Source organism: Vicia villosa, unplaced genomic scaffold (genome assembly GCF_029867415.1).
Source record: "Vicia villosa cultivar HV-30 ecotype Madison, WI unplaced genomic scaffold, Vvil1.0 ctg.001130F_1_1, whole genome shotgun sequence".
NCBI classification, from domain to species: Eukaryota; Viridiplantae; Streptophyta; class Magnoliopsida; order Fabales; family Fabaceae; genus Vicia; species Vicia villosa.
The window spans coordinates 128,121-200,209 of NW_026705497.1; the positions used below are offsets into that span (position 1 = coordinate 128,121).

Consider the following 72,089-nt stretch of genomic DNA (forward strand, 5'->3'; position numbering starts at 1 on the left):
ACAACAGAAGTTGAAGAACAAAGACTGAACAGAAGATTATGCAGATTGATTCAAATTAAACCGTTGAAAACATAATCATTAGCAAAACGGCTGCAACACTCCAAAAGCGGAATTCCCAAGGTTGATTGAAGAAGCTATCTACATGAAAATCCTTGGAGACAGCAAAAGCAAAGACAACACGCAAACCATTTAATGCTGAATACAAGCTTTTGAGATAACGGTCAAAAATTCTGAAGCTATATATATACTCATGATCGTTTGAAGGAAATACAACGAGCGAAATAGAAGAAAACAAGAAAGAACACACAAGAACACTGCAACTCTGATAAATCATCAAGTGTGAAGAAAAATTCTCTGAAGCTAAATTTTCTTATTCATATTCTGAGTTCATCATTATGTACTTAATCTTAGTGAAATATCACAGTTGTGATTACAGCTTTTTAGAAGCAAAACAATACATTGTCAACAGAAGTTACGTGGTAACTGAGTCCTTGAGAGACCAGTTGGGTCAGGAGTCTCAAGAAGTCTAGGACTAGTTGAGTCTTAGAAGATTAGTTAGTCATAATCAGTTAGTTTATGCGGGATTGTTAGTCACCATCAGTTTGGCTCGTGCATTGTATTATGAGTCACGGCAGTTGGTCGTGCAAGTGTAATCAGGTTCTGATTATAGTGGATTAAGACCTCTGTTGAGAGAGACAAATCACCTTGTTGAGGGTGGACTGGAGGTAGCCTTATTGAGAAGATGAATCAGGATAAAAATAACTGTGTTCTGACTATCTTTCTTTCATAAAGTTTTTTTTTTTTAAACACACTTATTCAACCCCTTCTAAGTGTTTTTTCAACCTTAACTTCACCCCATAACTCATTCGTTCCGTTTAACATACTTGAAACCATGTGTAAGAACAAAATTAATTTTATATTTGACTTTGGTTTTGAATCTAATACACCCGTAAATAAATGTATTGGCGTAATTAATAAATTGATTTGGTTTAAATCAACATGTTCGCGGGTACCACCCTTAAACACCCCATATATAGTGACTAGAACCAAACAATACCCAGCTAGAAAAAACATTCAATCCACTAGCTCTTGTCATTGAATTTGAACTTCCTTTTGGTTTTATCTGTTTTTTTGGATTTTTCATCTATGAACAAGCTAATTATGTCTAGGCCCCGCCCCATATGTGGACATACTAATAATTTAAAAGCATGATAAGAGAGTAGTCTTTAAACTCAATAAATAAAAAGCTTTGATTTGTCGTTGTAATGTTCCCAAATTGCATTATTTCGTAGGTCCTATACTACAATGAAGATAGGTGTAGTAGGGTATATTGTGTTTTCTTAATCCTACTCATTAAAATTTTAATATGTTGGTATAAATGTATTTGTAATGGTTGTTTTATTTGGATTAAAAATATTTTTGTTTCTTATAAATATTTTAAAATTTGTTTTTAGTTTTTATTAAAAAAATAACTATAAAAGTTTTATGCATGCAATTTTAATCTATGTTATTTTTAAAAAATTTTAAAATTGTTTAATTATTCTTTAATTTTTAAATTTTTGAATATTTTTTTATGTACGTTTAGAATACTGCAAAATATTTATTTACCAAACATTAAATTTTTTTAAAATGAGAAGAATCAAATATAAATTTTTTAAAATTTCAAAAAATAATTATAAAAATAATAAAAAAATCGACTTATAAATCAAATTTTGATTTTTTTTTTCAAGAAACTTTTTTTATAACGTTCCGAATATGTCTGCAAAATAATCATTCAAAAATACACATTGATAAACCAAATGAGATTAAAACTATGTGTTTAATAATTTTGTAGGATCAAAACATGTCATTTTTATTTATAAAGACAATAAATAAAATTTGATAATTTATAAGAACTAAAAATATATTGAATCCTTTTATTTATAATAGGATTTGAAATCATTCAATTTCAATTTAGATTTTGGGTCCCCATATTTTATTTTCGTGTTACTCTTATAGTGGAAAATTTAAATTAATTTTAGTATATTTAAAAGAATTTTTTTTACATGAAAATTATGACGGTTTATACAATGTCTTGTTTGTCAATATTACGTCGGTTTTTTTTTTTTGACTAAAAAGATATTCATTAATTCAAATTAAAAATACATCGATCATTACAAATTTAAGATCGCTAAAAACTGAAAAAGGTGAATCTGCAAACAATCTCGTAGCACCTAGGTTAATAGCATGCAACGACAACATGAAAGTGCCTACAAATATGACAAAATAAAAGTCACCAGAATATTCATACTTCTGGATCTGCAACATTGACGCCCAAGTCTTCCTCAGATCTGCAATGATTTGAAATGAATGTGTCAATTTGAACCAACAAACACCGTACTAAGACGGGAAAACCAACTAACACCGTACAAGACGATGAAAACTTAAAAACACACAAAACAAGAAGCAAATCTGTATGGATAACCACTTATTTAAACAAAAAGAGAAAGAAAAACGGTGTTGAGGGGGTGATTTTTAGCCAAAAATGGCCAAAAACCACCCCTAAGATGGAAGAATGAAAAGAGAGAAACGTTGAGAAAAACGGTTTAAAATCACGTAATTTGATGCATATTGTGTACATTTTATATGAGGATTTATTTTTTATGTGAAATATATGACATTTTAAATTGCCATTATTTTCAAATGAAAACCGCCACAAAATAATATGTTGAAAATGGAGGTTTGCACGGCATTTACTTTTAAACTGCCACTATTTACCTAACGACAGCAAAATATATGGCGTTTTTGTTAATTATGACCATCAAAACCGCGATAATCTTCACAAAATAACCGCCATAATTTACAAGTTTTTTCTCTTTATGGTGAGAGATAAAGAAGGATGGATAAATTATAAAATAATAAATAAAAATATGGTGATCACTAGAGAATTTGAGTAGATGGATGAAAACACAAACATAAAAACTCTCTTAATCAAATTCTTGTATTAATTGATTATAAAGAATTGCATTGTTTGAGTTTATTATAACTAACATATCCTAGAGAAAAAAATTGATAGAAAAATTAAGAAAATTTAGCTACTTTTTGTATATGATAGATTGTAGTAATTAATTTTTGTGTTCTCATTCATTTACAAAGAAAATATATTTATTGTTTCGTTGTTATTATTTATAATATGGGAAAGCATAATTATGAGATAATCAATTATATGTTGATCGGGTATTTAGCCATCATTATTCCTTAATATACTTTGTTCTGATTAATTTTAACTAATTTCTTATTAAATATTGTAATTATTATTTATTTAAGTTTTTATTTAGAACTTTATGTTTTTATGTTATATTTAAATATGGGTTAAATACTATTTACCCCCTGCCAAATTAGCGAGATTCGGTTTTCCCCCTTATTAAAAAAAAAATTAGCCTTTGCCCCTTAACAAAAAAAGATTCTCCAAAGGGAAACCTTATTGAGGGAGATTCCATCAGACCTGCCTACGTGTAATGGATCTTCTTGCTTATGTGGCTGTTTGTGACACGGTGGCAAGGTCTCCTCATATTTCTTCATCCTTATATACATAATCCCCCTTGCAATGTTAGGGTTAAACATTGTTAGAAACTTGAAATGGGGAAGAAGAAGCGTGCTTGTAAGAATAAGGTTCCGCCACCGTCAAAGGCTAACAAACTGCCGTCACAGTCCAAGCAAAGGAATAAAAAGGAAAAGGAGCCGGTAGAGTCCAAGAAGGAGAAGCAAGTCAGGCATGCAAACAAGAATGAAGAAGGAGGAACCTCCGTTCGTGATGAGGAGGTATGTGTAGCTAGTCTTTCGTTTTTTCAGTTAAGATTAGGGTAAATGTTGGGTTTTTGTAATGTATGATTATTCTGATTTCAGTGTAACGATAAGTTCAATGTTGTACTCCAATATGGTGGGGAGTTTGTGTTTCTGAACGACGGTTGTACGATTTATAGAAGTGGTATGTCGTCGTTAGTTTCGGAACTCCGTTTAGAAGAGTTTACATTGGATAGTATACATAGGTTGGTGATGGGTTGGGGATATCGGGAAGGGACATATAGAATCTGGACTCTAATTCGTGAAATATGTGAAGATTATTTTCATATTAGAAAGGATGACGATTGTTATGACTTTGCTGCATATAGCTGTGCTAATCGAATAGATGGGGAACTTTTTATAGAGCATGATGTTGTAGATATGGGAGCAACAGTAAGACTTCCTAGGTGTGTTAATGAGGTTGGTGAGATGGAAGGAAGTGATGAAGATGAGGTTGAAGGGCTAGGTGATAGTGAAGATGAGAGGGCCACTGCGCTTGTTGATGGTTTTGAAGGGGTAGATATAAGTTTACCACAGAAAGAGATCCCAAAAGTTGCTGAATATGTTAGTGTTAGTAAAGAGAAACCTTGTGAGGAAGATGAATATATTAGTGATGAGTTGGAAAGTTCTGATCCTGATTTGTCTGATAGTGAGAAAGCTAAAGTCCAAAAGTTTGAAAAGTTCAAAAAGGAGCATTTAAATAAGGATTTTAAATTTCAATGGGGTATGGAATTCAACCCCTAGATGAATTTAGGTATGCCATACGTGAATGGTTTGTATTAAATGGGAGACAAATTACTTTTACCAAAAATGATAGCGACAGGGTTAGGGTGGTGTGCAGGGCGAATTGTGGGTTTTTAATGCTATGCTCCAAAGTGGGCCACGAGAGGACATTTGCTATAAAAACCATTGTAGACAAACACACTTGTGCTAGGGTTTTAGACAATAAATCTGCAAATTTAAGGTGGGTGGCTAAGATTGTTTTGAAGAAGATGCAGACCTCACAGGATGTCAGAATCACTGATATTATACAAGATCTGAGGCAAAATTACTCTGTATGTATAACTGTGTGTAGGGCTTGGAAAGCAAAACTCATAGCCAAGAAGATGTTGGAGGGAGATGCAGACAGACAGTATGCAATATTGAGGAGGTATGCTGCAGAATTATTAAGGGCCAGCCCTGGAAACACTTTGGCTATAACTGTTGAAAGGCCTAATCCAACAATCCCACCAAGATTTGGTTGCTTTTATTTCTGCTTTGAGGGATGTAAAAAGGGTTTCATTAAAGGATGTAGGCCCTTTGTGGGAGTGAATGGCTGCCATCTTAAAACAAAGTATGGTGGTCAGTTGCTAATTGATGTAGGGAGGGACCCTAATGATCAGTATTTTCCACTTGCTTTTGGGGTGGTGGAGACAGAAACAAAAGAAAGCTGGAAGTGGTTCTTGGAGCTGTTGATGAATGATGTGGGCCAGAGCAACAGATATGTGTTCATATCAGACCAACAAAAGGTATGTTTTCATGAGACTTTTTGTCAATAGAAATAGTTATTGTTGTGTGTTACTAATGTAATTCAACTTGCAGGGTCTTGTTGCAGTCTTTGAAGAGATGTTTGAAAGAATTGAGCACAGGGTTTGTTTAAGGCATTTATATGCCGATTTCAAGAAAAAATTTGGAGGGGGTGCACTCATTAGAGATCTAATAATGGAGGCTGCAAAAGCCACTTACTACCAAGGTTGGCTCCAAAAGATGAATGAATTAAAGTTGAAAGATCTTGATGCCTGGACATGGTTAATGGGTGTTCCTCCAAAATCATGGTGTAAGCATGCTTTTTCCTTTTACCCTAAATGTGATGTACTCATGAACAACATATCTGAATCATTTAATGCTACCATTTTAAGTGTAAGAGACAAACCTATTTTGACCATGTGTGAGTGGATTAGGCTGTATTTGATGAATAGATGTTCTGCCTCATCAGCCAAGCTAAAAAAATGGCCTCATAAAGTAATGCCTATACCTAGGAAGAGGCTTGATAAAGAAGTCATGCTAAGTGGGCACTGGTTGCCCACTTGGGCAATGGAAGAGACCTTTGAGGTGAATCATTCATATAATGGTCAGAAGTTTGTAGTTGACATTGCTAAGAGAAGTTGTAGTTGTAATTTCTGGGAGCTAGTTGGCATCCCTTGTAGACATGCTATTGCTGCTCTATGTTTCAGACAACAGAATCCTGAAGATTTTGTAGACAATTGTTATCATAGGGACAAGTATGCCATATGTTATAGTTTTGCTATAAGTCCGATAAATGGTGAAGAAATGTGGCCTGAAGTAGAAGCTGATCCAATAATGCCCCCCATGTACAAGAGAGGTCCTGGCAGGTCTAACAAATTAAGGATTAGAGAGTGTGGAGAAGAAGGTGCTAGAAGAAGGAGATTACCAGGTGTGTCTTATAGGTGTACCATTTGTGACAAATTTGGTCACAATGCTCAAACTTGCAAAAGCACAACTCAAAATCCCAATGCACTTAAAAGAAAGGTATGTCTAGTCCCTATCACAACTCAAACTGTTTTTTCAACATGTATGTGAAATTAACAAATGTTGTTCTTCATTCATGTAGAGGAAATTTAAATTGGATGCTCAAACTGCTGCAACTCATGAAGATGAAACTGGTGCAAGTCATGTAGCCCAAACTGCTGCAACAGATGGAGTTCAAACTGAGGCAACTCATGAAGTTCAAACTGAAGGGAAAACATTTGGACAAGCTGAACCACAAACTCAGGCTGCACAAAATGTTAATGATAATGCAGAGAATGGAGCAACACAAGAACCTGCACTGACACATCAGACTGATTTTTTTGGAGACATCACTGATGATGTGATCTCAAGCCTGCCAGACTTTAACTCTACCCAATGCTCTGCTGTTGATGGAACCTCACAAAGGAGAGGTAAGAAAAAGATGTCACCTACCAAGCCAATCAAGAGGAGGACAAGTGAAAGACAGAAGTTGTTCTGGTTTAAAAAACCAATCACTGGCCCAGGTGCTAACTCTGAAGAACCATTATCATTAACTGATGAAGAGAACAATGTTGAGTCAAGGCGTGGGAAGAAGAAATTGAAGAAGAAGTATTAATTCATGATTATGTATATGTCCTAGTTATGTATAATGCTAGTGAACTTCAATATTTTGTTTGTCATTTGTTTATGGTACAATGATGATGTATTTTGGTACAATGTTTGTACAATGTTATGCATTTTGTCTGTTAAGTAATTTTATGGTACAATAGTTGTGTGAATGCTAAATGTATTTTCTCTAAAAGGAGAATGTCCTGCTCAACTGGTATGCTACATTATCAACCAAAATTTTCAACAAATTATAAGACTTTAATGAATCATACTAAATCACATTAATTGAACAACCAAAACACATTACATTGCATATAACTTTAGATTACATCTTTTGTCTCAAATATGAATTCATTACATATATGTGTACATTACACCAAACAAAAACCAAGACATGAACAATGCCACTTTCAGTTGGGAAATGCTTCTCTTCAAAACAGCCTGCTTCAACTTGGTTTTTTCCAGAATTCCTTCCATCAACTTAACCTTCATATTTGCCAATTCACAGTCATTGCATAAATGTTCCGAACTGCTGATTTCGTCATCCCAAATAAAAAACTCACAACTATTCTCCATCTGCAATTACAAAACAGCAATCTTAAACCCAACTTTTAGTAAACCCATTTAACAAAAAAATGAAATAACTAAAAACTTACTCCTGCATTCTTGCACTTCCAGAATTTCCGTCCGTGATTCTTGAACGTCTTAGCTACCCACATCTTCATAGGACGACTGCATCCACATGTAGGGACCTTCAAATTCACGTTGGAGATGTAGGAATTGCAGCTACCGATACTTTTACTGGATTCCATTTCCACAGGTGAGGTTATGAAAGAAGAAAGGATGAAGCAACTGGAATCACGAAGAAGAGATTGTTTAACCCTAAAATATGGGAATAAACCCACATTGAAGGTGAAGAAATTGAAAGAGCAACAATGGATGAAATCAGAATGAATACCATCGTGAACCCTAAATCCCAAATTATATGAGGAGACCTTGCCACCGTGTCACAAACAGCCACATAAGCAAGAAGATCCATTACACGTAGGCAGGTCTGATAGAATCTCCCTCAATAAGGTTTCCCTTTGGAGAATCTTTTTTTGTTAAGGGGCAAAGGCTAAATTTTTTTTAATAAGGGGGAAAACCGAATCTCGCTAATTTGGCAGTATTTAACCCTTTAAATATTTGACCCTTTCTACATAATCCTTCTATATTGGAGTGTTTCGACTTTCGAGTTATTTTGTAAGTGACAGAATTCATGAAAGAGACTAAAAAAAAAGGAATGATACCAATTTTAGTACTTACTCTCACGTCATAGTATGTAAGCACCAGGGTCGGTCCTGACTTTTAAGAGGTCCAGGGCAAATATAAAAATGGATCCCTAATAAAAAAACTCAACAATTAATTTTAAAATTTGATTTTCTTTTTTTGAATTTAGATTTTACATTAAAGGTTAGTGATTAAGAAATGATTATATAAATATAAAAGCGCGGCATCCAAAAAATTTGATTAGCCTTATGCGTCACGGTAGAAGTTGCATTTTCCAATTGTATGACTACGATTTCGTTTGACATTATTTATAAAATCCTCTATTCTTTCTTATTTTAGATATTATGCTGACTGAAACTTCTTCATCATCTACATTGTTTGAAACATATATTCTCTTTGATGAAACTTCTTCATTAGCAGACAATGATTCTTTAGAAGATCATTTATCTATCAAAATTATTCTTTCAAATGAAACCATGGAATTGATTTTACTATTTCTTCAACAAAAGAATTTTTTTGATGAACTTGATGATTATTCTTTTAGGATTCTTAAAATCACCCCATCACCCTTTAATATTGGAATTAATTTGTTGGGCTTTTCAAGGACTTCTTTCTTATATTTTTTCTGAAAATCACAACCACTTCCATCTTTTTTATTTAAGGATTACATCAAATTTTTTATTCCAATTCTTATCTCTTAGATATTAATCAGACACAAAAGTTCTAACATAGCTTAAAATATTTAATAATTTTATGACTATTTTTAAAAAGAAAAATAAAAGTTATTATTTTTTATAAATAAAAAATAATAATTTTGACCTATAGTTATTTAAGTATTTATCATTAAAAGTTTTGAAATAACCAAAATCACATGAGTTTTTTAAAACGATATATCTAAGAAATATTATTATTTTTTAAAATATATTTATAAAAGCATTAAATTTAAGTGATATTTAAAATCTAAAGAAATTATAATAAAATATATAAAATAATATTTAAAATTAAAATAAAATACATAAAATAGAATTACAAATTTCTAATAGATAATTATCTTAGTTGTTTTCTTTTAAAGTGAATTAACTTTGTTGTTAAATCAAAACAATTGAATTTGCCAAAAATACTTCAGTGGATCTCGAACTCAGCACATAAATGGCACAAGTGTGGTTCCTAATGCTCTATCTAAACCGCTGGGCCAGTTATTCTCCTTGAATTTTTATTGTAAACTACCATATTTATGACATAAATTCTAAATTTACAAAGCCCATAATAAAAAAATTGGAGGCCCATTTATTTTGAGGCCCTGGGTTGTGGGCCTGCTTGCCCTGGCCCAGGGCCGGCCCTGGTAAGCACATGCAGAAAATTAGATGTTGCTTGAAAACATGTGGTGTCACATGCAAGTATACATGTATATTTAAAGTAGCAGGTGATAGAATAGTAATTAAGGATGTCAAACTCATTGGGATGAAAAAATAACTTAGTTTGATTTCGTAAAACTATCTTCTATAAATGAGTATTAGCAAGATTAAAAATAACTTATGATTGTCACTAGTTCAATTTTGTTGCAAATAATATCAAAAATAGTTTAAGGAGAGCAAATGAGTTCAATAGTGGAGAGCATGTTAGGCAATAATCTGTTAATATAACTTGTCAGTTGTATGTACATGATGTGTTATGTCGTGCCAGAAGAGGTCAAAAGGTGATCTTATGGTGTATTTCTACAACATCATATATATAAACATATACATTAAATTAAGGGGACAAATCTCTAAGCCGCACTTGTAATTTTAATATATGTATGATTTTATTATGAATATCATCTATGATTGTAGCTCTTTATCTCTAAAGTAACTAATCTAATTAATATCTCTATCCTACTATTTTCAACCACTTTTATCATAAAATATGCTTGTTGCTAGATCTCTCACAACAACAAACTTATATATTTTCCTAAGTGGATCATTCAAAGAAACAGATTTATGACAATTTAACACATGATAAAAACAAAGTACTAATAACACATCATTTAACACAAACGACTAATTAATATTAAATTCACATTGTTCAAAATAAAATAGTTTACCTCATGATGAGCTTAGTACATACATCAATACTGGTTTCTAAGATAAGCATCCATAAACACATAATGAAAAAATAAATGAAAACGTATGAGTAACATCTTCGTCTTCTTGCAATTGTTAATCACTAAGCGGCGACCTTTGTTGTAACACCCTCTAAATCCCAAGATAAATATATTGCATAATCATAGTAAAAGCATGCATATCAAGAGGGCATCACATGTTTTTCAAAAATATCAAACAAACTAAAACAACATAAATACATATGGTCATGTTCATCACGCATTTGAATATCATGTTTCATATTCACATCACATTGGAATAATAGAATGATACCATTAACAATATCTCAACATAGTAATTCATGCATACAAGCATTAGGCACTAAGGCCACATATCAAATAATCTCTACATATCCAAAACATAAATAGAGTATAAGAACAATCTCTCAAAACATAAACAATAAACATGAGTCAAACGATCCCTGTGTTACACAACCAGAGCATGAACTCTTTACCTAGAAATGTGATGAACAATGGAATAACTCTCCTACTAATCCTTGTAACCAAGAACCTCTACTCATTGGTACCTGAGCGATATCGAACATAACATCATTCTAACAGAAGAGTGAGAATTCATATCGTTATAGGAATATATAATAATAAGCAATGTATAGAAACATACAACAAAGAATTCCACACACTTCTAACATACATGTTCAACACTTTATACATACATATCACATGTTTAAACGTATGGCATAACTCAATAGATTGAAAATACCAAGTAATCCAATCACAGTTATCAATAAAGTACCATTTACACAATTAGCACATAAACACACCAACACACCTACACAATTCACATCAACGCACGTGACTCCAATGTAACTCATTGCAAATGCATGTGGTACTAATGTTATCCTTAGCGGATTTTCCGCGTCCATCTTTAAGACAGATAACCACAAAAAATAAGCTCGTCCTCTAGGCTTCAAACTTATCTCCAAGGTTTGGGACAAGTCACGAGTTTCCCATGAAACTAACGAACATCAACTCTTTCTCACCTGATAAATGAATGCATATGAAAATATCGACACTATATACAATTAAGACCATCTCCAAAATCTTAATCATACAAGCATATATCTCACCATTAATCACATATGAATTCACCTCACATTTGCACAAACACGCACATATTCATGTTATCAATCACACATGAAAACATCTTCACGACACTCACTGAATCAACACACCACAAATAACATATAGCAAATCATCTCCAACAATGTTATTCTCAAAAAATTGCAATTCATATCACACATGATTAATAAAATTCAAGTATTATGTTTCCACAAAGAATTGCCTCAAAAGCCATCCAAACATCTTTAGAAAATTTTGGAAAATTCGTCACAATTCATGATAAATCACAAGCATACAAGATCCAGTTGAGTTTTCAAAAATATAAAATTTTGGTAGGCAGACCGCGGTAAGCCCGGTCCATCGCGCTAAGCGTCCTCACGATTCTGCAGAAAATTTTTGCTACGGACATCATTCTGTCTTCCATGAATTTCTCCCTTCAAATCAATCAAAACAGTCATAAATTATGGATTAAATGTATTCTAAAATATATCTAACATGTAGCATCACTTACCCAACATCAAAACATTATTTCAAACATGAATTTCATGATTTCACATTCAAACCCTAACATGTTAAAATCTATGAAATGAAGAAAAATCCTTACATGTTACTAACCATTGTATACCATCACATACACCCATAAAAAGATAAAGACTCACCCTTATCTTAGTTAGAATTCCTCCTCCTAGAGTTTCCTCATATTTCTCTTCTCTTCTGTCATCTCCTTTCTTCTTTTTTCCTCTTTTCTTTCTAATTCTCTCTTTCTAACTATTTTCTCTTGTTTTGTTAAACTCTCACTAACCTGACATTCTAAATGGGCTTACTAAACAATAACCCCTACCTTTACTCATTCTAACACACTATTATGACCAATTAATCATTTGATCATTTTCACACTTACTAACTCAAAACACATATATATCACAAACACATAATTAATTATCATATCACATAATAATTAATAAAACAATTAAATAATAAAATAACTAATAAATAAAAACGGCATGTTACATCTGTCACGCCAGATACTGGTAGCACACACTTGAAATGATGAGAAGAATAAGATCTACGCCTTGTTCATCTCACTCTCTTCACTGATAAGCTCTAAGTATTTTTTTCCTAAAATGCTAAACCTCTTTGTATTTCCTGCAAGAGGTCCTTTTATAGTCAATTCCAACTAGAGTTTTTTGTGTTGTCATGGACCATAGGCTTGCGAATATTTGTGAAATATGGCCCAAAGGAATCAACATAATTCCCTCAAATTCTTCCATTTCGTACCAATGCAGAGTCAGATGCAATCAACATGTAGGAGATAAAGTATCTTGTGGCATGCTAGTGGCGCAAGCGCATAAGCGGCAGTGTACTTTCATATGTCCTTTGCAATAATAGAGCGTTGTAGTTGATGTACTATAGTGCAGAGTTTTGTCCACTAATACCTTGGTCTAATCCCTTGCATATTTGATTCAAAGACCCTTCATTCTACAAATTGTTTCCATGTGTGACCTAGAAGAGAGGATGACATCTCTCTTTAACTTTCATTGCTTCCAGCTCTCTTCTTTCAATTGGGGTTAGCACCCTGTGCCAGAACTGTCATGTTAGGATTCATCAGAAGTTAACTCTACACAAGTAACAAATGCATAAAAACTAACAAAAGAGAGCACCTATTGTGATCTTTATAAACTATTCAAAAACTATAAAATGCAAAAAATTAAGCTAAATTCAATTATTAAGATTTATAAAACTCACAAATGGTGAGTTATCATCAGGTCGGCGTACGTACGCCTAATCCGCTGTATGTACGCCAATGGAAAAATTTAACCTACGTACATACGCACAGACCAGAGTACAAATGTCACACATCAAGTCCTAGTACATATGCTTAATTCAACATATGTACGCTACTATAAATTATAGGCCATAGTACATACACTCATGCTAGTGTATGTACGCTCTCCAGCAGCGTGCATATGCTTTAACATGAGTATGATGCCTTGTCTCGTCTATTTAGGGGGAAATGTCATTCTTATGAGGAGTTCAGATTTTTTTACGACAAAATACACTTTTAAGAAAAGCATAATGCAATATGAGATTAACGAAGAAATTTTCAATGGATTTTTTTGTTGAAACTTCCTTATTACCACTACATGTCTAATATTTATAATTCATTCAATTATTTTGTTTAGAATTATGAGTAGTTAAACTCTTCAGTGTTATGGACAAGATCCTATAATTGAATAACTTATGTATTTTGAATTGATTCTTGCAATTGATATTCTATTATTCATGTAATAATTATTTTGATTTGTACTTAATGTTTTTTACTTTATGTCCAACTCTAAATTGATTTACAATTATTTGTTAAAAAGTATTTAAATCGGTAATGCATGATTGAAATATTCTTGCTAGTTATCACCTAGGCCTCAGGATATCATCTTGAAACTGTAATGTTCTTGATGATTAATTGCTTATCTTTCTTGCAATTCATTAATGATCATAGGTGATTAATTTAGGACTAAAGGTTTGGTCACGGAGAAATTAGAGATAGACAATCTAGGGAATCAATACGCATACTAATAGTAGAATTCAGCATCAAGGTTAACTTAAGATACTAAGCGGAAAGAAATACAGTCTCATTCTTGACATATTTTATCATATTAATTTTGAAACCAATTAAATTTAGTCTTAGTTTAGATGTTAAACACCAACCAAATTCAAACACCATAAACCTTTTTGTTCAACAAAAACATAACATGAAACTCGATAATAATCCACAGTTTTTGAGTTCAACACTCTAGATTTACCGATTTTATTACTAGCAATGATTAAATACACTTGCTTAACTGCAATTAAGTTTTTGGCGTCGTTGATTTATTGCCTCTCTTGCAAGATCAGGGTATTTTTTATAGTGCCTCTTGTCATGTCCAATGATCATACATTTATCACAAAAGTATGATAGGTTTTCGTACTCTAAGTCCATAAAGAAGGAAAACCCTTGCTTATGTACCAGCTCATTATACCTTAAATCAATCTTCAAATATATATTCACCAACAATCTTACAAAATGACCAAACAAGCGCTTAAAAATGAACTTGTTAGTGATTGTATTCGTATGTACAGCCGTACCTATATTGCTAGAAATTGCAAAAAAAGATTTTAGGGAACACTAGTATTCTTGAGCAAGTCCAAAATTTTTCACCCATACATGTGCAAGTAATTGATGTTGAAGATTGGGGTTGAAGTCCCAACACCATGCGAAAAGCTTCAACAAGCCAGGATTCAAACTCCAAGAACTATTAGAGCAAACCTTCTATAGATATTCTAGGGAAGACAATAAGAACTCGTAGAAGCCCTTACCAAGCGAGTCTCCCCTCCAATTTTTTCACCTTCTTACACGAGTTGCGTAACTTCTCACACAAGGCATCCACCTTCAAAGAAGGCGAACCTTTAGACTAGATAAGTATATGTACAAATTATTTTTAGGATTCAATAACAGGTAAGTATTCATCTTCAATTATTTTTAGAATTGTGGAATAGAAAGGCGAAAGAAAGGATTTTGTTACAGTTTTTGAATCACCTAATTTTTCTCCATAGCACATTATTTTTATTTATTAATTTCTTTCTTTTACAAACTCATTTCATTTGTTTTTCCATTTCTTTAATAACATCTTATTTATTTATTTATTTAATTGCACCATATCTTAGAGCATTCACATCTAATTAATCAAATTTTGATTCTTTAAATGAATTCATTATATTTTTTATATTATTTTATATTTATTGATTATTTAAATAACTCATTTAAATTTTCAAAATATTCATACCATCAATTAAAAAAATTAAAATAATCTCATTGAACTTATTTTATATCTCTCATTGAACTTTATATATATATATATATATATATATATATATATATATATATATATATATATATATTCTAAGTAAAAATGAAAAAGAAATATTCTCTAATTTAAAACCGTTTGCAAGTTTTGTGTACAAACTTCTAAGTAAAAATCCTTCTAAATATACGTAGTATAGACATAAACATGATATGAAAAGATGTATAACTGATTTAATATTTATATATACTTATCATTAGACCATCTCCAATGGTAGTTCCTTCTAATAAGTTCTCCACCTAGACATGCCACATCATTGTACCATTGCATTGCAATGCAACTATGAAAAAATTGTGGTACCCAATCAAATTAGTTTATGAGGTAAAGTTGTGGGCCCAATAATAACTTTTTAGAATTATACAATTAAAATAAAAATTATAAAAATTATTTTAAGATGATGTGGCTAGTGGGACCCATAAAGAATCCAAAAATGGGTTGCACCATTGGAGATGCTCTTATATCATATTAGGTTAAGATGGACAATCATTAAAATCAGAATGAAAAAAATCAGAAAATATCAAATCAATACGATACCCATCATATATGTCCAATGGTTTATAAATCTACTTTCTTCTATTCGTCACGAGTAACACGTGCTAATTCAATAATTGTCTGCTCTCAATGACCCCATCACACATCATGACTACTTTTAAATTTGTATTCAACTTTATTAAAAAAATTTAAATTCTTATTTACCCAACTCAAAAAATTGAATAAAGTTACCTTCAATGTAAAATATCTTGGAAACAACAAATAATTGGACTATTTTATAATTAATTAAATGTGTTAAAATTAGGGATAATTGACATTTACCCCTGCCATATAGGCGAGGTTCGGATTACCCCCTATTAAAATTTTTTTTGGATTACCCCCTTGAAATATCAAAAGTTCTATGATTTACCCCCCTAGGACCCCCTGTAAACTTGTTTTTTTGATTTATCCCCCTGGATTTTCACTATTTTTTACAAGCTTAGCGGGTACCCTAAAAATACAGGGGGGTAATCCAAAAAAAAATTTAATAGGGGGTAATCCGAACCTCGCCTATATGGCAGGGGGTAAATGTCAATTATCCCTTAAAATTAAATGGAATCTTATGATTGGTTGAAGGTACATTACCCAACTTTTAGTGATGGGTAGAGAAGTTGTCCCCATTAAAAAATTTACAGACGACCCCGCTTACACGTCATGTTAACTAATCATATAAAAAAAATTATAAAGATTGTTCATTGAGTAAAAAAATCACTACATTGTATGCGATTTTATATTTAAATAATTTTTTTTAATCTGATATATATATATATATATATATATATATATATATATATATATATATATATATATATATATATATATATATATGTGTGAGAATGAATATGAACCATTGGATTTTAAAATAAATGGTGGAGATTATGAGTGAATCTTTTTTTCTCTCTCCTGTATTTTGAAATAAATGAAGTAGGAGAGAGAAAAAAAGATTCACTCATAATCTCCACCATTTATTTTAAAATACAATGGTTCGGATTCATTCTCATATTCTCATATAAATATGTCATTCTCATATGATATGCCCTATATATATATATGAGGAGGGATATTCTTACTCCAGGAGTAAATTATCAATACTTACTCCTCATCGTGACTATTCATTCTTCTCAATCTAATGGTTGCAATTAATGAGTGTTATTTTTCTCTCTCCATATTTAATTACTTATTAATTTTAACCATTAGATTGAAAAGAATCAATGGTCATGATGAGGAGTAAGTCTTGATAACTTACTCCTGGAGTAAGAATATCCCTCCTATATATATATATATATATATATATATATATATATATATATATATATATATATATATAATAAAAAGGCATACAAAAGAGGGACAATTTGGCTCTTCAAAGTTTAGAGAAACCTAAATTAAAGAAAGCCAAATTTGTTACAATGAAGATCGGAAACAATTTGCAGCGGAAGAATTTCCCACTAGCAAAGAGCATCTAGACTAAGGTCAATATTTGTCAGACTATCAACGCAAGTATTTCATTATCTAAATTGATGAGAGACTAAGAAGTTCATATTCTGGGTGATTGAAATACAACTCAGCCAGTGATTTCATAACTGCTAAGGAACAACACAAGGATCCTTGAAGGCAAGTTGGACAAGCTTAGAATCCGTCTCAAGCCATAAATTGAACCAACCTTTTTTTTGGGCAATTTTAATCGCATGAATTGCTCCCATCAACTCAGCAGAGAATGAGGAGGATATTCCCAAGTTATTAACAAGTCCACCTATAAAGTCTCCAAATCTATCTCTGTATAAACTTCCACAGGCTGCAATACCTGGATAACCTTTTGCAGCTCCATCTATGTTACATCTGATCCAAATGGATATCGGGGGCTGCCAAAGAACTTCAGTTACAGAAGGAGCTTTTGGCGGTTGCATTTTGACATAAAAAGCCTTGAAGATCACAAATTCTAACAGGGAATTCGAGGCATTTTTTCTATAGTTGTTCCCAGCTAGAGAGGTTTTAGGTATGACCAAGTTAATGAGAGATTTCCAATGAATAGTTCTATTATTAAACCTCTATTGGTTCCTTGCAAGCCAAATGCAATCATTAATATTGATAACTATGGCAAGCACGACGAATTGGAAATGGGCAGACCATCCTCTGAAATAAATATTCCAGATGTCTATGGCTGAAAGATGAAAATTCATTTACAGAATGGAGATGAACCAGTTCCATATTTTTATAGCATAACAACATTCAAAAAATAGGTGTTGAGCATTTTCTTGATTATTAGAGCAAAGAGAGCACATCGATCAAAGATTGATACCTTTATCAGCCAACTTGTTATTTGTTGGAAGCTTGTCGTGAACCAATCTCCAAGAAAGTAAAGATTTTGAGGGGGGGAATATCCAAACACCCGATTAGTTTTGCCCAAGCTAGATTTTGACTTGTTTCTCCTTGAAAAATGTATGCATCTTTAAAAGATAGTGTTCTTGATACTGACCTTTTCCACACTAAGATGTCATCTTTGGGATCAATCAGAATAGCTATGTTAGAGGCAATATTTCTTAAGGATGGAAATCTAACTGTGACAGACGCAGGAAAATGCCAATGATTGTTCACAATGAAATCTTCAACCTTTGCCGTAAGATGATGGTGTAGATGAGTAGGAATTTGAAGATTGTGAATCAAAGGAGGATCGCACCATTTATCAATCCAGAAATTGATATTATCACCTTTATCGAGCAGTCAAGAAGAATTTTCCGTTATTTTGATTTAGGAATCTTTAATACTACTCTAGATGGAAGAGGGAATATGGTGAGCACTAATACCATGATTCCTTATAACTCTACTTTTTAAAAGAATAGCCCAGTCTTCCGATGAATTCATGAGATCCCACAAGAGTTCTTGACTAGTCCCTTGGTTAGTTTGAGAAATTGATCTTATTCCAAGATCGCCTTGTGATGTGGGTTTACACACTTTGTGCCAAGCTACCGTAACCAGTTTTCATTTTTAATGTCTCCTCTCCAAATGAAGTTTCTTATAAGATAGTCCAAGGATTTAATCAAACTCGTAGGCCAACAATATATTGCAATCGTATACTGGATCATACTAAGGATACAAATTTAACTAATTGTACTCTTCCCACAATTGAAAGAAGGGAGGCTTTCCATGTTGATAATTTGGTTCTGATTCTATCCACAAATGGTTGGAGAAAAGAAGCCTTAGGCTTTCCTCTAAAAATGGGGACTCCCAAATAAAGAAAAGGCAAAGAACCAATCTTAAATCCAAGTAAGTGTGAAAAGTGAGCAATTCTATGCTGAGACATAACTCAAGGAAACATGACAGATTGTCTGGCATTGATAATTTGGGTTGAAGCTATGACATAATCAGAAAATAATTGAGAAAGGGCTTGTAAGTTCGATTTCTTTCCTCGGAAAAAAAATCATCATGTCATCTGCGTATAAGGTATGAAAAGGAACATTGAAATTCTGTGTTCCTTTAATAAGATCCCGCTTAAATTCGGATACTAATTTGGAAATACCCCTACTTAGGACATCTTCTGCTAGGCAAAAGAGCAAAGGCGATAGCGGGTCACCTTGCCTAACCCCTCTATTACACCTGAAGTATCCTTCCTGGGCTCCATTGATGGATATTGAAAGCCTAACAGAGTTTAAGATAGTGGTGATCCAATTACAAAAACTTGATTTGAAACCGAAAGCATGTAGAACCTGAATTAAGAAACCCCAATATAGAATGTCAAAGGATTTAGCTATGTCAATATTTAGATCTAGGTTGCCTCCATAAGTTTTCTTATGCATCAAGTTAGTGGCTTCGGATGTGGCACTAATACAATCCTTCATCTGTCTGCCTTGAATAAAGCCCCTTTGCTCTTTTGACACAATGTTAGGCATGATAACTCAAATTTTGTCTGCTAAGATTTTTGAGATAATTTTAAGCTTGAAATTGGCTAAGGCTATTGGTCTGAACATATCAACAGAATCTGCGTTGGGAACCTTGGGAATTAGCACTATTGAATTAGCATTTCAGTTGGGTAAAAGAAAACCTATTCTGAAAAACTCCAAATTAACATTGCAGACATATGTGTGAATTATATCCCAATCGGTTTGATAGAAAAACCACCAAATCCGCTAGGTCCGGGAGCACTGTCTTTGCTCATAGAGAAAGCTGCATTTTTAATTTCTTCTAGAGCAGGAACTGAAGTGATAATCTTGTTAACTTGATCATCAATTAAATAAGGAATCACTTCTGCTATCAGATTGTTACTTTAAACAGTATTATTTGTAGAAAACAATTGTTGAAAGTGATTCATAACATGAGTAGCTATCGTTGTAGGTTCGCTGAGCACAATGTAACACCCCAAATCTACCCAACGGTTCATAGTAAAATTAGAGTGCAAAATAAAATTCCAAACAACATGAGGTGTCACATTACAAATTTAAAACACAATCGCATAAAAGCTCATTACACCAGATACATAGCACATATAAGTAGGGAAAACTCATAACCAACATTTAGACTTCATAACCAACACATCTTTAATAAACCATGCAGCGGAATTCACAACTCATAGACTCCAAATAATAGCATCTTTGTCAACTTGAAACAATAAAACAACTTCTTCGAAAAAAACTCATAATTCAACTTAAACATAACAAAACAAAATCAGCGTCAATCCCCCAGGTGCTAGGTTTCAGGGGAAAAGACACCATCTTGAGCTACTAACGGTAACAGCTACTCATCTTGGTTACCTGCACGTTACCAACAAAGGGTAACGTTCAAACAGAAGGGGTGAGATATCAAACAGTATAAAGGAACATATGATAATAATTATAGCGAAAATAAGATCATACATAATTCACCACTTTTCAACTCAATGCAACTTTCATCACAACAAAAACATCAACAAAACATAGCAACAAATTCAACTTCACAACGATATCATCAACTCAGTATGACAGTCATTCATTATCGCAACAACTCAAAATGCAACTCAATATGTGACTCAATACTATGCATATGCATGTGGTACCATTTGGAGCAAAACTCCTAACTTAATAATTTCCAATTAATAGAGGTCAACGTATTTTCCAATCCAGGCCAACTTAATTTGCCAATCCAGCCCAACTTAATAATGCAATGGATGCGACTCAATGATGCAACATCCACAAAATACAACATTCACAACATGCAACAACATCAACCAATAATAACGAGGAATAACCTCTAACTCAAATACCAATAGTCTACTGGTAATCAACAACGTCATTACTATTATAGTAATTCACAGCATCTCAATCGCATCATTATAATATGCCAACATACAACAAATATTCAACTTCACAATACATCACCATAACGGGAAAATACGACTCAATAAAAGTTCTCAAAAATTATTTAAAACCAATTTCATTATATAGGAAATGATTTCAGCTTTACGAAGGTTCAAACGGTGCATAAAAAGGAGTTACGGATTAAAAGATATGACAAATAGAAGTTTCATAAAGTTTTTGACAGCAAAGTTCGCTTAGCGGGCCACAAGCGCGCTAACTGATACAAAAACCAGAAGCGGACCATTTCCACAGGTTTGCTTAGCGGATAAACCCGCTTAGCGGACTCGCGATTTTCAAAATTTGTTCCCAGACTTCGCTTAGCGAACATGATCTTGTTGAAGCGGTAAAGCGACAAGCAACAAAAGTTTTGGAAGTATTTATCCGGGAAATTATCGTGTCCACAGAGATTAGTGCTACTGAATTGCCGTTCGACGGATTCTTAGCTCTTGAGTTTGGGTTCAATGGGTTTTAAGTAAGAACAGGAAAAATATAACATATGAACATAAAATAAATACATTCTTGATAGAGAATAGCTTATCTAGTTTGAATCTAAACTACTCCTCACAAACTTAGATTTATCATTCCGCTGTACTCAATCTACAATACTCGTCAGAATCACCACATATCCCTCACATCAATGTCCATGTCTGCAACACCGACAGAGTTCAACTATATTGCTCTTTCGACAATGTCTCAACCGATCGAACAACACAGAGACATTAAACTCAGATATTAAGTGGATGTTAACCCCAACCCTATGTCTAGAATCAAAAGCTAACAGGTGCTCCCCTAATCAAGATTTATGATGTCTATTTCTACAACAACACAAATCCAAAACATTTAAGCAAAAAGATCAAGGAAACACCGATTAAGATTTGTAAAGTAAACTTTATACAACTAGTAGAAAGAGTAACAAACATCCATGGGTTTAGAGTAATTTACATACAAACTCATCAAAAGAGAAATACAAAGAGAAGAGAAGAAGAGGAACTAAACATTTCTTGGTTTGTCAACACCAATCGATGAGAAATTCGACCTCTGATCATCCGATTACAATCTCCAATGGTGTTTCCAAGCTAAATATACCCAAAAATGACCTAAGATGAGTTGGGGTTCAAAAATACCCAAAACATAACCTAAAAAAAATCTGATTTTCGCCTATTTATGAAATTTTCAGGCTTGTTGTGACTTTTGCTTTGATTCTTCTCTTTCTCCTTCTTAAGGTATGGACAATCCTGTTTGTAATGACCAACTTTACCACAATTGAAACAAGGACCTTTGGATTTTCCTTTGTTATTCTCATCTTGTTTGTACTTGTTGAACTGCTTCCTATAGTTGATCAAGCTTTTGTCGGAGTGTTTTGCTCCATTTTTCTTTATGTATTTGTTGTACCTTCGCACAAACAGTCTCATTTCCTCATCATCCGAGTCTTCCTCATCACTAGTATCATTATCCTCTAGCTCTTGCTTTGAGGTCTTGGAGCTTGAAGCTTTTAGAGCTATTGACTTCTTCTTTACCTCTTTCTCCATGTTCTTATCTTTCTTTGCTCTTTTCTCATGCATGTCAAGGCATTTAAGATGTTGTTCATGTTCTTCTAGTTTACCAAAGAGAGTGGTGATGTCTAAGGTATTTAGATCATTTGCTTCCTTTATTGCCGTAACCTTGGGTTGCCATTCCCTGTTCAAACATCTCAAGATTTTGTTAGTAGCAACTGCATTGGAAACAGGTCTATCAAGAGAATTTAAACGATTTTTCAAATGTACAAATCTCTTTTGCATGTTTTCGATGGATTCACCATCTTCCATGTGAAAGAGTTTGAACTCTTGAGTTAACGTATTGATTTTAGCTAGTTTGACATCATCCGTTCCCTCATGGGCAACTTGCAATGTGTCCCACATAGCTTTAGCGGATCTACAATGGGAAACACGATAATATTCATCAACTCCTAGAGCTGAGATTAGAATGTTTCTCGCTTTCCAATCGTATCCATATCTCTTTTCATCTTCAGCATCCCAAGTATTTTCTGGTTTTGGAACAACGGCACCAGCTGCATTTGTCATGGTGATCTGAAAGGGACCATTGACAATTGCTGTCCAGATGTTCCTATCAATGGCATTGATATGAACGCACATACAATCCTTCCAATAGCCATAGTTTTCACCGTTGAAAATTGAAGCTCTATTGTGAGCCCCTTTAGGTCCGGAAGCCATCTTTCCAATAAGTGTTTCACGTAGCACGGAATAAACCAGAGCTCTTGATGCCACTTGTTAGATGCTAGGCTTAAGGATCTAGAGGGGGGGTGAATAGATCTCTCAGAGTTTTTTGGAATTATTTCAAACTTAAGCGAAAGTGGTTCGGGATCGACTTGCGTCTATTCCGGACCGCTATTGAAAAGGTTGTATATGTGATAAAACCACAAAATAATTGGGATTAACAATGAAAGGATAGGTTATTGAATCAATTCGTTGCTCTAATGAAAAACGATTAACTTCTAATTTGATAAACTTTGTTTGCAATGCTTTGATAATGGATGAAGCAAAAGCACAAACACTTGGTGATAATATCCAAATTGATTGTGATTCAATATGTGGTGAATTGTGATGTTTACGAAAGTTCTTAATACACAATTTTAACACTTGAATCGTTGATCAATTTGCAATTATAACCAAATACGAACAAAACGTAAATGAAAAGATAAAAGCGATAACAACACGATATTTGTTCAGGCAGTTCGTCGATCGTCCTCGGTATGACTACATCTTCCCCCAATTCCAAACGGGAATTGGGATGTCTTTCATTATTATTGAAAACAGTTTATACAAAGAAGATAACAAAGCGATAAATGATAAACCAATTATGTTGATCCTTTGAATCTTCTTCCCCCTTAATCTTGATCCAGATCAAGGTCTTCCAAGAGCCTCACTTTGATCCCTTTTCTGCAGTGTCTTGAATTGCTTGAACCCTTGTTCTTCAATCTTCACACTCAGCTAGATCCTTGATGAAACCTCTTGATAAAAACCCCCAAAATTCACCAATCTTGGAGGACAAAACCCGCAGATTTTATTCACCAAAAACCCCACAAATCTTCATCCACTAGGAATCTTCAATTTCGTTCCATGGACGTTATCGATCTTGATCGTAAACCCTCAATGCAAAAATGATTGTGTGTAGTTGTGTTGGAGTTGAGAAGAAGATCGAAGATGAGAAGCCTTTGTGTCTCTTTCAGTTGTTGGTGTTCCTCAGAAAATAATTAACATAAGATGATATATAAGGAACTGGTATGTTGGTGCTGAGCAAACATTCAATTTGGCACTTTTTGAGGAGATAGGTTGACCTACTTCATTGATTAGGTCGACCTAACAGAAGCAGATTTAGTTGAGTTGAAATTGTTCCCAGTTAGGTTGACCTGTTGAAGGTTTAGGTCGACCTAAAGTCAGTTGTTGCCAGTTAGGTCGACCTGTTGAAGGTTTAGGTCGACCTAAAGTCAGTTGAAATGCGTTATTGGGACTTTTCTTCAGTTTAGGTCGACCTAGGAGTGTGGGTAGGTCGACCTAACAGTGACATGTGTAAATTCCTTCAGTTTAGGTCGACCTAGGAATGTGAGTGGGTCGACCTAACAGTGGCATGTTTGTATCTTCTTTGTTTGCCTTAATTTGAGTCGACCAAATGATGCACTGGGTCGGCCTAGTTGATGCAAAACTATATGTTGAGTAATTTGAGATTTATAGGTTGACCTTGACATAGGGTAGGTCGACCTACATTGTCTTAGATAGCCAAAACTTGATTTTCCTTGAGTTATCCACTTGTGCTTTTGTGTTTGCTCACTTATGATGTTTGCCATGAATCGAAAACTCCTTGGTGAGTATAGGCTTGTACTTACATAGAAAACTATCAAAAAGTATAAAAGTATATGAAAATACATCTATTCACAAAGTATACATATTTATACACAAAACGGGGTATTATTCAAACGTTATTAACAAAAAGTATCGATAAGTGCCACTATTTACAAACACAAAATAACTACATTTTGGCACTTAACAACTCTCCCCAACTTGCATTTGTTTGTCCTCAAACAAGGCCAAACACTCAAATCGCAAAAGTAAAAATCCAAAGAATCAAGAATCAACAAGATTTGGAAAAACGAAACAATTGTACGGTTCAAACAAAAACGCACAAACAAAGTAAATACTTACCAGAATCCTACAACGACAACATGAAAACGAAACGAATCCTAAGTACAAAAATCATATAAAACATTCTAAAACAAAACAAGCTCAATCACGAATCACGCCTAGCAAAAACTCATCGGTAGATGAAAAACACCGAAAAGTGAGGACTTTGAACACTCATCCAACAATCTTGCAAACAATAGACAAAATTATGTGTTCATCCAAAAATAGTATTGAAAATTCAACGACACGAATCACAAGGGCTTTAAAGGTTGTAATGTGGCTCGGTTAACAAACAAATGATAAGTCCTAAAGCTAATGGAAACAAAAACTTGCCTAAACCTAAGGGAGTAATTACTTCCACAAAGTTTCAAACAATATAATTCCAATCCAACTTTCTTCTTCATCTCAAGTTTCACACCAAACACAAAACTTATTAGCACACTCTTATTCATACTCTTTTTGTTATTTTCTTTTTCAAACTTTTTCTCTTTTTTTTTTCTTTCTTTTTCTTTTCTTTCTTTTTCACATTTTTTCTTTTCTTTTCATAACCTCATAATCAATCAACCAAAAAGTAAGTAAACATTATCTCCCCAACTTGAATTCAACTATATTATCAAAGTGTAAATACTCCCTACTTTCTAAGGCAAGGTAAAAATTCAAACCAAAAATCATGGTTGACGGTTCAAGAAAACAAAGAATCAACATCCATACAAAAATGAGAACCAAACACTCATAGACAAGTGTTGAATGCAGTATAGGGCAAGCAACAAACAAGATTTGGAAATATTGATCCGGGAATTATCGTCCTCAGAGATGGAGAGATGCCATTCAAAAGTTTCTACGGTTTCAAGCTTGGGTTTGAATGAGCAAAAAGTAAACAAAGATATAGACAAGAAAAGAATAAACATATTCTTAGAAGAGAAATAACTTATCAGGAATGTAAATATATTCACTCTTCACAAATATACACTTACCAACCCGTTATACTCAACCTACGATACTCATCTAATGTATCACGTATCTCTCACATAAGCGTCCATCTCTGGAGCACAAACGAGATCATCTCACAACTAAGGTTATCTCTAACGCGAAGTTGCGAGAACATCCGTGTTCTCGCGTCGGCGATCTCTCGCGCGCCGCTCAAACACGAAAGCATTACGTATAGATACCCACAGTGAATGCTAGTTCTAAATCTATCTCTAGAGTTCAGAAACTAACAGATAATCATCCTAGATAAGGATTCAAGAAGTTTATCTCTAAAGCACCCCAAATCCCCAGCATAGAGCAAAAATCCAGAACAACATCAACACAGATTTGTAAAGCAAGTTAAACATAACATTATAATCGGTAAATATACATAAGATTCAAGTAAATATACAAACAAAACCCAACCAAAGAGAAATACACAAAGAAGAAGAGAAATGAACCGAAGATCTCCCGGTTTGTCAGCTCCGTTCGACGCTCAATCCACCCCCGATCATCCTTATGCAACCTCCGAAGTTGTTTTCTAAGCTAATTTTGATCTAAGAATGAAGTTGATGGTGTTGGGACTCAAAAATACCCAAACCATGACCTAAAAATGTGATTTTGGCCCCTTTTAACGAGCTGCTGTCTTAGCAGGTCCGCTTAGCGGACCCCCTCCGCTCAGCGGACTCAAAATTGCTTCCAGACGCTGATTTGCTCCGCTGGAGCTCCGCTCAGCGGACCCCCTCCGCTTAGCGGAGTCTGCTAAAAATCAGATTTTGTTTTCGCCATAACTCGAGAACCGTAACTCCGAATTGCGCCCGGTTCGAAGCGTTGGAAAGCTTATTCAATGCTCTATCCAATAATGAATGAATGGAAACCAAAATGATGATTTTGGTCATCCTTATTTTGAGTCTTTGGAAGTCTGCTTGACGGTGGCTAAGCGGGCTTTCACCAAAATTGCAAAATCGAAGTCGTGTCTTTGACACTTTATTCCTCAAGGCTCCAATAAGCATGAATACCTATAAAAACAAAGGAAAAACTATCAAATGGTATAAAAGTATATGAAAATACAACTATTCACAAAGTATACGTATTTATACATAAAACGGGGAATTATTCAAACGATATTAACAAAAGTATCGATAAGTGCCACTATTTACATACACAAAATAAGTACATTTGGCACTTATCAAACTCTCCCCAACTTGAAACTTTGTTTGTCCTCAAACAATGTCAAATAAATCAAAGAATTGAAAGTAATAAACCAAAGAATTGTGAATCAACAAGTTTTGAAAACCAAAAACAAATGTATGGCTCAACACAAAAACGTATAAACAAAGTAAATACTTACCACTATACTACAACGACAACATGTAAACGAAACGAATCCTAAGCACAAAAAGCATACAAAACATTCTAACACAATACATGCTATCTCATGAATCACACCTAGCAAAATTTCATCAATGGATGAAGAACACACAAAGGTGAAGGACTTTTAACACTCATCCAACAATCTTGCAAACAAAAGATTAAATTATGCATTCATCCAAAAATCACATTGAAGATACAAAAGCAAGAATCACAAGGACTTTTCAAGGTTGTAATGTGGCTTGGTTAACAAACAAGGGATATATCCTAAGGCTAATCGAAACAAAAACTTGCCTAAACCTAAGGGAGTGATCAATCCACAAAGTTCCAAGCAATGAAATCTCGATTAAACTTACTCCTTAGCCACAAGTTTCTCAAACCAATCACAATATTTATTAGCACAATTATTCGCTTCTCTTTTCTTTTTGTTTTTCAAAACTTTTTCTCCTTTTTTTTTCTTTTTCTTTTCACTTTTTTTTCTTTTTTTTCTTTCTTTTCAACCTCATAGCAACAACCACATAAATAACAACCATTTCTCTCCCCAACTTGAATTCAACCACACCATCATATGAATACTCCATACTTCCTAAGGCAAGGTAAAAATTCATACCAAAAATCATGGTTGAGGGTTCAAGAAAACAAAGAATCAATCATCCATGCAAAAATGACAACTAAACACTCAAAGATAAGCATTTAGCAAAAACAACATGGACATTGACAAAAAGGCTCACAAGGGTTAACAAATGATCACACACTCACAAGGTGAATTGACTATTTGGTTATGGTGGTTGTGCTCAAAATGAAACAAAATGCCTTGATCCTTTTCATGCTTTAACAAAATCAACATAAACAAAAGATTAAGCATAATAAAATCCAGTTAAAACAAAGATTGTGGCCTCCAGCATATGTAAACAATGGAAAGCTTCCTCACATTTATGGTTTGGGAACTAAAGTGATTCAATCAACAAGCAAGTAATGCAAAAGAATGAATGGTATGGTAATTGTACAAATGAAAAGTTTCCTAAACATGTTATGCTATAGAAAGCGATAAATGAGTACCTTAAATGATACACTTCAAAAACAACATCCTACCATACATCCGTAAGTTGAAACACTCAAGCTTTGGAAAATCACCTCAAAAATCTTCGAATTACCGACAAAATTCGAGTACAAACAACCAATAAAAGAATTAGAAAAAAAAACTATTATCTACTACTAATTAGCCTTGGTGAAAGTGGGAAAAAGAGTGAACCAAGTGGAATAGGAACCCCACTGGTACAGAGCAGGAAAACAAAATTTTACTGTCATCGCTTAGCGGAGCTAGGCTCGCTTAGCGGATGACAGAAAAACCAGAAAAATCAGAACTGCACCAGCTGTTCTAATCACTCACCACTTCACCTAAATACCTCATTAACAGAAATATAAACAACATTTACAACCGTTGGGGTGCCTCCCAACAAGCGCTTGTTTTACGTCGTTAGCTCGACGCCTTTATTGTTTCGGTGTTTGGAAAGTAACTTCCTTCCGTTATGCCATGGTGACGTCTCACCGCACAAGCCTAAAGAAAGTTTCCTAACCAAAACACTCAACAAACGTTACGAGTACAATATATACAACAATTATACGAACATAAAAGAAAACACAAATATACAATTATGTACACAAACCACCACATATGCACAAGTATGGAACACAAACAATTATTATCATACAAAAAGAAAAATTGGTGAATGTTGGATTCACAAGTTGAAAAGTGAAGATTTGTTATTATAGAGCTCATCCGAGATCAACATGTTTCACCAACATTCACCAGTAAAAGTATACTTATATGTAACATATACAAGTAAACTTATATGGTGAACATAAACAAGTAAACATGTACAAGTAAATATATATACAAGTGAAACTATACAATATATACGTTATATACAAAGCTCAAAACCACGAAAACTATTGCGATGCAATTCACAACCATCCCCAGCAACGGCGCCATTTTGTTGAATGCAGTATAGGGCAAGCAACAAACAAGATTTGGAAATATTGATCCGGGAATTATCGTCCTCAGAGATGGAGAGATGCCATTCAAAAGTTTCTACGGTTTCAAGCTTGGGTTTGAATGAGCAAAAAGTAAACAAAGATATAGACAAGAAAAGAATAAACATATTCTTAGAAGAGAAATAACTTATCAGGAATGTAAATATATTCACTCTTCACAAATATACACTTACCAACCCGTTATACTCAACCTACGATACTCATCTAATGTATCACGTATCTCTCACATAAGCGTCCATCTCTGGAGCACAAACGAGATCATCTCACAACTAAGGTTATCTCTAACGCGAAGTTGCGAGAACATCCGTGTTCTCGCGTCGGCGATCTCTCGCGCGCCGCTCAAACACGAAAGCATTACGTACAGATACCCACAGTGAATGCTAGTTCTAAATCTATCTCTAGAGTTCAGAAACTAACAGATAATCATCCTAGATAAGGATTCAAGAAGTTTATCTCTAAAGCACCCCAAATCCCCAGCATAGAGCAAAAATCCAGAACAACATCAACACAGATTTGTAAAGCAAGTTAAACATAACATTATAATCGATAAATATACATAAGATTCAAGTAAATATACAAACAAAACCCAACCAAAGAGAAATACACAAAGAAGAAGAGAAATGAACCGAAGATCTCCCGGTTTGTCAGCTCCGTTCGACGCTCAATCCACCCCCGATCATCCTTATGCAACCTCCGAAGTTGTTTTCTAAGCTAATTTTGATCTAAGAATGAAGTTGATGGTGTTGGGACTCAAAAATACCCAAACCATGACCTAAAAATGTGATTTTGGCCCCTTTTAACGAGCTGCTGTCTTAGCAGGTCCGCTTAGCGGACCCCCTCCGCTCAGCGGACTCAAAATTGCTTCCAGACGCTGATTTGCTCCGCTGGAGCTCCGCTCAGCGGACCCCCTCCGCTTAGCGGAGTCTGCTAAAAATCAGATTTTGTTTTCGCCATAACTCGAGAACCGTAACTCCGAATTGCGCCCGGTTCGAAGCGTTGGAAAGCTTATTCAATGCTCTATCCAATAATGAATGAATGGAAACCAAAATGATGATTTTGGTCATCCTTATTTTGAGTCTTTGGAAGTCTGCTTGACGGTGGCTAAGCGGGCTTTCACCAAAATTGCGAAATCGAAGTCGTGTCTTTGACACTTTATTCCTCAAGGCTCCAATAAGCATGAATACCTATAAAAACAAAGGAAAAACTATCAAATGGTATAAAAGTATATGAAAATACAACTATTCACAAAGTATACGTATTTATACATAAAACGGGGAATTATTCAAACGGTATTAACAAAAGTATCGATAAGTGCCACTATTTACATACACAAAATAAGTACATTTGGCACTTATCAACAAGCATTTAGCAAAAACAACATGGACATTGACAAAAATGTTTAAAGGAGGTATTAATGATCACACACTCACAAGGTGAATTGATATTTGGCTATGGTAGTTGTGCTCGAAATCAAACAAGTGCCTTGATCACTTTTGTGCATTCACAAAAACAACACGAACGAAAGATTAAACATAATAATATCCAGTTAAAACAAGAATTGTCGGTCTCTCGCATATATATACAATGGAAAGCCACCTCACATTTATGGTAAAAAGGGGAAACTAATTATGATTCAAGTCATGAGAAAGTTATGCAAAAAGAATGAGTAATATGAAATTTGTACAAATGAAAAGTATCATAAACATGTTATGCTATAGAAAGCGATAAACGAGTACCTTGCTACGTACAAATTTGAACAATCATTACCGCACAACCGGCATGTTGAATCAATAAAAATCAGAGAATTACCATATGAGACTCCAAGTAATCGGGCCAAAATTTGAGTCTAAACAACAACAAAAGAATTAAAATTATAACTATAAAATATAATACTATACAACCCTGGTGTAAGCGGGAAAAAAGCGAGTCGAGTGAACCATTAAAAAGAGTTCACTGGACAAAAGCAACAAGGCGCGCGACGCGCCCATAAGACCGCGCGACGCGCCCTATGTTCTGCCAAGCCAAGCTCTTTAGCTCCCAGGCCGCGCGACGTGCGCTACACCAGAAAAACAGAACCAACTCAGAAAAACAGAACCAACTCAAAAAAACAGAATTTCAGTGCGCCACCACTTAACACCTACACTACTCATTTACAGAAAACTAAAGTAGAAAAATAAAACCATTGGGATGCCTCCCAACAAGCGCTCGTTTAACGTCGTTAGCTCGACGCCTTTATTGTTTCGCGAATGGTAAGTAACTTCCCCGCGGTACGCCAATGCTTTCGCCTCAAACACAACCTAAAGAAAGCGACCTGCCCAAACACTTAACAAACGAATCAAAAGCAAAAGTATACACAAGTATGTGTAAAAACACAAATATACATAAAACGCAATATTTATAAAATCCTTAATTGGCTAAACAAATTGAAAAGTGAAGATTTAGAATTTACGAACTATCAGAGTTCAATTTGTTTAGCCAACTTCACCTTGCTAAATAGAAAAAGTGAAGAGGAACAAAATCAAACACACAAACATGTATAAGTATGAAAATATAAACATGTATCAATATACAAAAATATACAAGTATGAGAATATGCACAAAATATACGATATTCACAAAACTAAAAAAAAAGAAACTATCGCAATGCGAATTCAATAGAAACACCAATCCCTGGCAACGACGCCATTTTGTTGAAGCAGTAAAGCGGCAAGCAACAAAAGTTTTGGAAGTATTTATCCGAGAAATTATCGTGTCCACGGATATTAGTGCTACTGAATTGCCATTCGACGGATTCTTAGCTCTTGAGTTTGGGTTCAATGGGTTTTAAGTAAGAACAGGAAAAATATAACATATGAACATAAAATAAATACATTCTTGATAGAGAATAGCTTATCTAGTTTGAATCTAAACTACTCCTCACAAACTTAGATTTATCACTCCACCGTACTCAATCTACAATACTCGTCAGAATCACCACATATCCCTCACATCAATATCCATGTCTGCAACACCGACAGAGTTCAACTATATTGCTCTTTCGACAATGTCTCAACCGATCGAACAACACAGAGACATTAAACTCAGATATTAAGTGGATGTTAACCCCAACCCTATGTCTAGAATCAAAAGCTAACAGGTGCTCCCCTAATCAAGATTTATGATGTCTATTTCTACAACAACACAAATCCAAAACATTTAAGCAAAAAGATCAAGGAAACACCGATTAAGATTTGTAAAGTAAACTTTATACAACTAGTAGAAAGAGTAACAAACATCCATGGGTTTAGAGTAATTTACATACAAACTCACCAAAAGAGAAATACAAAGAGAAGAGAAGAGAAGAAGAGGAACCAAACATTTCTTGGTTTGTCAACACCAATCGATGAGAAATTCGACCTCCGATCATCCGATGACAAGCTCCAATGGTGTTTCCAAGCTAAATCTACCCAAAAATGACCTAAGATGAGTTGGGGTTCAAAAATACCCAAAACATAACCTAAAAAACCTGATTTTCGCCTATTTATGAAATTTTCAGATCTGTCCAGCGCGCAGGAGCGCGTATCGCGCCCAACTTGCTGACTTGAAAAAACAGCTTTTAGTAAAAATGACATAACTTGAGAACCGTAACTCCGATTTGCGCCCGGTTCGAAGCGTTGGAAAGCTTATTCAATTTCCTATCTAACAATGAATAAATGTCAGTCAAATTGATGATTTTTATCATCCTTATTTTGAGCCTTAACCACCGAATGAATTGATTCCGTCGCTCAAAATTGCGCGGTTGAAGCCGTGTCTACGACACTTTATTGCTCATGCTCCAAATACGCAAGAATACCTACAAAAAGAGTAGAAAACTATCAAAAAGTATAAAAGTATATGAAAATACATCTATTCACAAAGCATACATATTTATACACAAAACGGGGTATTATTCAAACGTTATTAACAAAAAGTATCGATAAGTGCCACTATTTACAAACACAAAATAACTACATTTTGGCACTTAACAGATCTCGCTTAGCAGACACACGATTATGCAGAAAAATAACAGAGAACTCAGTTCTACAAAAAAGGGGTTTTACCACTCACACTCACTCCCACACAGCAATTTACAACACATACAATCAGTACTTAGCATCTATCATTAACAATCTACATTAAAACATGTTTAAAACACAAATTTCATGAAATCTAACATGAACCCTAACATTCCCGAGTCCTGAAATTGAAGGAAATAGTTTATACACAAATCACAACATCAATCACTCATGTAAACCTCTAACAATTTCTTCTAATGCTCAACAAATCATTAATCAATTTCAAACATTCCTCATGATCGCAATTCTCACACAAAAATGGATTTTAAAGCATATAATCAAATCCCCACCATAATCTATCATCATACATTCCCTTATCATGAAAGAATCCCACCTTTACCTTGGTTTGGATTCAAGACAACTCTAATCTTCTATTGGGGTTTGCCCTAGCGTTCTCTCCTCTTCTCTTCTCTTCTTTCTCTTCTCAATGTCACTTCTAACTCTATTTCCCAATTCTCTCTTGTTTTGATAATTCTTACTTACTTTCTTATTATTACTAATGAGATTTAATTAACACCTCCCACTTGCTAATGCTAACTCTAAGTTAGGCCCAATATTAATAATCTGACTAAATCATTACTACTAATTCCCAATAAAATAACATAAAACCGACTAATCACATAATTATCAAATAATTTATAAAACACACAATAAAATAAATAATTAAAATAAAAACGGTCGTTACACACGGCATCTCCTATTCTAAAAACAATGATCATTTTTGTTGAGTTTTTAATTCTTGCCACTCTATGAAAATACTTGTGTTTCTATCTCCATCAATGTGCCATTTGATTCTTGATTTCTCCAACCAAAACAATTCTTCAATTTTTAGAGCATTATTCAAATCTATTTTGAGCCTTCTTCTTCAAGTTCATCAATATATTAGTGTGACCAGAGTTGTGTATTTTCTCTTGAATTACTTGCAGTTTGATCTCAACATGTTGAACCATAGTTTGCACATTTCAAAACTTGTCTTTGTTCCATGTCCTGAGCATGTCTTTCAACCTTTTCATCTTTTGACTGAGAATGAACATATGGCAGCCACTGATCTTAGTTCCAGCAAATTTTAATTACCTCTACCTTGAATTGGGACTTGAAACTTGGATTATAGAATGAGAAATCTTGTAAGAGAAGGAAGTGGTCTGACTTATTTTTAGTTAGAGTAGAACATGATATGGATGAGTATTGGTCAATCCAAAGCTAATTAAAAATGGCTCGATCTAATCACTTTTGAGTATAAGTTGTACCTCTTCTGCCATTAGCCAAAGAGAAGAAAGCTCCTTTAGTAGGTAGGTGAATTAAGTTATTGGAATCTGTCCAGTTTTGAAAGTCTTTAATGGGACTTATAGAAGGGCTAAAATATCCTCTATATTTATGAGCACATATGATTGTGTTAAAGTCACAAAAAAAACACCAAGGCATAGGAAATTGAATTTACAAACTATGTAGCTTAGCCCAAAGATCCCTCCTCTTGATGTAGCATGTGGATGCATACACTGCAGCAATGACATAATTGTCTAAACCATCAGATATAGACAAAGATACAAACTGATCATGCAAAGATAAAACAGTAGGATTAAGATGAGTAGAGAAGAAACACCAAATATTTAGCAACTGATTGTATCTAGAATTAAGAGCAAACAACTTTAGATCTAATCTAGGCAAGAAGCTGACAGAAAAAGAGCTAAAATCCATCCAAGGCTCGGAAATGAACACAAAATTAGGTTTATTAGCTAAAATTAACTTTTTAAAGCCAATCTTGATTGGGAGTTAGACTATTCCTCTTATATTCCAAAATATACACTTCATTGAGTGTGTTGTGAATAGCTATCCTTATATCTGATGGCGTAAACTATCCTGTCACCTTGAGACTGAGACATTTGCTTCTTTTTCTTTCTTCTAACTATCTGAAATCCTTGTTCATCAACAATTGCCTTTCCCAAATCCATTTTTTGTGAAACTACAATTCTGGTTTGTGTCCCTTTGAATTTGGCTTGTGATCTCTCTATTTTTGTAATCCTCTTTTTCAACCAGATTTGCCCAGGATTCTTGTAGAACTGCTTATCTTTTTGCACTCTAGCTGGTGTAGCAATCTCATGAACGGAATTAGCCTCATCTTGATCGTTCCACTGAGTTGCATCTACAAATTTAGAAGCTAACATAACTTGCATCATTAGAGTCCTTGTTGAAAGTTTCAAGTGGTTGCTTAGAATGTGTATCCATACACATTGAATAAATTACATGAAAATCCATGAAAATCATTTTTGATTCAAAACCTATCTAAACATCATTGAATAAATTATTAAAATACATGAAAATCCATCTTAAATCATAAGCATACGGTTCCCAAGTCAAATCATTAAAATCACAAAATTCCAACATTCCATACAGGTCGCGCCGCGTCCATACTTCGCTGCTCGAAAACAAGTCAGAAATATTTGCTCCCGGCGCATTCTGTGCGATTTTGGGAAAAATCCCATTTTGACAGCACTTCGGGAAAACGATTCTAACACACAAAATCCACCAAACCGCCAACAAAAACACATACATAAGGGTTCTTAAACATGTTTCTATCATGGGTCATCATCATTCATAACAACAAAAACATGGTTTAATTATAAAATTTCATGAAATCAACACAAACCCTAACAATTGGAATTATGAGGAAATGAAGAGATTGAACAACCTAGCATACTACTATCCATAGCATACATATCAACCCACAATAATAAGGATTCTCCCCCTTATCTTAGGTTCAAAATCCCTCTTCTTCTAGTTCCCTTCAATTTCTCCCTTCTTTCTCTTCTTTCTTCTCTTCTCTTTCTCTCTAGCCTCTTTTCTTTCTTTTCCTTCTAACTTAGGTTTCTCACATAACCCCTCTTACTATCTTTATTCTTGTTGGGCTTAACCAACCTAATTCCACATTGAAAATTTTACTTTGTACCCCTACACTTTCCTCTGTACCCCTACAATTTTTTTAAAATGCCAATGTTACCCTCTAAAGATATTAACTATTTTACCATTTTACTTTTATCATTCAATCAAAAAGTCAAAAAAATCTGGAAACTCTTTCTTTGACCCCTACGAGCATCATTTTTGGAACACTTTGTGCAAGCATTCCGGTATGAAAATTTACAAACCGAAACTCTTTCTCCAAGTTTTCCGGTTCTTAAAAAAAATATCCGAAAGTCTTTTTACAACTGTTGCGGGAATATGAAAACCAAACCGGAACACTTTATCAAAGTGTTCGAATACGCTTTTTTCCAAACCGGAAGACTTGACCAATGTTATCAAGTTTACGTTTTCGGAACTCTTTAATTATGTCTTCCTTTTTTTCCATTTTTTTAAATATTTTATGCTTTGTTTCAGGTATGGGAATTCCACTCCAAAATTGTCAAAAAACGAGATAACTGTAGATACCACCGATGCTTTCGTACTTTACAAAGATTTGTCACACGGGAAGAGGTTATCCGATGGGTTAAAGAGACGGGAATCAACAATAAAGTGACCGTTATCATCAACCGTTCGGACATTGAAACAAGCAAAAGAGGAAGAAGCAACAAAGTGATATTTGGGTGCGATAAAGGGGGGAAATATAAGGATAAAAGTGAGACTCAAAGTGCTATTAAGAAACGTGAATGTCCATTCAAAATTAGGTCGACACCGGCAAAAGATGGGGTCTGGATGGAAGATTGATGTAAAGTGTGGAGTTCATAATCATGGTTTACCAGATAGATTGGAAGGTCATTCTTTTGTTTGTAGGTTGACAACAGATGAGAAGCATCATGTTGCTAATTTGACAAAGAGACACGTTCCTCCTAGACACGTATTGATTTCCTTGCAAGAGGGAGATCCTAAAAATGTCACTCGGATCACCCAAATATACAAGCATAGGAGTGTGATAGAAGTAGAGATAAGAGGTCCAAGAAATGAGATACAACATTTTCTTAAGCTTATAGAGGGGGCGAACTATGTTTATTGGAGTAGGAAAAGGGATGATTCGAAAGTTGTGAGAGATATTTTTTGGGCTCATCCAGATTCAATAAAGTTGCTGAATCTTTTTCCAAGTGTCTTGATTATGGACGCCACATATAAGACCAACAAATATAGACAACCTCTTTTTGAAATAGTTGGAATGACATCGACCGAGTTGACATTTGCAGTTGCATTTGCTTATATGGAGTGTGAGCAGACAAAGAGTTATTGTTTGGTCTTGGATAAGCTGAAGCAATTGTTTGTGAAGAAAGATGTGGGTCCACAAGTGATTTTGACGGATAGAGATCTTGCTTTGATGAAATCAGTTGAAGTTGTGTTTCCTACGATGCATAACTTGCTATGTCGTTTTCACATTAACCAAAATGTTGGGATGAAATGCAAGGAATATGTGATGAAAGACATGTAAGAGACGATTGACACATTACGGAAAGATGTTGTATGGGCTATTAATGAGGTTGAGTATGGTGTACGGTTGAAATATCTTGAGCAAGCATGCTTTCCTTGTAGTGACTTCCTCGATTACGTGAAAAAAACTTGGTTGATCCCACATAGACAAAGATTTGTAGGCGCATGGATTGATCGTGTGCTTCATTTTGGTAACACAACGACTAATCGGTATGTCATAATTCTTAGTCTTTTTAGTATGTAATAATTTTTAATGTGTTATTTTTTTTAAACTTATTTTGTTTATTTTTAGGGTTGAGTCTGCACATTGGAAGCTAAAGCAGATGATAGGGAACAATCTTGGTGACATGGTCAAATTTTGGGAAGCTATGAATTCTAACCTGAAAATACAAATAAGTAACATTCAAGCTTCGTTTCAAAAAAGTTTTTATGAGGTTGAGCACGCACACATTAGTCTTTTTTATGGTAATTTACGTGGTTCGGTATAGAGATACGCTTTGAGACGCATTGCTGATGAGTTATTGAGACTTGATTATGTGTTAAATAGTAGGGAAAAATATGGTTGTAATATGAGAACAAGTTATGGGTTACCTTGTGCTTGTGAGATGGGAAAATTGATTGTTGTTGGAATCCCATTACCAATAGAAAGTGTTCATCTTCAATGGAGGATACTATCTATGAAGGTGAGTTGCCTTTAGATGAGGAAGCTGGTTTAGAGGTGGATATGAGTAATGCAATTGATGAATTGTGGAGAAGGTTTAAATCATAGATGTTGTTGGAAATAGAGCATTAAAAAGTAGGGTTTGTGAAATTGCATATCCCACAACAACTTCATTGTGTTCACCACCTGAGAAAATAAAAACTAAAGGAGGAGTGAAGAGGAAAGGGAAGAAACCAGTTTGGTATGATGTTTATAGGGATCCTTCAGGTTTTGAGTATGCTGACCAGGCGTCTCAATCTTCACAAATACAATCACAAGCATCACAAACTTCCAGGAAGCAATCACAGTCAAAGAAGCACTCACAACCAAAGAACCAGGATTTCACTCTTCAATTTCCTTGTCATATTAGGCCATATATTACCGAGATTGTTAATATTGAATCAGATGGTAATTGTGGAATTAGAGCCATTGCATCGTTTCATGGGTATAGCGAGGATGGTTGGTCAATGGTTCGTCGTGACTTGGACATGGAAATAAGAGAAAAGAAGGACTTATATGAGAGATTGTTCGGCTCAAGATTATCCGAAGTGAGAAACGGATTGATGATAGATAATGTTGGTTTTCAACCACCAGAGAAATGGTTGTCACTACCAGACATGGGTTATTTGATAGCGAATCTGTAACACCCCATACATACATTTCCTAGGATATACGTATATGGCATTAAAATGGTAATCAAAGAATCATAACATAAGCAGCGTAATAGATAATGTATAAGTACAAGTCCAAAAGCCCAAACTGTCATGGCCAAATACATAGGTTTCCAACAAGTACTAGTACATATCCATGATACAAAAGATGATAGATACAAAATATCATGCACTACAAAAGAGCATATCGCCAAGAAACACCATCTCGAAGCTAAGCCATCTTACCCTTCCCACGATCCTGCCTCGAACCACCTGTAAAAAGAATAATTGGAATGGGGTGAGATTACTAAATCTTAGCGAGTCTCCCTATCCTACGGGTTCGCTCGGTTCTACAAGGAGCATGCAATCAACGGATTCACCGAGAATCCGGGTTGTCCTCACGGCTAGGAACAAGTACAAGCAAGGGTACACCGTTATTGGAAGTTCCATAACTATCCAATGAGGCAATAATAAAAAACACTAAGCCAAGTCATCCAATATACAACCCGTACCCATGTAAGGGGAATCCAAGAGTGAGTTAAATGCCTGCTACATAGACTACGCATCCACACCCTCGGAGAGTTACACCCATGTCTATTGTCAAGAGACTTGTACATGCACATCGCAAGTGAATCGGATAAGTCCTATGTGGTTTATCCGTGACGAGTTACAGCGGTGACTTACCTACATGGCTTCACGGCCCCGTCATTCACTATACGCCAATATGGTCGCCACAATGTACAAAACGCCATCAAGACTACATGAGCCCACCGGGCGAAAGCCTAGTGATTATCTATGTGACATCACTAGAGGTGAGTTAAGCGAGAAGTGCATCCTATGTGGTACCACTACCTCACCATACCAAGCACGTCGATGCTATTAACCGCTGGTGGAACGCCTTTGAAGACCCACACAAGCACATCGCAATGGTAGCTCAGGTGCGTAAGACATACCCAAATCATAAAGCAAGGTATCCAAGATCACAAAGCATGGCACGCACTAAAGATCACAAAGCATTAGTCGTGGTCTTAAGCGATTTACCATCTATTAGCCAGGCCTACTCTGATTCAAGTTTATATATAAACACAATCAGGCCACACAGGCAAGGCATCTCCGAACGTTCAACCGGAACGAACGAGAAAAGCAATGATCACATCAAAACATAATTCACACATTGTATTACTCAAGCATACGTGTATATAAGTAGGATGGTGATCATATCGTAGTCTCATACATTAAAATACATGCCAACATGTCATACGAGTCATAAGAGGCTTTCGGTTCTCAATACGAAGCGAAACTGCATTCATAGGGGAGAATTATCAATTCTGCATCAGACTAGTTCGCTACAGCGAACTTCTGTTCGCTACAACGAACTCGAACAGAAGCAAACTTTCTCAATTCCAGGTTAGTTCGCTACAGCGAACTCCCAGCGACGCCCCGATTCGCTACAGCGAATGAAAGTTCGCTACAGCGAATAAATCAACTCAACTCCCAGGTTTATTTGCTACACAGTTCGCTACAGCGAACCATTCGCTACAGCGAACCATTCGCTACAGCGAACCATTCGCTACAGCAAAATAAAGTTCGCTGCAGCGAACTCTGCAAAATCGGCAAAATGCAGAAACGCATTTGGGGTCCCCAAACCCCAAAATTTCACATGCAGTCAATCTTGATGGAGTAATAAGGCATGGCAATAGTACATACACGAATTACTACTAAATAAAGTCTTAAACATGCATGAATAAGGATAATATAACACATACTCTCAATCCCTTAATCCCTCACATTGGCATAAACCCCAAAAGTTCCCCAAAGTCTCTATCTATGAGACTCACCTTGAAATCAGAGTAGAAGAAGCTGCTAACAGGTTGCTTGATGATGGATCAGGGTTGTGATGATGATCTCTTGAACATGCAAGGTGGAAGATGAAGATGATGATGGGTCTCTTCCTCCCTCCTTCCTCTTGTTTCACGCTCTTTCTCTTCCTCTCTACAAAATCTGGTTTGTTTCCAAAAGTGGAGGATTATCATGCCTTCCAAACAATTCCTAAGTCCTAATTTAAGTGGGCAAAGACTATAATACCCCTCACACATATTTAGTTTACTTCTCAATACTTCTAAATACATGGTAGGTATAACATAACTTTAAAAATCCTCCACTAATTCCTTCTTAGGAAATATTAATACCGGTATTACATTCTCCCCCCTTAAATTAGAATTCGTCCTCGAATTCGGAAACTTACCAAAATAGGTGAGGATATAACTCCCGCATCTCTGATTCAAGCTCCCAAGTAGCTTCGTCAGGTCGCGACTCCTCCCATAGCACCTTGACAAGAGGTATTTCCTTGCTTCTCAAAGACTTACTAGCATACTCCAGAATACGACACGGTTTCGGTTGGAATGAAAGATCTGGCTCTACTTCAATCGTATCTGGTAGGATAAGATGAAACGAATCTGGCACAAACTTCCGCAACTGAGACACATAGAATACGTCATGCATCCTGGATAGTGAAGGAGGCAACGCTAACTGGTATGCGACTTCACCTATCTGTCTCATGATCTGGTAAGGTCCCACGTATCCCGGGCTAAGCTTGCGCGTCTTAAAAGGTCCCTTCAACCTCAACCTTGGAGTCACCTTCAAGAACACATGATCTCCTACATCAAACTCCAACGGTCTCCTTCGTTTGTCCGCATAACTCTTTTGTCGATCTTGAGCTTGTTTCATCTTATCTCGGATCATCTTAACCTTCTCCGTGGTTTCTTGAATTATCTCCGGTCCAAGAATTCCCTTCTCACCAACTTCAGACCAACACAACGGTGATCAACACTTCCTCCCATACAAGGCTTCATATGGGGTCATACCGATACTCGCATGATAACCGTTGTTATATGCGAATTCTATCAAAGGTAAGTTATCTTTCCAACTTCCACCAATTTCCAAGATACATGCCCTTAGCATATCCTCAATGGTCTGAATAGTCCTTTCTGTTTGTCCATCTGTCTAAGGGTGGTTAGAAGTGCTCAAATTCAGATCTGTACCCATCTCTTGATGAAAAGCTTTCCAAAACCGGGATGTGAACTTCGGGTCTCTATCCGACACAATGCTTGAAGGTACACCATGCAATCTTACAATTTTTGCCACAAAAAGCCTCGCAAGAAGAGTAACCTTATGAGTAGTCTTAACCGGCAAGAAATGCGCGGACTTGGTCAAACGATCCACTATCACCCATATCGAGTCATAGCCACCTAAGGCTCGTGGCAGTCCCACAATGAAGTCCATCGATATGCTGTCCCACTTCCAAACAGGAATATCTAAGGGTTGTAACATACCACCGGGCCTTTGGTGTTCAATCTTCACTTGTTGACATATCGCACACTGCTCTACATAGTTAGCCACATCTCTTTTCATACCGGGCCACCAAAAATTCCCTTTCAAATCTTGATACATCTTGGTCGATCCGGGATGGATGGTGAATTTGCTCTTGTGAGCCTCGTCCAAAATTAACCTCCTTAACTCCACGTCATTTGGCACACATATCCTTCATCCAAAAAGAATGAGTCCATCGGATGTACGAATGAAATCTGGGAGGTTTGATTTAGCCTGCAGTTCTACATCATTACACTGTGCTTGAAGGATCCTTTCCCGCAACTCATTCTCAATACACAAGTTACTAATCAACACACCCGTTGGTGCCCACTCAAATTGTAAATCCAAATTTCTGAACTTCTCCATAAGGCCAAACTCCAATATCATCAGTTCTGCAACTTTTAACTCCTTTCTACTCAAGGCATCCGCTATCTTATTAGCTTTACCGGGATGGTACTTCAAATCAAAGTCAAAGTCCTTCAAGTACTCCATCCATCTCCTCTGACGCATGTTAATTTCCTTCTGATCAAAGAGATACTTCAAACTCTTGTGATCACTAAACATCTCAAAGTGAACTCCATACAAATAATGTCGCCACACCTTGAGTGCAAACACTATTGCAGCGAGTTCAAGGTCATGAGTAGGATAATTCTCTTCATGAGACCTCAACTGTCTAGATGCATAAGCTACAACCTGTCCATCTTGCATCAACACTCCACCTAAACCTTTCTTAGAAGCATCGCAAAACACTTCATAAGATCGGTTTGGATCTGGGATCACCAACACTGGGGCAGTAGTCAGTTTCTCCTTGAGTTTCTGAAAACTCTTCTCACATTCAAAATTCCATTCGAATGAAACTTCCTTCCTTGTAAGTTTGGTCAAAGATAATGCCAACTTGGAAAAGCCCATAATGAACCTCCGATAGTTACCTGCCAAGCCTAGGAAACTACGGACTTCAGTTGCATTCTTGGGTCGTTCCCAATTTATCACTGCTTCTACCTTTGAAGGGTCTACAGCTACGCCGCCGCCACATATGACATGTCCAAGAAACTTGACTTCGGACATCCAGAACTCACATTTGCTAAACTTCGCAAACAACTGCTTTTCTCTAAGAACCGACAACACAATCCTCAAATGCTCCATGTGCTCTTCAATAGTCCGAGAGTAGATCAAGATGTCATCTATGTAGATTACCACGAACTGATCCAAATATGGTTGAAACACCCGGTTCATGTAATCCATAAAGACAGCAGGAGCATTGGTCACCCCGAACGGCATAACCAAAAACTCGTAATGACCGTATCTCGTCCTAAAAGCAGTCTTCGATACGTCCGAACTCTTAACCCGAATCTGATGATATCCCGACCTGAGGTCAATCTTCGTGAACACACAGGCACCTTTCAATTGATCTAGGAGGTCATCAATTCGCGGTAGAGGATACTTGTTCTTTATGGTTACCTTGTTCAGCTGACGATAATCAATGCACAAACGCATACTACCGTCCTTCTTCTTTACCAACAAAACTGGGGCTCCCCATGGAGAAACACTAGGACGAATGAAGTGTTTCGCCAACAACTCTTCTAGCTGATTCTTCAACTCTCTTAGCTCTGTATGAGACATTCGATAAGGGGCAATCGAAACTGGAGCGGTACCCGGAGCAAGATCAATAGAGAATTCAACTTCCCTTTCCGGTGGAAGAGAGGTAACATCCTCAGGAAATACATGGGAAAATTCACACACAACCGGAATCTCCAATACATTCTTCTTGTCTTTAGAGTCCGACGTAAGAACCAAGAGGAAAGACTTCTCTTGAACAAAAAGGTAATTGATCATGTTAACCGTACCTTCTAGAAGATGTTTAATGGCATCGGTTGGTGTAGTCTCCTCAGCAGGAATGAAGATAGCCTTCTCTTTACAATCGATGTACACCGAGTTAGCCGACAACCAGTCCATACCCAGTACTACATCGATCTTCTTAAGCGGTAGAAAAATGAGGTCAATCAAGAATCTACGACCATTGAAGGTAATAGAACACTCCTTGCAAATTTCTCGAGCTTCTACTACATCATCAGTAGCCGAAGAAATAACCATAGGATTTGCAAGGCAACTTGTCTCAAAGCCAAGCCTCTGCACACAATGATAAGAGATAAAAGAATGTGTCGCTCCACAATCTACTAATACAAACAAAGGTTGATTATTGACATAACACGTACCAGCAACAAGATTGGTGTTTCCTTGAGCCTTCCTAGCATCCAAGGTGTAAACACGACCTTTAGTCTTTTCTGGAACATCCGGGGCTGCACAATCTTTCATAAAGTGACCCGTCATCCCGCATTTGTAACACTTCTTTGAACCTATTGAGCAATTACCATAATGCTTCCTATTTCACTTGCCACATTGAGGGGGCTGAGTAGAGCGATCCCCATAAACTGGTTTCTTCATTGTCGAAGAATTACGGGGTCTCAAATGCTGCCCCGACCTTCCTTGATCCCTACGAACCGACTTATTCTGCTCTCTTTCCTCCTGAACCCTCTTCAATGTGTTCTCAACAACATAGCATTGCCTCAAACACTCAGCATAAGTAGTAAAATCCCTTTGAGACACACTGTGTACAATATCAGCATTCAGCCCCATGAGGAACTGATCAATCTTCCATAGTTCGTCTGGTGCATAGGCAGCTTGTCTGGAATAGGCAGCCATGTCCTCAAACTTCTCAGCATATTCAGACACCGACATGTTGCCTTGTTTGAAGGACTGAAACTCACGCTCCTTCAAAGCTCGCACACTGTTGGGGTAGTACTTATCCAAGAAAGCTGTCTTGAAATGTTGTCAATCCTTTGGAATTCCTTGATTAGTGAAATACGTGGATTCCGTATTCCACCATCTACCTTCCGGTCCTTTCATCTTTTGAGCCGCAAAGATTACCTTTTCTTCTTCAGTACACTGGATAGCCTGAAATATCATCTCCATGCCATACAACCAATCATGAGAAATAACTGGATCCAAGCCACCCAAGAACTCTGGCGGATCCATCCGAAAGAAGGCACGAAATCAGGCCCTGCTGCAGCCTGAGGAGTAGGAGCAGTTGGTTGTTGCCCTTGCATGCCTTGCATCATCTGCATCATCATCTGATTCTGCTGTTGCATCTGTTGCATTATCTGCACCCAAGGCACACCCTCATTCTCAGTTTCAGGCCCAGTCTCCACATTCCTCGTCCTGGGCCTTCCGGGACCTCTGCGTTGTTCAGCCATCTTCCTGTTTGTCCTACACATGGAATCAAGTTGATCAGGCTTAATGCCATAAGTAAGACATAAGGAATCATGCCGACACTACACATATGAGGCAGAATTATGCTGACTTATAATGTTTCGTGGCAAAGCCGAGAATCGACCTGCTCTGATACCAATTGTAACACCCCATACATACATTGCCTAGGATATACGTATATGGAATTAAAGTGGTAATCGAAGAATCATAACATAAGCAGCGGAATAGATAATGTATAAGTACAAGTCCAAAAGCCCAAACTGTCATGGCCAAATACATAGGTTTCCAACAAGTACTAGTACATATCCATGATACAAAAGATGATAGATACAAAATATCATGCACTACAAAAGAGCATATCACCAAGAAACACCATCTCGAAGCTAAGCCATCTTACCCTTCCCACGATCCTGCCTCGAACCACCTGTAAAAAGAATAATTGGAATGGGGTGAGATTACTAAATCTTAGCGAGTCTCCCTATCCTACGGGTTCGCTCGGTTCTACAAGGAGCATGCAATCAACGGATTCACCGAGAATCCGGGTTGTCCTCACGGCTAGGAACAAGTACAAGCAAGGGTACACCGTCATTGGAAGTTCCATAACTATCCAATGAGGCAATAATAACAAACACCAAGCCAAGTCATCCAATATACAACCCGTATCCATGTAAGGGGAATCCAAGAGTGAGTTACATGCCTGCTACATAGACTACGCATCCACACCCTCGGAGAGTTACACCCATGTCTATTGTCAAGAGACTTGTACATGCACATCGCAAGTGAATCGGATAAGTCCTATGTGGTTTATCCGTGACGAGTTACAACGGTGACTTACCTACATGGCTTCACGGCCCCGTCATTCACTATACGCCAATATGGTCGCCACAATGTACAAAACGCCATCAAGACTACATGAGCCCACCGGGCGAAAGCCTAGTGATTATCTATGCGACATCACTAGAGGTGAGTTAACCGAGAAGTGCATCCTATGTGGTACCACTACCTCACCATACCAAGCACGTCGATGCTATTAACCGCTGGTGGAACGCCTTTGAAGACCCACATAAGCACATCACAATGGTAGCTCAGGTGCGTAAGACATACCCAAATCATAAAGCAAGGTATCCAAGATCACAAAGCATGGCACGCACTAAAGATCACAAAGCATTAGTCGTGGTCTTAAGCGATTTACCATCTATTAGCCAGGCCTACTCTGATTCAAGTTTATATATAAACACAATCAGGCCACACAGGCAAGGCATCTCCGAACGTTCAACCGGAACGAACGAGAAAAGCAATGATCACATCAAAACATAATTCACACATTGTATTACTCAAGCATACATGTATATAAGTAGGATGGTGATCATATCGTAGTCTCATACATTAAAATACATGCCAACATGTCATACGAGTCATAAGAGGCTTTCGGTTCTCAATACGAAGCGAAACTGCATTCATAGGGGAGAATTATCAATTCTGCATCAGACTAGTTCGCTACAGCGAACTTCTGTTCGCTACAACGAACTCGAACAGAAGCAAACTTTCTCAAGTCCAGGTTAGTTCGCTACAGCGAACTCCCAGCGACGCCCCGATTCGCTACAGCGAATGAAAGTTCGCTACAGCGAATAAATCAACTCAACTCCCAGGTTTATTCGCTACACAGTTCGCTACAGCAAAATAAAGTTCGCTGCAGCGAACTCTGCAAAATCGGCAAAATGCAGAAACGCGTTTGGGGTCCCCAAACCCCAAAATTTCACATGCAGTCAGTCTTGATGGAGTAATAAGGTATGGCAATAGTACATACACGAATTACTACTAAATAAAGTCTTAAACATGCATGAATAAGGATAATAGAACACATACTCTCAATCCCTTAATCCCTCACATTGGCATGAACCCCAAAAGTTCCCCAAAGTCTCTATCTATGAGACTCACCTTGAAATCAGAGTAGAAGAAGTTGCTAACAGGTTGCTTGATGATGGATCTGGGTTGTGATGATGATCTCTTGAACATGCAAGGTGGAAGATGAAGATGATGATGGGTCTCTTCCTCCCTCCTTCCTCTTGTTTCACGCTCTTTCTCTTCCTCTCTACAAAATCTGGTTTGTTTCCAAAACTGGAGGATTATCATGCCTTCCAAACAATTCCTAAGTCCTAATTTAAGTGGGCAAAGACTATAATACCCCTCACACACATATTTAGTTTAATTCTCAATACTTCTAAATACATGGTAGGTATAACATAACTCTAAAAGTCCTCCACTAATTACTCAATTAGTAGACTCTTAGGAAATATTAATACCAGGTATTACAGAATCGGTATAACGTCACTCTTGTGCATTTAGGTAACCCGTGCTTGACTTTTTTTCCCATGACAACAATATTTTCTCCAAGTGCTCCTACATATTGCATTGGCCTTGTCAACAAGAATCATTGGATTCGGGTAACCTTTATATATATATATATATATATTTTATGTTATGTGACATAATTGAAATTACTATGTAATCAGGTTAATATGAAAGAAGGCTTCCCTCTGCCACCCGTCACGTTAGATTGGAAGGAGTTTCGTTATCAAGCGAAGACATCTTGGATGAAAGGATTTGCAGGACATCTTCAAAATTGGCTACATCTTTCGCCTATGTTACCATCAAGTGTTAATTTAGAGTAGGTGACGTTTATTACATGTAATATTTTAACTAAGAACATCTTGGAAGAAGTTTTTATTTTTACTTTTTTTCGAGTAGATAGAACTTAGAACATTAAAACATAGAACATAAAAATTAACAGTAAAACATAGATTATAAAACATTAACATTAAAACATAGAACACTGAACATTCAAACTTAAACTCTTACAGACAATTCTGGACGCACCAGCATCTTCAGGACATCGTCAGCAGACCTTGTTAGGTTCACCTCAAACTCGATCGGCCCCTTAGTTATCTTACACCAGTGTGATTTCAACATGTCTTTCATATCAGCATCGCACTTCAACTCCACAACATTATAACTTACCCTCCCATCAACGTCCATGCTCCAGTTTTCAAGGTACGAGATTTTACTCACCAGTCTGTTATCAGTTTCAGGCAATTTTTCATTCAACCAACTTGTAAATGCCTCAAGATTCCCGCATCCGTCAGGTATGGGAAACTTCATGGGAGCCTTAGTTTTAGTAAGGTAAACAACTGTGTCAACCATAAAATTATAAAGATACATTTTGAAAATATGATATTTTTTTCTCAACATCATTAACCCCTATTTATAGGCCATCATATCCACGCAATCCACTGTCAGTGCAATCTTATCCACGAAAATGTATTTGTGCAATCTTATCCATCCAAATAAAACCAAAACCAAAACACAAAATAAAACAAAAAACAAACCATAATCCATAATATCTCAAAGGGTAACAAATAAAACAAAAATAATCCATAAGATACAAAAATAATCAATGGTCACGAGCAATGCATAAAACCTTGAACAAATCAGCATACGCTATATCATCCTCCTCTGCCTCCGCCTGTCGGAGATAGCGATGAACCAATGTGGAAGCACGAGACCAATCCGGATCGGCGGGTCTTGCATCAAAGACAGGAACTGGAACCTCTCTACGCGCACGAGGTGGGGGCGGTACCCGAGGATGCGACACACGGTAATACCACTGTAAATATCCATCAAGCGTCTCATAGGTGTATCTGACTGTTGCGGTGTCTCTAACCTCATCGGCCACGCTCCGGTCATAGCCAATCCACTCCATAACAATGTCATCATCGCTCATCGTATCAGCAGGAGGTGGAGGAGGAATATACTGATGAAGACCAAACTGACGAAGACATCTGTCAGGTAAGTATGGCACATGTACGTCACCCCAGACAAGAAAACCTCTGTACAGAGATAGCTCGTCAAAAGGAAGGTGACGTCTGTGATCCTCGAATGGGCGCCATATGACGTCTGTAGGTGTCAACTGATCCAAAACTGGTCTCAACTGATCCACCTTCATAGCTCCTTGCCTGTAGGACCATCTCATCGCCCGAGGAAGCCCACGATTTTCAGATGGACGCCAGTTCTCTCCTTTCCTTCCAAGTGTAGGAAAATACTCATGAATCCAACACTGTTATCACATGAAAATATAACATATAAATTAATATACATATATTTAAGAATATAAATAAAAATATACGAATTAACATACAATTAATTAAAGGATAAAAATTAAAATAGCATAAACATCTATAGAAGAGTAGAATATCCATCTAACTGCTTGCAACTAAACATAGATGCATCTCCAAGATGTCGATAAAGAGTGACCAGTGCAGCAGATGCCCAACTGTAAGCACCAAGTCTCCCTAGATCTCTAAACAACAACAAATATCGGGCCTCGACAAGAGTGAAAGTCTTGTCGGCAAAAATCGTAGAACCCACCAACATCATAAGATATGCCCTGGTCGCAAAAATCTAGCTACTGGCAGCAGGATACTCCACGAATCTATCATATAACCACTGCAGTGAATAATAAGCTCCCCGAAAATCACGCACATGTCGAGCCATCTGACCCCTCCCCACTCCCAAATACTGGATGCCGAGCTCAACTGCCATCTCCTCGGTGACATGCTCCTCAAGAAACCAGAACAAATCTCCAATGGGCAAGTGCAACAGACTGGCAACATCATTCAAAGTAATCGTCATCTTACCAAATGGCATGTGAAATGACGATGTCTCTATATGCCACCTCTCCACAAATGCTGATACAAGATTAACGTCTATCTTGGTCAGGCTAGTTCTCTGGAGACTAGTAAGACCTGACCTAGACACGAAAGCATCCATCTCTGGTGGGAGCATCTAAGGAACTCTATCCTGAAGCTTCGTCCCATGACCTGCCACTTTGAGCTCCTTTTTAGGACCTCTTTCCTGAAAATACAAAAAATACACATTATAAAATATAATAATAAATTAATTTTAAAATAATAAAAGTAGAATAAAATAGATAAATTTATTTTACATACCTCCCCAAACCATAGACGACGAGCAACATGGTCCTCGTATCGAACAAGTAATGATCGATCCGAAGGTCCTCCAGGATACCCGGTTGGCTGCGGTGGCTCCTGTGGTGGCGGAACTGGTACAGAGGGACCAGCTTCATCTGCTGTGCGGCGGCGTCGGCAAGTAGGCCTCCCGTCTGCTCCTAGTGTGCGCATGTTTTTTATTTTAAAAAAAAATTAAAAAAAAAAAACCATAAAAAAACCAAAACCGGAACAGTTCAAAAATGCGTTCCGGTGTGTTATTTTGCTTAACCAGAACCATTTCCAAATGCGTTATGGTATGAAAACGACTGAACCGGAACATATTACAAAAGCGTTTCGGTATGAGGCAAGCGGACCAGAAGACTTTTCTAAAGGGTTCCGGTATGTGTTGTGTGTGAACCGGAACACTTTCAAAATGTGTTCCGATGTGTTTTCAACTGTTCTGGTGTGTACGAAATGCGAACCGGATGCCTTCCACAGTGTTCCGGTTTATGCTTTGGAAATTTATCAGAGCGTTTTCGTTTGCAATTGGTGAAAAGGTGAAAATGAAAAAAAAAAACTTATTTATATGAGAGTAATTTCGTCCAAAATTTTTTACTGTAGGGGTACAAGGGCAGTTGTAGGGGTACAAAGTAAAATTTTCTTCCACATTCTAATTAATTAGGCCCAATAACTACTATCTCATTATTCTATTATTAGTTAAATTAATTCATTAACATAATAACACACAATTAATTAGTTATCATACTAAATAATAATTAAATAATTATACCATAGAAAAATCGAAATGTTACAAGAATGACTGAGAATTTTATGATAAGAAGAGAATTATTACGTATGTAGGATCAATAATATTGGAAAATATGGCTTGGATATTTCACAATGCACATGACCTCTCAAAGTGCGAAACACCTACCATTCTATGGCATTTGTTCTTTATATTTATTAATCTATTATGTTTCCGGTATTAAAAAATAAAAAAAAATCAAATATCCTTTACTATCGCTCTTAATTAATGTGAAATACTACTTATAAATGAACAAATAAGTGAGTTTAAATGAGCAAATAATCTAAAACAATTTAAAATAAAATAAAAGTATTTCTAACAAATATTATTATGAGAGGACTCTAGATGATATATATTAATAGTATTAATTTATTTTCTATTGAAAATTTGAAAGTATAACAACTACGTGCCCCTTAACATTTTTTTCTATTGAAAATTTGAAAGTATAACAACTACGGATGTTTTAATCAACCGTGGTTATAAGTTTCGTATATCACTACGTTTGAAGCTTGCAACCGTTGTGAATTTTTTTTCCATAAAATTAAAACATAGTAGATACTTTATTTCGCTCATAACACACAGGGGCGTCCTAACGAACGAGACGACAGCGATACCGAAATCTTCACCATCCTCTTCGAATATCATTTCTGGAAGCACAATCTTCACCATCCTATTTGAATATCATTTATGGAAGTGAAACCTATCCTCCGATTCCTTTGGATGAAGTTCTTTTTGTGTTTAGGTTCAAAGAGGAATTCCGCTTTTATATTGGTTCTTATGATTCTTCCTCTTATCTCAACTTTGAAAGTCTAAAAGCCAAAAGATTTCACGCATGTCAAGTTTGCTAATTATTACTTCTTTAATTATCTACGTTTTCATCTCTTGGAAGTTGAAAACCTCGAGCTGTTGAATGATTAATCTCTTTGTCATTTCAAATTATTTTTCTCTTCTTTGAAAGTTTTGATATTCCTTTTTACGCATAACGGATGTATTGTTGTTTCTTCTATGATATTTCTAGGTTGTTTGGATCCTAATGAAATTGTGTCATTGATGTAATACAAATTTCAATTTAAAAGTGGGTGTATTGTTGTTTCTCATATGATATGATTGAGACTTATTTAGAAATAATATCACAACGGTTGTTAATTCAACCCTTATTATAAATAGAATAATAAAACCAAAAAATTATGTTGTAGGAGTCATACCCACGACCTTTCTATTATAACACAACAGGTGTTTCCTAGGGATGTAAATGGATATCCATGGAGATGGATAGTATGATATTTGTGTCCACCCTGTTGGATAAATATGATATCCATATCCGCTCCATATCCGTCAGATATATGCTAAACGGGTAATCAGCAGATTTTAAGATATGCGCGAATTTTTACAAATATCCATAGAGAACACCATTTTATAAAATTATGTCTTGAAAAAATATATTTAACTTGTTTTTAATACACAAGATATTATTATCACATAACATTCATACAAATCTCTTTTATTTTAACAACAAAATTTCATCACATTCATTTCCTTCATTTTCGCCAAAGCATAATATCCATACATTTTATTTTTAACAAGAAAATAATGATATTGTGATTGTGAATTATGGTGGAAGAGCAGACAACAGAGAAGTAGAAAGGATGACACTGGATGGACGAAAAAAGCGCGGTACTGATTGGTTGGACAGTGGAGTTGTTGAAGAGGTATGAAGCATAGAAGAAGCTTAAATATGAAATGACCAATAAAATTTGAATAGAATATAGAGGAGACTAGTTTTCTAGTTTTTTAGAATATGAAAAGATAGAGTATAATAAACTGACAATATTTAAATAATTTTTATAATTTATTAACGGGTACGGATATCCGCGGGTATGGATAACATTAAATCCGTATCCATATCCATTAATAAACAGGTATTTATATATCCACTTATTTTATCTGCGGAAATATTTTAAATTATCCGTCCCGTATCCGTGACGGAGTTTATCCGCGGATATTCGCTGATATGGATATTTTTGTCATCTCTAATCCATAAACCGTAGTTATAAATAGCATGCTATCTAATTTATAACAACGGTGACACGCCCATTATGGTAACCAACATACATACAATCACACGCTATCTAACAACAGACGTGCTACCGACATTATATATGTTTTACAATTATCATTGTTTATGTTTTTCGTAGTAGTTATTTTACTTAATTTGAGATATACTTAATTGTCAGAGATATGTTTTCCTTGAACCTCTGTCGTTACTTTATACAAGACACTTGAACTATGCTTTTCAACCAAAGATATTTAATTATGTAAATTATGTGAACTAGAAAAATAAGCTATATGAACAATAATTTAGTCAAATAAGAAAAATTAAAAATTTTAGAAATACTATCTAACAAGTGAAAAGATTTCTCCAAAAAAAATGTTAATGTAATAGTTCATCTATATTATAATAGATGAATGGATCGTAGTTGAAAATGTTATTGCAATAGTTCATCTATATAATATAGATGAATTGATGGTATTTGAATGAAAGTTAATAAATTAAATAAAGAATATAATAAGGAGTTCTTACCGTTCGACATTTCTCAAACCTCTATTCATTCTCATTATCATCTTGCCTCCCACATTAAAATAATTTCCATTTTATGTATAATTGTTTGTTTAAAGAAAAGAGAAAATTTTCCATTGGATTAGTGGAGTTCAGTCATGCCAATCCAGCATTTGAAATCGACCTCGTTGAAAATTCAGCATAGTGACAGATGAAATTTTTTCTTCAATTTAAACTAAAATAAAGATTATTAATTACTTTCTTTAGATGTATAATTTTAATGTTTTTAATACTTTTGAATTACTTTACTTCTAGACAAAGTAATAAATAAATTAAATATTGAAATTGTGAATATATTTAATATTTTATTTATTTATTTATTTTATAAATTCAAAAATCAATATATAAGAGAAAAGGATTGAGGGGACACCAACAAATTTAAAATTTAAAATTAGACAAACTTTGTTTATCATGATACAAAGATGAAGGAAGAAAATTAAGGGGAATGTGCCACACGTTATGGGGTTCTACAATGGTGCCTCCCTATAAATATGAGTGGTGAAAAACTCCATTTCTCTAACTTTAACCATCTAGTTTGAATGGACAAGGCACAATTTTAGGATCTTGAGTCGCAACAATAAAATATTTGAATTTGTTTTCAGCCAAACCTTAGCAATGTCAGAATTAAAAGCAAAATCAATGGTTTTCATGACACCATAACATTTGATTTTATTTTTTCCTAATCATATCCTATAAATATTGAAAACCCCACTTTACCCCTGCTTTGGAAATTCATTTCTGAAGTTTTTTTTTTTTTTAAATTTTTTAGACTTCGGAAGTGCATCTCCGAAAACACCAAATGGGGGGTGTTTTCGGAGATGCACTTTCGAAAACACCTTTTTTCAGATTTTGGGGAGTTTCGGAAATGAACTTCCGAATTATGCAGAAACTGTGTTTTTTTTTATGTTTTTGGAAACAGTCTCGTATTTTTAATTAAAGGAAGACGGCAAATAAAATAAGCGACATATAAACAGAAAATACTAATATGATAAAAATAGTAATATATACAAGCCGATCCAAATCCAAATAATAATAGTGTGCGAAAGATACAATCCGAAAAAAAAAATAAACCCAACCACTACTGAGTATGCCTAACCCTCTCTCTCTGGGACCTCCTCTACCGCCTGTATGCCGCCGCACGGCCCGCATCAGTGACGATCATCTCCATCACGGCGACTGCCTCTGGACCGCCCTGATGAACGACACCTCGATCCAACGCGTCCCGCCCAAGCATCTCTATCCGCTGGCAGATCGGCAGGATATCAATGGCGTGGTCATCCTCGGCCTGCTGGTTCTCCAGGATCTCCTCGTGTGCTGGCCTAGGAGCGCCGAGAGCGCCGGGTGTCAGCAGAGGATGTGACACCCGATAGAACCATGTGACGTATCCCTCCATATTGTCCCAGTCCTGGGTGACCCGAATGCGACGATACTCCTCCGGTACCACATGATGCTCCCAATCCTCAAATATGGCAGTGAGCTGCACTCGGGTCACCGTGTCGGGAGCAGCCTCAAAAGGTGACCTGGGTATCATCTACACAAATCCGAACTGCCGCATGCACCGCTCAGGGAGATACCGAACTATGGTGTTGGTCCCGCATGCCAACCAGCCAGAATATAAAGATATGCCGTCAAAGGGGACAATATGAGTGTAGTCGCTGAATGGCCTCCAAGTGACGTCATCATGCATCGTGCGGTCCAGGTACCCACGGTATGGTCCCACTGCATTGTTCCCCCTCTAGAGAACGTATCTGGCGGCCCTGGGCATGGCATCATCGTACTCAGGATCAATGTGGAAGCCGTGGATGCGGAGAAGTAAGAGATGATCCAGCTCTGAAACACAAACACGACAATGTATTAAAAATAAATACGAAACATAAATAAATACGAAACAATTAAAATGAAACGTACCGTAAGTAGTGTGTAGGATCCGGTCAACTGCCTCGTCCTTCAGTTGGAGGCCTCATTCAGCTTCTGGTATAGGTATGCCAGAGTAGCTACCCCCCAGTTCCACTAGTGAACGGTGGTCAAGTCCATGAAGTAGCGGAGGTAGGTCACGTCGACGTACCTCGCACTCTTGTCCATAAAGATCGCAGCGCCTACCACATGCATGTACCAGCACTGGAGAGCGCAGCCACGGTGATAATGTGTAAATAGGTCGTCACCCGCATCCTCGGCTTTGGCCGCCGCCACCAGGTGGTGCTCGAAATAAGTGCTCAGTGTGGTGAACCGGATATGAGGCCCAGATGTCGTGATGCACTCATAGTCAGCAACTTTGGGCTCCATACCCAAATAGAGCGCCATCCACTCACTGGCTTCGATCCTCTGGATCCGGGAGTGGTGCAACAGCACCCCCTGATCGGCCGGTGGAGAAGACACTGCACATCATGCAAGGTTATTGTCATCTCCCCAACCGGTAAGTGGAAAGAAGACGTCTCCTTGTGCCACCGCTCCACAAAGGCCCCCTGCATGCCGTGACTGATGGTAGAATACCCCGTCATGCAGAGCCCACTAAGCCCTGAAGCTCTCACCGCGTCGTTAAACCACTCGGCAGTCGATTTAAACAGACTGAAAACCTTCCGGGCGTGGTTCACCATTTTCAACGGCTCTCTCTCCTGTTACATAAAAAAAAGTAATGTAGTCGGACAAATTATAAAAAATACCTCTCCCTCCCAGATACGCCGAGCGACGTGCTCGCGGTAGGTAAGCAGCACGGAAGTATCACTGGGCCCTCTCGGGTAGCCCTCCTCCTGCTCATCCTCCTCCCCGAGTGGAGGGTCAACATCTGGTACCTCCTCCGCCTCGTGGTATGGCACTGCCACGTCCTCCTCCTCCTCTCGCTGGCGGGAAGAAGATACCCGAGCCAGACGACTCCTCGATCCAGATGTAGAGGTACCCTCGTCCATCTCCACGGGAACTCGCACACGTCGTCCCCGGCCCTGCCCCCGTCCCTGTGTCGACTCCAGCTGCGCCGCCGCCCGCTCGCGTCTAGCCGACGCAGTCTGGGTTTCTCTACCCTGTCTGATGCGTGCTTGGTTGCCTGACATGTTCCTGAAAACAATTGAAATCGATTAATATGCGAGACAACATAAAGAACTAAAAAAATTGCACTTCTGATACAATTCGGAAGTTCATTTCCGAAACCGGGAATGGAGGTGTTTTCGGAAATGAACTTCCGAAACACCCCTGCGAGGAAGTTTTTTGCAACTTCCATGGCAGACCCCAAAAACAAACTTCAAAACTATGTTTAATCATTCTAAACAACCTAAATATCAGTACCAACCTAACCTAATACATTTTTTTCTATTTGTAAACACCCTAATATGAATTTTAATCATAGATCTAAAACTCGAAATGCTTACCGATTGAAGAGATTGGAGGGCTTTTGAATGTAATATAGCAAGGTTATTGGAGCCTTTGATGTAGCCTTGGAAGTGTTTGTACAAAATTTCTCTAGGGTTGTGTTTGATGTTGAATTAGGGTACATGAATGGGGGAGGGGGGCTGTTTTGCTTAATCTGCAAAACGCGCAATATTTCGGAAATGAACTTCCGAAATGATGTTTTCGGAAATGCATTTCCGAAATAAGTCAAATTTTGAAAAAAAAAGGCGCTTTCGGAGATGCATCTCCGAAAACACTTTTTTCTTGTATTTCGGAAATGCATTTCCGAAGTCAGGGGTATATGTGGTTTTTCACCAGAGGTGACCTAGAAGGTTGGGAGGTGGGCAAAGAATTTTCCTAAATATTTGTTTCTTCTTTAAATTTTCTTTTAACTTTCATGTGACAAAAGGTATTGAAATTCAATTACCAAAAAATAAAGATATTAAATAAAAAAATTGAGTTTCAAATAAAAAACATTAAATAAAAGTGTAATGTCTCCTCTTAGTAAAAATTTTCTATTATTATGTGTTCTGATGTGTCTATCAATGAACGATGCTTCTAGAGTGTATGTAAATATTTCAAACTCTTTAGAAAACAATTTGAGCTTAAATGTTCATTGTAAATCTAAATATGATAATCTAGGGTGGCATCTTCTTCATCAACATCAAAGTTTTAGTTTTAACTTTAAATGGGATGAACAAGTTCATTGGTATGATATATACAAAGAATCAAGAGATTATCAGAAAGGTGAGAATTTCAACTGGGTTATAAAAAAATCTGGACCATGTTTGACTGTTTCATCTAGTCTTATTTGTTATCCATGGAATAGTTAATTATTATTATAAAACTTTGAGTCATGCTAATAAATTTCCCTGAACACTGCACTGGATAAGAATTCAAAATAAATAAAATATTATACGTTCAATGCATTGAATATACATAATATTTTTTTTAAAAAATAATTATTATATTTCAATGCATTGAATGTTCATTTTTTTGTAAAATTTTTATCACTTTAATCTCTTACAAAAATTATTAACTTATTTTTTTGTTTTAACCAGTGCCCAGAAACATTCATTAACATTTCTCTAAAATGTTTTATAAGAGAAATTACTATATTCAATGGTAATTTTTACAATTTTTGTAATGTTTTGTTAGAACTTTTAATTTAAGTTTCAATTGGTATGTAATCTCTCTTGTTTTTGTTGAGTTTTATCTCATCTTTTGTAATCTCTCCTTATATAAAAATTATATTTATTTATTTTGTGCGGTGCATTCCATATGATGATGATTTATTTTCATGCGGAAAGTGAATATCAAATTTAATTCTGAAGGGTGTGAAGTAAAGTTTAGTTTTATTATGCTTATTAAGATGGGTTATAAAAGTATACTTTATATAAAAATAGGTGTTACTTGAAATTAACCTGCTAATCAAGTCGTTGTAAAAACAATTACGATGACGAATTTTGAATTGTCATATCATGATTTAATGCAGTTTTTTTCTATTCTCTTGGATTATATTTTATTTTGGTTCTTTGTTGTCATAGGAATTGTTATAATTTGCTTATGATGATTATATATCGAATTATATATTTTATAGTCATAATATAATTTTTAAAATGATTGTTTATCTTTCTTTTGAGAAATTGTCGATACTTATGTCTTATGACATTTAAACCATACTCTTAAATAATATTTTCTACTGTACTTAAAAAATCATGTTATGTTACAAAATGGGAATTAAGATTTTTAATGCAAGAGTGAGTATTCTCCCTTTATAAAAATAAAGTAACTTCTTTAAAAATAATTTAATATTGTAAATTTTTTACAAATTTTCTATGCAACATGCAAGTACGTAAATTTAACTATTTAAGTTTATATAGTTATATTTTACAAAAATGTTTAATATTGAATTACAAAATCTTCTATTCATATTTGTTCTCACTCTCTCAATTTCTTATCTCTATTATTTTTTCTCATGTTTTTTTTCCTATTTATCTGTTATTTATTTTTATTATTTCCATAAATATTAAGATGGTTTGAAGAAATATAAAAACCTTGGTAGACGGTAAACTTTCTTCATATACTTTAAAGTCATGTATTGTTCTTGCTCCTAGCATATCTAACCATGGACAAAAATTTATATATTTCCTCCTATTTTTGTATTATAGAATGACCATAAAATCAAGTTGCGAATAAACTAAGAAGATGATGGTTTTAACAGTGCAGAGATTGAACATCCAAGCAAATGGCATCTTTTCAAGATAAATTATCTGCTTTTCAATATTATTATAAAATGAAATAACTACGTTGAAAGAAACTACTTAATTACAAATGTTGTACACTTTAATGGTACCATACTCATGGTAATTGATTCATTTAGCATAGTCTATTTTATTTTTTTGACATAACATTTACCTTAATAAATTGGAGGTTGTTAGAACAAGATTTGTTCTGATCAATTATCTTAGTTTTGATGATAACAATAATATGAATTTTGCTTAAGATAATATGGTACTCTAATCCAATGCAATTTCCTTTTCAGGAAATATATAAAGAGTATGCATAATTCAGCGCTCAGAAGCTTTGTCTCAAAGGGTTCAGCATGCAACATCAGAACATGGTCTGGCAAGACATCAGAAGATGGTCGAAGCAGAATCAGAACATGGGTCTATGGAAGCATCAGAAGAACAAGAGAACAGAAGCACTGAAGTTCTGATGGTATCACGCTCAGAAGCACTTCAAGGTCAGAAGATCAGAAGATGCTTTGCACCAAGCTGTTTGACTCTGATGATATTCAAACGTTGTATTCACAAACATCAGATCAGAAGAAAGTATAAGTGGCAAGCTACGCTGACTGACAAAAGGAACGTTAAAAGCTACTAAAGGCTACGTCAATAGACACAGCGTGAACAAGGCTCGAGGTAGTTGACAAAAGCGTATAACATTAAATGCGATGCTGTACGGAACACGCAAAGCATTAAATGCACTCAACGGTCATCTTCTCCAACGCCTATAAATATGAAGTTCTGATGAGAAGCAAGGTTAACGATTCTGCACCAAAACAACTCATATTAAACTTGCTGAAACGCTGTTCAAATTCAAAGCTCAGAATCTTCATCTTCATCAAAGCTCACTACATTGCTGTTGTAATATATTAGTGAGATTAAGCTTAAACGTTAAGAGAAATATCACAGTTTGTGATTATAGCTTTTAAGAAGCATTTGTAATACTCTTAGAATTGATTACATTAAGTTGTAAGGAACTAGAGTGATCGTGTGGATCAGAATACTCTAGGAAGTCTTAGAGGTTATCTAAGCAGGTTGTAACTAGAGTGATCGTGTGGATCAGTATACTCTAGAAAAGTCTTAGAGGGTATCTAAGTAGTTGTTCCTGGAGTGATCAGTGTGTGATCAGAAGACTCTGGAAGACTTAGTTGCTGACTAAGTGGAGAACCATTGTAATCCGTGCGATTAGTGGATTAAATCCTCAGTTGAGGTAAATCATCTCTGCGGGGGTGGACTGAAGTAGTTTAGTTAACAACGAACCAGGATAAAAATATCTGTGCAATTTATTTTTATCTGTCGAATTTTTAAAGCTACACTTATTCAAACCCCCCCTTTCTAAGTGTTTTTCTATCCTTCAATTGGCATCAGAGCGCCGGTTTTAAGGTGCAAGCACTTAACCGTGTTTAGAAAAGATTCAGTAAGAGAAAAACGCTTCAGTAAAAGATGGTTGATGAAAGTGAAAAGTCTACACCTGCATCTACATCTGGCTCTGCTGAGCAATACAACGGTAACAATGGTTATACTAGACCGCCGGTATTTGATGGTGAAAACTTTGAATACTGGAAAGATAAACTGGAAAGTTACTTTCTTGGTCTAGATGGTGATCTATGGGATCTTCTGATGGATGGTTACAAACATCCAGTAAATGCCAGAGGCGTAAAGCTGACAAGGCAAGAAATGAATGATGATCAGAAGAAGCTTTTCAGGAATCATCATAAATGCAGAACTGTTTTGCTGAATGCTATCTCTCATGCTGAGTATGAGAAGATATCTAACAGGGAAACGGCCTATGACATATATGAGTCCTTGAAAATGACTCATGAAGGAAATGCTCAAGTCAAGGAGACTAAAGCTCTAGCTTTAATCCAGAAGTATGAAGCCTTCAAGATGGAGGATGATGAAGACATTGAAAAGATGTTTTCAAGATTTCAAACTCTTACTGCTGGATTGAGAGTTCTTGACAAGGGATACACCAAGGCTGATCACGTAAAGAAGATCATCAGAAGCTTACCCAGAAGATGGGGTCCTATGGTGACTGCATTCAAGATTGCAAAGAATCTGAATGAAGTTTCTCTGGAAGAGCTTATCAGTGCCTTGAGAAGCCATGAAATAGAGCTGGACGCAAATGAGCCTCAAAAGAAAGGTAAGTCTATTGCATTAAAATCCAATATCAAGAAATGCACTAACGCTTTTCAGGCTAGAGAAGAAGATCCTGAAGAATCAGAATCTGAAGAAGAAGATGAACTGTCTTTGATCTCCAGAAGGCTAAATCAACTCTGGAAGACCAAGCAAAGGAAGTTCAGAGGCTTCAGAAGTTCAAAGAAATTTGAACGTGGAGAATCTTCTGATGACAGAAGATTTGACAAGAAGAAGGTCATGTGCTATGAATGCAATGAGCCTGGACACTTCAAGAATGAATGTCCAAATCTTCAGAAGGAAAATCCCAAGAAGAAGTTTCATAAGAAGAAAGGTCTTATGGCAACCTGGGATGAGTCAGAAGATGATTCAGACTCTGAAGATAAGCAGGCCAACTGTGCACTGATGGCGACAGAAGATGACGGATCAGAATCTACATCAGAATCAGATTCTGAAGAGGTATTTTCTGAACTTACTAGAGATGAGTTAGTTTCCGGTCTAACTGAACTTCTGGAACTCAAGTCTCAGATTAGTCTCAAATACAAAAAGCTGAAAAAGCTATTTGAATTTGAAACAAAGAAGCTTGAGTTGGAGAATTCTGAATTAAAAGAAAAACTTTTAAAATTATCCAATAATGTTGGATCTCCTTCTGATTCAGAAAAATCCACTCCCAGTCTAAACCATATTCTGAAAGAATATGATTTAAGTTTCAGGAAGTTCTTATCTAGAAGTATTGGCAGAAGTCAGCTAGCCTCTATGATATATGCTGTGTCTGGAAACAAAAGAGTCGGCATTGGTTTTGAGGGTGAAACCCCATACAAACTTGAACCTGTTGATGAAATGAAATTCACATACAAGCCATTGTATGATCAGTTCAAGTATGGCCACTCCCATGATATTAGGCACACTTCACATGCTCAAAGTTTTCACATAACACACACCAAAAGGCATGTGACACAACCTAGGAAATATCATGAAACTCACATTAAAAATTATCATGCTGTTCCTCCTATTGCTTACAATGTTAAACCCAAGTTCAATCAGAACTTGAGAAAATCTAACAAGAAAGGACCCAAGAAAATGTGGGTACCTAAGGATAAGATTATTCCTATTGCAGATATCCTTGACTGCAAAAAGGACAAAGCACAACATGTCATGGTACCTGGACTCTGGATGCTCACGACACATGACAGGAAGAAGGTCTATGTTCCAAGACCTGGTGCTTAAGTCTGGAGGAGAAGTCAAGTTTGGAGGAGATCAGAAGGGCAAGATAATTGGCTCTGGAACTATAAAGTCTGGTAACTCTCCTTCCATTTCTAATGTACTTCTTGTAGAAGGATTAACACATAACCTCTTATCTATCTGTCAATTGAGTGACAATGGTTATGATATAATCTTTAATCAAGAGTCTTGCAAGGCTGTAAATCAGAAGGATGGCTCAATCCTATTTACAGGCAAGAGGAAGAACAACATTTATAAGACAGATCTGCAAGATCTTATGAGTCAGAAGGTGACTTGTCTTATGTCTGTTTCTGAAGAGCAGTGGGTCTGGCACAGAAGATTAGGTCATGCTAGTTTGAGAAAGATTTCTCAGATTAACAAACTGAATCTGGTCAGAGGAATCCCTAATCTGAAATTCAAATCGGATGCTCTTTGTGAAGCATGTCAGAAGGGCAAGTTCTCCAAACCTGCATTCAAGTCCAAGAATGTTGTCTCTACCTCAAGGCCATTAGAACTCTTGCACATTGATCTGTTTGGCCCAGTCAAAACAGCATCTGTCAGAGGGAAGAAATATGGATTAGTCATCGTAGATGATTATAGCCGCTGGACATGGGTAAAATTCTTGAAACACAAGGATGAGTCTCATTCAGTGTTCTTTGATTTCTGCATTCAGATTCAATCTGAAAAAGAGTGTAAAATCATAAAGGTCAGAAGTGATCATGGTGGTGAATTTGAGAACAGATCCTTTGAAGAATTCTTCAAAGAAAATGGTATTGCCCATGATTTCTCTTGTCCTAGAACTCCACAGCAAAATGGAGTTGTAGAACGAAAGAATAGGACTCTGCAAGAAATGGCCAGAACCATGATCAATGAAACCAATATGGCTAAGCATTTCTGGGCAGAAGCAATAAACACTGCATGCTATATTCAGAATAGAATCTCTATCAGACCTATTCTAAATAAGACTCCTTATGAATTGTGGAAGAATAGAAAGCCCAACATTTCATATTTCCATCCTTTTGGATGTGTATGCTTTATTCTGAACACTAAAGATCATCTTGGTAAGTTTGATTCCAAAGCACAAAAATGTTTCCTTCTTGGATATTCTGAACGCTCAAAAGGCTACAGAGTATACAATACTGAAACATTGATTGTAGAAGAATCAATCAATATCAGGTTTGATGATAAGCTTGGTTCTGAAAAACCAAAGCAGTTTGATAATTTTGCAGATTGGGATATTGATATATCAGAAGTTGTTGAGCCAAGAAGCAACGCATCAGAAGCAGAGCTTCTCAGAAGCAAAGAATCTGAAGATCAAGTATCAGCTTCTCTGGAGAATCTAAGCATTTCTGAAGAACCATCTGTCAGAAGATCATCCAGACTCATCTCTGGTCATTCAGAAGATGTCATTCTTGGAAAGAAGGATGATCCAATCAGAACAAGAGCATTCCTTAAGAACAATGCAGATTGTCAATTAGGTCTTGTATCTTTGATCGAGCCAACTTCTGTTGATCATGCTCTAGAAGATCCAGACTGGATAATTGCTATGCAAGAAGAACTGAATCAGTTTACAAGGAATGATGTTTGGGATCTTGTTCCTAGACCAGATGGATTCAATATAATCGGTACAAAATGGGTCTTCAGAAACAAGCTCAGTGAGAAAGGTGAAGTGGTAAGGAACAAAGCCAGACTGGTGGCTCAGGGTTATAGTCAGCAAGAAGGGATTGACTATACAGAAACCTTTGCACCAGTGGCCAGGTTAGAATCTATTCGTCTATTAATTTCATTTGCCACTCAACATAACATCACTCTCTATCAAATGGATGTTAAGAGTGCCTTCTTAAATGGTTATATAGATGAAGAAGTTTATGTCCATCAACCTCCTGGTTTTGAAGACTCTATGTCTCCTAATCATGTTTTTAAATTAAAGAAATCGTTATATGGATTGAAACAAGCTCCCAGAGCTTGGTATGAACGCTTAAGTTCTTTCCTTCTGGATAATGGTTTCACTAGAGGAAAAGTGGACACTACTCTCTTTTGTAAAACCTTTAAAAGGGATATTTTAATTTGTCAAATATATGTAGATGATATTATTTTTGGAACATCTAATGCTACACTTGGAAAGGAGTTTGCTGAGTCTATGCAGGCTGAGTTTGAAATGAGCATGATGGGAGAACTCAAGTATTTCCTTGGAATACAAATAAATCAAACATCAGAAGGAACGTATGTTCACCAAACCAAGTATGTGAAGGAACTTCTGAAGAAGTTTAATCTTCTAGACTGCAAAGAAGCCAAAACTCCTATGCATCCAACATGCATCCTAGGTAAGGATGAGGTAAGTAAGAAGGTAGATCAGAAGTTATACAGAGGTATGATTGGATCTCTTCTATATCTGACTGCTTCTAGACCTGACATTCTGTTCAGTGTTTGTTTGTGTGCTAGATTCCAATCAGATCCTAGAGAATCTCATTTAACTGCTGTTAAGAGAATTCTAAGGTATCTGAAAGGTACTACTAATGTTGGCTTAGTTTACAGAAAATCTAAAGAATACAACTTAGTAGGATTCTGCGATGCTGACTATGCTGGAGACAGAATTGAAAGAAAAAGTACTTCAGGAAGTTGCCAATTTCTTGGAAGTCATTTGATCTCTTGGTATAGCAAGAAGCAAGCAACTATTGCTCTATCAACAACAGAAGCAGAATATGTCGCTGCTGCTGGTTGCAGTACACAGATGCTCTGGATGAAGAGTCAGCTAGAAGATTATCAGATATTTGAGAGTAACATTCCTATATTCTGTGATAATACTTCTGCTATATGTTTATCTAAGAATCCTATTCTTCATTCAAAGGCTAAACATATTGAGATTAAACATCATTTCATAAGAGACTATGTTCAGAAGGGTGTTATATCTTTAAACTTTGTTGATACAGACCATCAATGGGCTGATATCTTTACAAAACCCCTGGCTGAAGATAGGTTTAAGTTCATTCTGAAGAACATCAGTATGGATTTATGCCCAGAATGAGAATATGAGAAGTTCTTACGTATGAGTATCTTCTGAAATGAATGTGGATTTCTTTTTATATCAGAAGTTCTGATTGAAATCTTTTAGAAATTACGATTCGGTTATTACTAACGTTTCATTGTCTAAGTTGATTCAGAACCTCTTTTAAAGCAAAACAGCTGTAACGTTTTATCTCGGGATGGTAAACCTGTCGTTACTGTTCATGGATAAGTGCGCGTGCAGTTGAAGGGACGCCGACCATAGGTAACTGTGCTAGTCACCTCATTCGTCTTTATTATCTCTCCTCACGTCACGTAACATTAAATGCTTTTCATCATTTACTCTCTTTCAGTTTTTTTATGTTCTTCAAACGTTTCTTTTCCCTCTTATATCTCTCTCACTTTGCATTCCTCATCAAGTTATTTCTCTCTCTCTTCCGTTTTCTTCTCTTGCTCAAACAAGTTTTTCTTACTTTTAAAAAAAAAAAAAAAAAAAACTTAGCTCAAACCTAGCGTTCATCCTAAGTCTGTTGAGGATCTATGACTCAAAGGCGACAGATCTCTGCATATCTCGGGATGGCTCTCCTAATACCTCTCAAGTCAGACCTCTTCTTTGATGTTGTTATCAACTTTCACCCAAAGACAGAAGACTTTCTTGAGTTATGGGAGGAGGTTAAGAATGATATTCTTAACTTCTATGTTAAGGGAAAGCCCCGTTTGCAACATTAGCTCTCTGTCTGTGAACTGTCCCTCTCTTCCTCTTTGGTCACTTGGATCTCTCCTACAGTGGAGGTTCTAGTCTGGAAGACAAGAGTCCACAGGGATTCTTGATGGGTTGACACAGAGTGTGTCCTGCTAGGGTGCTGTTTTTAATTTTTGTAGTCATTTCCTCTTGGGATGACTTTTTATGTATTTGCTAGGAATGTTTCTCATCTTGTTAAACATAGGAACCTTTTGTAATATCTTTTGATTATCAATGAAAAGTTTCTTTGTTTTTACATTCCAGTGATTTTATTTGTCGTTTTATTCATCTGAATCTTTTGAAATATTCTTTTTGATGTTATGACAAAAAGGGGGAGAAGATAAATGATAAATGATTTGAGTAATCTATCAGTTGCTGGGTAAAGCTCCCACACATTTACTAACAAGAACTGCAAGTTCTATATGGTTTAAGTGTTTTGCAGGTATAAAGAAGTGAAGAGAATCTTCAAAGCAAACACAGAAGCAAAACCATAAGAAGGGTTATTCTGTAAAAAGAATAAGCTCATGGAAACTGAAGCAAGCCGAGTGCTGTCAAGCTTCAGAAATCAGAAGCAAGAAAGAAGAAGGAATCAGAAGCACTGATAATAGAATTTGATCCATATTTGTCTATTTGATCTGACAAAGTTCTATTTGCTCTGATACATTACTTTAGCCTATATGGCTCTGATACATATCATGTGTTCTAATATATATTTTATGTTCTAACTCGTTCATGCTGACTTTTGTCGTTTAGTTTTTGTTCTGAAACATTTCAGGATGTAGAGATGCTCTGATGATGCTCTGGTACATTCAACAATGTTCTGATACAAATCTAGCATGAAGTGATGTTGGTAGAAATTCAAAGCTCTGAAGCTATCCGAGGGAAGCAGAAATCAGAAGCTGCGAATGTTCTAAAGATCCAGAAAACTCAAGTTCTGAAGCTGTCCTAAATGGAAGCAGAAATCAGAAGCTGTGAATGCTCAGAAGATCAAAGAAATTCAAGATCTGAAGCTGTCCTAGATGGAAGCAGAAGTCAGAAGCTGTGAATGTTCAGAAGATCAAAGAAATTCAAGTTCTGAAGCTGTCCTAGGTGGAAGCAGAAATCAGAAGCTGTGAGTGTTCTAGGGATCTAAAGAAATTCTAGTTCTGAAGCTGTCCAATGGAAGCAGAAGTCAGAAGCTATGAATTCTCTAAAGACAGAAGCTTATATGATCGTCTCTACCGAAATAATCAGGGAAGTCTTTTATTAAAGTTCTTCGAGTATTTATTTCAGGGGGAGATTATTTATCTCAGGGGGAGATTGTTAATCTCAGGGGGAGACATATTCATATGCTTATGCTATAGCTGTGTAATTTGTCTTTTGCCGTCTGCTCTTTCTGATCGCAAATTCATATCATTTATATATGTTTTTGTCATCATCAAAAAGGGGGAGATTGTTAGAACAAGATTTGTTCTGATCAATTATCTTAGTTTTGATGATAACAATAATATGAATTTTGCTTAAGATAATATGGTACTCTAATCCAATGCAATTTCCTTTTCAGGAAATATATAAAGAGTATGCATAATTCAGCGCTCAGAAGCTTTGTCTCAAAGGGTTCAGCATGCAACATCAGAACATGGTCTGGCAAGACATCAGAAGATGGTCGAAGCAGAATCAGAACATGGGTCTATGGAAGCATCAGAAGAACAAGAGAACAGAAGCACTGAAGTTCTGATGGTATCACGCTCAGAAGCACTTCAAGGTCAGAAGATCAGAAGATGCTTTGCACCAAGCTGTTTGACTCTGATGATATTCAAACGTTGTATTCACAAACATCAGATCAGAAGAAAGTACAAGTGGCAAGCTACGCTGACTGACAAAAGGAACGTTAAAAGCTACTAAAGGCTACGTCAGTAGACACAGCGTGAACAAGGCTCGAGGTAGTTGACAAAAGCGTATAACATTAAATGCGATGCTGTACGGAACACGCAAAGCATTAAATGCACTCAACGGTCATCTTCTCCAACGCCTATAAATATGAAGTTCTGATGAGAAGCAAGGTTAACGATTCTGCACCAAAACAACTCATATTAAACTTGCTGAAACGCTGTTCAAATTCAAAGCTCAGAATCTTCATCTTCATCAAAGCTCACTGCATTGCTGTTGTAATATATTAGTGAGATTAAGCTTAAACGTTAAGAGAAATATCACAGTTTGTGATTATAGCTTTTAAGAAGCATTTGTAATACTCTTAGAATTGATTACATTAAGTTGTAAGGAACTAGAGTGATCGTGTGGATCAGAATACTCTAGGAAGTCTTAGAGGTTATCTAAGCAGGTTGTAACTAGAGTGATCGTGTGGATCAGTATACTCTAGAAAAGTCTTAGAGGGTATCTAAGCAGTTGTTCCTGGAGTGATCAGTGTGTGATCAGAAGACTCTGGAAGACTTAGTTGCTGACTAAGTGGAGAACCATTGTAATCCGTGCGATTAGTGGATTAAATCCTCAGTTGAGGTAAATCATCTCTGCGGGGGTGGACTGGAGTAGTTTAGTTAACAACGAACCAGGATAAAAATATCTGTGCAATTTATTTTTATCTGTCGAATTTTTAAAGCTACACTTATTCAAACCCCCCCTTTCTAAGTGTTTTTCTATCCTTCAGAGGTGAATAAACAAAATTGCTCTTGATTTAATAGAGAGAGATGTCTCCACTCTAGTCTAGTTTAATGCGATCATAATGGCTATTGAAAGGCAATGTCATTTGGCGGATTGGAGCACGAGTGGTCCACTTAAGTCTTGGGGGACAGGTATCCGACCTTCATGCGGGCGATCCCATCAGGATCCCTCCGGGCGGCTAGGGGCGTCGATCTCGCGTAGATCCTTTCTTCAAGTGTGTTTAGGGCTTAAACCCTAGGTTTGATGGACTTAGGATATTTCTCTGAATGTACGTAGCCCCCTAAGCGCGAGGCACAAAGTGCCTAAGAATAGTTGTCTGGGTGTATAGCATAAACTATTTTTCCTAATGTACATAGCCCCCAAGCGCGAGGCGTGGAGGGCCGAAGCGCTTAAGAATAATAGTATAGGTGTATAACATAGACTATTTTCCCAATATACATAGCCTCTTAATAGCGAGGCGTGGCGGGGTGAAGCGCTTAAAAATAGTTGTCTGGGTGTATAGCATAGACTATTTTCCCAAATGTACATGCCCCAAAGCGCGGGGAGTGGCTTCGTAGGTTTTGAAGAGTCACATATTTAATTTTTCTTTTTTTAACGCCTTCTCAAAGATCGCTCCGTCCACTTAGGTCTTCCCATTTCTTCGAAAAATGATGGTTCTCGAGAATACTTTTTGTGTTACTGATAAGTGCCAAAATTAATGTCGTTATTTTGAGTATATATTTGTGGCACTTATCGATTCTATTCTTTCTGATTTTATAATAAAATCCCAACTTTTGTGTAAATATTCATATACTTAAGTTTTGATTCGTTTTATGTACCATTTGATAGTTTTTCTTTTGTTTTATAGGTATTGATGCATATCGGAGCCTCGAGTAATAAAGTGTCGAAGACACGGCTTCAGATATGTAGTTTTGAAGCAATAAGAAGAAAATTCTGCAGAAGCTCACTAAGCCAAACTATAGCGCACTAAGAGATTAAATAACAGAGGCAGAGCATTCTTCATGAGCTCTCTTATCGCGGTTAGCTCGTTAAGCAAAATCTCTTTTACTGTACTAGATATTTAAGAATAAAGTGTAGGTTCGCTTAGCCAAAATACCTCGCTTAGCGAGCTTGCCGAGATTTTCTTTATATGTTCTTCATTTGTAACATTTTAGGTTATGGTTTTTGGGGAATTTTTGACCCAAACTCCACCAATCTCATTCTTAGGTTAGATTAGGTTAGAAAACAACTATGGAGCTTGCATTTGGGTGATTGGAGGTGGATTAATCATCGATCAGAGCTGACAAACTGGGAGATTTTCGGTTCATTTCTCTTCTTCTTTGTGTATTCTCTTTGAGTTGGGTTTGAATGTATACTTACTTTGAACTCATGTATATTTATCGCCCATGGCGTTATATAAAACTTGCTTTATAAATCTTTGTCGATTGTTGTCTTAGATTTTTGCTTTGTGCTTGGGGTTTGGGTTGTAATAGACATATACTGCTCGAATCCGTATCTAGGATGATTATCTGTTAGTTTCTGGACTCTAGAGATAGATTTAGAGATAACAACCTTTATGGGTGTTGAAGCTTAATGCTTCCATGTTGGTTGTGTCGGTTGAGAGATCGTCGATACAATTGATATGGATGTCTGTTGTGTTGTTGAGATGTGATGAGAGATCGTCGCCGAGATGATATAGTAGTTTTCTCTACTTTAGGTTAGAAATGACTTAGGATGTGAGCGATGCTGGATGACATTGAGTAGTATTGTAGGTTGAGTGTAATTGGTCGATGAGTTTAAGTTTGTGAGAAGTAGATTATATGCATGCTTGATAAGTCTTTTCGTTCTGAAGAATGAATTCTTTTTGTGTTAATATTTATTTTTCTATTTTCATACTTTAATTCATTCAAACCCAATCTCGAAAACATCAAAACCGTTGAATGGAATTCTAACGACCATCTCTGTGGACATGATAAATTCCCAGAGTAATACTTCATAATCTTTTGTTGCTTGTTGTAACGCCCGG

At 36.2% G+C, this 72,089-nt stretch overlaps 4 protein-coding genes across 4 annotated transcripts; 2 read left to right on the forward strand and 2 right to left on the reverse strand.

Annotated features, from left to right (window-relative positions):
• Positions 1–4,682: 4,682 nt before the first annotated feature.
• LOC131633497 (uncharacterized) lies at positions 4,683–6,946 on the forward strand. Its single transcript, XM_058904210.1, has 3 exons — positions 4,683–5,330; positions 5,404–6,351; positions 6,434–6,946. Exons 1-3 carry the CDS (start codon positions 4,683–4,685, stop codon positions 6,944–6,946), a joined length of 2,109 nt encoding a protein of 702 aa, XP_058760193.1.
• Positions 6,947–37,516: 30,570 nt separating this feature from the next.
• Positions 37,517–39,588, forward strand: LOC131633498 (uncharacterized). Its single transcript, XM_058904211.1, has 4 exons — positions 37,517–38,241; positions 38,537–38,594; positions 38,733–38,892; positions 39,014–39,588. Exons 1-4 carry the CDS (start codon positions 37,517–37,519, stop codon positions 39,586–39,588), a joined length of 1,518 nt encoding a protein of 505 aa, XP_058760194.1.
• A 3,549-nt stretch (positions 39,589–43,137) lies between these two features.
• LOC131633499 (uncharacterized) lies at positions 43,138–45,291 on the reverse strand. The gene is made up of 3 exons (XM_058904213.1): positions 44,509–45,291; positions 43,564–44,340; positions 43,138–43,485 (listed from the first exon to the last, which is right to left on the reverse strand). The coding sequence occupies exons 1-3, from the start codon at positions 45,289–45,291 to the stop codon at positions 43,138–43,140; spliced, it is 1,908 nt and encodes a 635-aa protein (XP_058760196.1).
• Positions 45,292–49,681: 4,390 nt separating this feature from the next.
• LOC131633500 (protein MAINTENANCE OF MERISTEMS-like) lies at positions 49,682–50,260 on the reverse strand. Its single transcript, XM_058904214.1, has one exon. It carries the CDS (start codon positions 50,258–50,260, stop codon positions 49,682–49,684), a length of 579 nt encoding a protein of 192 aa, XP_058760197.1.
• Between the last annotated feature and the right edge of the window lie 21,829 nt (positions 50,261–72,089).

Coding starts and splice junctions, on each gene's coding strand:
- LOC131633497 (XM_058904210.1), top strand. CDS start 4,683: ATGCTATGCTCCAAAGTGGGCCACGAGAGGACATTTGCTATAAAAACC. Junction 5,331..5,403: donor TCATATCAGACCAACAAAAG/GTATGTTTTCAT, acceptor TTCAACTTGCAG/GGTCTTGTTGCAGTCTTTGA. Junction 6,352..6,433: donor CCAATGCACTTAAAAGAAAG/GTATGTCTAGTC, acceptor TCATTCATGTAG/AGGAAATTTAAATTGGATGC.
- LOC131633498 (XM_058904211.1), top strand. CDS start 37,517: ATGGGGTCTGGATGGAAGATTGATGTAAAGTGTGGAGTTCATAATCAT. Junction 38,242..38,536: donor GAATATGTGATGAAAGACAT/GTAAGAGACGAT, acceptor GTTTATTTTTAG/GGTTGAGTCTGCACATTGGA. Junction 38,595..38,732: donor GGAACAATCTTGGTGACATG/GTCAAATTTTGG, acceptor GGTTCGGTATAG/AGATACGCTTTGAGACGCAT.
- LOC131633499 (XM_058904213.1), bottom strand. CDS start 45,291: ATGACGGGTCACTTTATGAAAGATTGTGCAGCCCCGGATGTTCCAGAA. Junction 44,341..44,508: donor AACACTTCATTCGTCCTAGT/GTTTCTCCATGG, acceptor GTGTTCACGAAG/ATTGACCTCAGGTCGGGATA. Junction 43,486..43,563: donor CAATAGTGTTTGCACTCAAG/GTGTGGCGACAT, acceptor CTCTTTGATCAG/AAGGAAATTAACATGCGTCA.
- LOC131633500 (XM_058904214.1), bottom strand. CDS start 50,260: ATGAGATGGTCCTACAGGCAAGGAGCTATGAAGGTGGATCAGTTGAGA.